Source organism: Lathyrus oleraceus, chromosome 2, assembly GCF_024323335.1.
Source record: "Lathyrus oleraceus cultivar Zhongwan6 chromosome 2, CAAS_Psat_ZW6_1.0, whole genome shotgun sequence".
NCBI lineage: Eukaryota > Viridiplantae > Streptophyta > Magnoliopsida > Fabales > Fabaceae > Lathyrus > Lathyrus oleraceus.
In genome coordinates this window covers 164570035-164642123 of record NC_066580.1, presented here as the reverse complement: position 1 = coordinate 164642123, position 72089 = coordinate 164570035, and the positions used below count along the sequence as shown (strand labels likewise).

Genomic DNA, 72089 nt, shown 5'->3' with positions numbered 1-72089 from the left:
CATTTTCGTGCAAAAGGAAAGAGTTGTTATTATCTTACTGAAGGGTGGAAAGACATGTGTAAGGATATACCTTTATCATATTTCTTGAAATAAAATATGTCATCTGCCTTAATGGATTTTTCCTTACACATGTCTTTCCAACCTTCAGTAAGATAATAACAACTCTTCCTTTTGCACGAAAATGTGTCATGATCCAAGATTTGTTACCAACATCGATCAAATTAACAACCTCGGTACTCTCTAGTTCAGTGTGAACAGGGAAAACACCAGAAGTACACAAAGGAAGATGCAATCTTTGGTCTAAATGAGTTTGAACTATTTTTTAGTGAAAAAAACACATCTTTCTAGTACTGGTAATTCAAATGGAAAAAAATTGGATCTTGAGCCATAGGTTTAAGACTAATTTCGGCATACATCTGTTCTGACTGTTCATCAGCGAGATAGCATATAGAGGAAATCTTACCTAGAATGCGATCTTCAAAGTTTTCGGGGGAGAGAACGATTGAAATCATCCAACTTCCCAATTTGTTCAGCATGGCCTTGAGGAAAATAGTACACCATCGCATCCTTCACCGGGTTAAAGGGAAGCATCCCCGCACACTTGAACCACATTCCATGGTTAAAGGGAGAGGTTTGTTTGAAGCAGAATTCGCCATATCAATGGCTGCGATTGAAAGAAAGTGAGAGTAAAGAGAGAGTAGAGAGTGTGCGAAAAGTCGGTTACAGAGAGAGAGTGTGAAAAGTTGCTAAGAGAAATAGAGAGAGAATTGTAAAATCCAATTATGCAAAACCTTTTATTTGTTTATCAAAAAAGTTGCTAACAGAAATAGAGAGACAAAAAATATTCCAAGTGAAAAGTCATTTTTCTTAAACAAAATAATCACATTTCAAACTTTTTATTTGTTTATCACATATGAAAAAATATATAAAAATCGTTTCAAATGAGAAGGTGTGAGATAAAGTCATTTTTTACAATTGATTTTTATCATAATAAGGAAACATAAAATGATTTTTTTTTAATTACTAAAATATGATATGTGGGTGTAGGTAGCAGCAACCCAATTAAATTATCCTTATCTTAAGCAATGTCAATGGGAGTTTGATATTCCAATAATTTGTTAGTGCCATGTTTGGTTTATATACACGTGAAGAATGAATGAATATGGACATGATCATATCTCATTTCAGTCTATATCATAGTTCATAAAGAAAGACCCTTGCTTTTTGAGCTATATTACAAACTTTATAATTATGCTTATTACTACTATAATACTACACGTGGGGTCACTTTTGTCTGAATTCACTTACCTGTTTTTTATTTTATTTTTTAGGATTAAGTTCGAAACAGTTTGTTTACTTATTCGTAATTTGTATGATTATAGAATAGCCAACTGTTTGACCCATTTTACCTTAAGAGGTGTAGAAATAGATGAATAATACATATGCATAATATTAATTGCAAATAGTAGAGATAAATATTGCAAAACACTAGTGTCTTCTTGATTCTAAAGTGGGCGATTCTGGTTATTGCTTTGTGAAAGATTCCTTAAAATTTTTACCATTTCTAAACAACATGAAAGTGAGGTTAGATTGAGGGAGGAACAACATGAAAGTGAGGTTAGATTGAGGGAGGACGAGGTTTTAATTTGGGATCTAAGATGAAAGTGATTTCTTTTTGTTTACAGATAGGTGATATAGGTGATATGGTTGTCAACCTACTTATTTAGGAGTCATCTTCATCTCTAGATAGTGATAAGTGGTGGCGGTGGAGGTTTTTTAAGGATGAATTATTTTTCATACTCTAGGCTTATTGCACCATCATGGAGAGGAATCTCCCCACTAGTCTCTCTTTTCATAATGCAAAAATGAGTTTTCTATTTGGAAACTTCCGCAAGATAAAATTTCTATTATAATGAATTCGATTAAGTGTTATTTTAGTTGATCTGAGTGGTCTCGTTTGTGTTGTGTGCAGGAGATCGGTAGAGTTGGTTTCTCATTTATTTGTGATCTGCGAGATGGCGTCGTTTATGTGATATAGGATCCGGTGGTTAGAATAATTTTTGGTGATTCATATGAATTGCATGTCTCTTTTTGAGTAGTTTGCCTCATTGATAGAAGCGTCTAGGATTAAGTTGGGATTCACCATGATTTGAAAATGATATCTTAGTAGATAACTCATGTGATTTTTTTTTTGGATTGACAATCCTATCTTCTGTATGACTCAATAGTAGTTTGAAAGTCTTTCACCTCGATCTTGTGGAAAAGTGTTCTTAATGCTTTTTTTGAAGGCATTTTGTTTTTGTTGATATGAGTTAACTGAGACTCTAACGTGTCTTCCTCGAAGGAGGGTGGTGTTTATTGCTTTGGGTTTTGTTCTCCTTCAGTATTTTTGTTGTTGCCAAGTTTTTGACTTGTTTTTATATCATATATTTTTAGTTTTGTTTTTTTTTTCATTTTGTAGTGTATTGGAGTTGTTTTTATTGGATTTTTAACGACTATTGGTACATTTTGTGCTCTTCAGTATGCCAATTTTTGTACTATTGTGGACCTTACATTGTCCTTTCTTCTAATCATATAGTATTTTCCATAAAAATAAACTCTATTTGAGTCTATAAAATCATAATTTATAAATTAAACAAAAAAGTTAATTAATAACAATTAAGCAAGTAAGCAAGAAACAATATATTCTCTCAAATATTATCTCCTTTTTAATTTCTCCCATAATATCACAATAATATTTTCATTTTTTTTAAAAATGGCATCAAAGCTTAATTAGATTTTGATTAAAAAAAGAAATATTTCCACAATCATGAGCTACTTGTTAAGGGACACGACACTTGATTGACTTCGGTCTTTTATTTCCTTTTATATTGTTTCACTTATATTCATTTATTAGTCTTTTCTCATAGTTTTATGAGTTTAATTTCGTGCCTCTACGTTTTCTCCATTTCATGCTAAGGTACTCCTATTTTTTCACTTCCTACATTTTTTTAGTTTGCTGTCAACCTACAATGGTGATGCTCTAAAAAATGGAATATAGTGGAGAGATTGTGATAACTTCTATTACTAACCAAGATTTTGGTGATATATGTTACTCCAACTTTAAAAAGTTTGATGGTAATATAAACTAGAGTGGATACTTAATGGAGATTCTATTAGAAGTAATTCATATTTATTAGTTGTACTATTTTCTTAGCCCCTAAGTTTGTTAGAGGGTATTTTAGTATTTTATCCTATTCTAGTAACCCTAGTTTTAGCTTATAAATAGGGTGGCAATCATTGTAACCTTTATCATGTTTTGTAGCCGTCATTCTCTTAATAGAATATTTCCGTTCATCATTCATTCTACCTTTGCACCAACAATTGGTATCTAGAGCTCCGGTTCAGATTCATTGGGAAACACGGGAAACACGAGTGAACGTGAGGTCTTGTGTGTTTGATTTTGATTCTTAGATTCGTGTTGAATCTTGAACAAAATCTGATCAGAATTTTAATTTTGTGGGTTGGGAAACACTGTGTGAGAAATCTGAGTGTACTGTGCAAGGTAGAAAGATGAACGGAAACGGCAACATGAACACCAAACTTCCAGTATTTGACGGTAAAAACTGGAATCGTTGGATGATCCAAATGCGTGTACTGTTCGGTGCTCAAGATGTTCTAGATCTTGTCACTGATGGTTATGTTCCGGTAGCAGCAGATGCGACGGATGAACAGAAAAACGCGCAGAAGGAAGTAAGAAAGAAGGATCAGAAAGCATTGTTCTTCATTCATCAATGTGTTGATGTAAATGTGTTTGAGAAGATTGCAGATTCAACGACAGCAAAGGCTGCGTGGGACACACTGGTTAGATGTTATGGTGGTGACGCATCAGTGAAGAAGGTGAAGCTTCAGTCCTTGAGAAAGCAATATGAGAATCTCAACATGAAGAATAATGAGAAAGTTTCTGAATACATCTCCAGAGTGATTCTGATCACTAATGAGATGAAAGCGTATGGAGAAACTCTTTCTGAAGAAACAATCATGGAGAAGATATTGAGATCCCTTACCTCTCAATTTGATTACATTGTGGTAGCAATAGAACATTCCAAAGATTTGAGCACCATGAGAATTGAAGAGCTGCAGAGCAGTCTAGAAGCGCAAGAGTTGCGTTTGACTGAGAGAACTTCTGAAAGGGAAGTAGAGCAGCAGGCTCTGAAAGCAACTTCTGATAGGAGGTATCAGAAGCAGTCAGAAGTCAGGAGAAGATCTGATGGTGGTCAGAAGTCAGAAAGCTCAACCTCTGATAGACAAAAGAATGCTCAGAAGGGAAAAGAGAAGTATGACAAGAAGAAGATCTAATGTTACTGTTGTAAGAAGTTTGGTCACTTTGCTAGAGACTGTTGGTCAAACAAGGAGAGAAAATCAGAAGAAGCAAATATAGCCAGAAGTTATGATGACGAATCTGTGCTATTGATGGCCTCTGAATCTGATGATATGGATCTGATAGACTGGTGGTATATGGACACTGGCTGTTCAAATCATCTTACTGGAAACAAGAAATGGCTGGTTGACTTTGACTCTGAAAAGAGGACAAAGATCAGATGTGCTGATGACAAATATCTTAATGCAGAAGGTATGGGAAATGTCAGAGTGATTCTGAACAATGGGAAAACAGCATTGATTCAGAACGTGTGGTATGTACCTGGAATCAGAAGCAATCTGATGAGTGTGGGACAATTAATTGAGAAAGGTTTTTCAGTTACCATGAAGGACAATCTTCTGAAGCTGTATGACTGCAATCAGAAGTTGATTATGGAGTCAGAACAGGGAAGGAATAGAACATTCAAGGTGAATGTCAGAACTGCAGACTCAGAATGTCTTAGTGCAACAAGTGCTGAGAAGGAGAGTGAGCTGTGGCACAGAAGATTTGGTCATTTGAATTTCAGAAGCTTAAAACATCTGAATTCAAAGAAGTTGGTACATGGAATTCCTGCAATTAAGAAGCCTGAAAAGTCATGCAAAGTTTGCATGGAAGGAAAACAACCACGACTGCCATTTGCGTCAGAAACTGCTCCAAGAGCAAAACATGCCTTGGGAGTTGTACATTCTGATGTGTGTGGTCCATTTCCAGTAGCATCGATTGGAGGGAATAAATACTTTGTGTTATTTGTTGATGAATTCACAAGAATGACATGGGTATCCCTTATTAAGTTTAAACACGAGGTGTTTGATGAATTCAAAAAGTTTAGAATGAAGGCTGAGAATCAGAGTGGTCAGAAGTTCAAGATTCTTAGAACTGACGGTGGAGGTGAGTATAACTCCAAAGAGTTCCAGAAGTTCTGTGAGGAGAATGGAATTGAGCATGAGGTTACTGCTCCTTATACCCCTCAACACAATGGTCTTGCTGAAAGAAGAAACCGCACTTTGCTTGATATGGTGAGAAGCATGCTAAAGGAGAAGAAGCTTCCTCAGAAGCTCTGGGGAGAAGCTGTTGCCACTGCAACGTATGTACTCAACCGATGTCCTACGAAGAAGTTGAAGGAAATAGTTCCAATACAAAAGTGGACTGGAGATAAGCAAAGTATTAGTCATCTGAAGGTATTTGATTCTGTTTGCTATAAACATGTTCCAGAAGCCAGAAGACAGAAGCTGGATGATAGAAGCAAAGTGATGATTCTGATAGGGTACCACAGTACAGGTGCATACAAGCTCTATTGTCCAGAAACCAATAAAATTGAATTCAGCAGAGATGTGAATTGATATAAGTCTCAATCTGATTCTGATGTTAGAACTTCTGAAGAAAGGTCAGAGTTAAGAATTTCTGAAGTTGGAGTAAACTCTAACGTTGATTCTGATCCTGATAGTGATTCTGACTCTGGAGAAGACTCAGAAGATGAAGGTGACTCTGATGATCCAGACTCTGATGACCCAGACTCTAATGGTAATCCAGATTCTGGTGGCAATTCAGACTCTGGAAATATGCCAGACCCTGAAGATGGTCAAAGCTCTGGAGGAAGTCAACCATCTGAAGCTAGAAACTCTGAAGCTCAAGACTCTGAACAAGTTCAGAGACCACAAAGAATCAGAAACATCCCCAGAAGATATGCAGAATTTGACATGCTGCAAGACACTGAAGTAGACTCTGAAGGAGAAGTTATTCAGTGTGCCATGTTAGTAGACTCTGAACCTATAAGTACAGAAGAGGCTCTTAAGCAGAAGCTCTGGTTGAAGGCCATGAAAGAAGAACTTGATGCTATAGAGAGAAACAAGACTTGGAAGCTGACAGAACTTCCAAAAGACAAGAAAGCCATCAGCGTCAGATGGGTTTTCAAGCAGAAGTTAAAGCCAGATGGTTCAATTGGCAAACATAAAGCAAGGTTGGTAGCCAGAGGATTTCTACAGAAACCTGGGCTGGATTACTCTGAAGTGTTTGCACCTGTAGCAAGACATGAAACAATCAGAATGATGATTGCAATAGCTGCTAACAGGAATTGGCCTCTGATGCATTTAGATGTAAAATCTGCATTTCTAAACGGTCCATTAGAAGAAGAAGTTTACGTGTCACAACCTCCTGGATTTGTGAAAAAGAATCAGGAAGGGATGGTGTACAGATTATACAAAGCTCTATATGGATTGAAACAAGCGCCCAGAGCTTGAAATCAGAAGATTGATTCATTTTTCAAGAAGCAAGGTTTTCAGAAATGTGAGATGGAGTACGGTGTCTATGTTCAACATACTTCTGAAGGAAATATGACTCTGGTATATTTATATGTTGATGATATACTGCTGACTGGAAGTTCTGAACAGGAGATAGCCAAGTTCAAGAAAGTTCTGATGAATGAATTCGAAATGACTGATCTAGGCAAAATGACATACTTTCTAGGGATGGAGTTCAAATATTCTGAGAAAGGTATTATTTTGCATCAGCTCAAGTATGAATTAGAACTTCTTAAGAGATTTAATCTGAAGAATTGTAAGATTGCTGTCACACCTTCTGATACAAATCAGAAACTAGATTCTGACTCTGATGGAAAGGATGTGGACGCTACAACCTTCAAACAGTTGGTTGGTTCTCTGAGGTATTTGTGCAATACCAGACCTGATATTTGCTATTCAGTTGGGATGGTTAGTAGGTTCATGAGTAAACCTAAGTGGTCCCATTACCAAGATGTTGTCAGGATTCTGAGGTATATCAAGGGAACTCTGAAGTATGGAGTATTATTTCCTTCTGGAAGAAAGGATGAGTCAGAACTTCTGAGTTATTTAGATTCTGATTGGTGTGGAGACAGAGTTGACAGAAGAAGTACGTCTGGGTACTTATTCAAATTTCTGGGAGGTCCCATTTCTTGGTGTTCCAAGAAGCAACCTGTTGTGGCGTTGTCAACTTGTGAAGCTGAATACATTGCAGGTGCTGTTACTGCATGCCAAGCTGTGTGGATTCTGAATCTATTGCAGGATCTGAAGATTAAAGTAAACAAACCTCTGAAGCTGATGATTGACAACAAGTCTGCAATCAATCTTGTCAGAAACCCAGTGTTGCATGGGAGAAGCAAGCACATTGAGACCAAGTATCATTTTCTGAGACATCAAGTTCAGAGGGGAGTGTTAGAAGTTGTACACTGCAGCACTCAGAAACAGTTGGCAAATGTTCTGACGAAAGCTATCAAGACTGATCAATTTCTCAGATTAAGGGATGGAATTGGTGTTATAAGTTTTGATGGAATATGAATTAAGGAATGGTATTAGAAGTAATTCATATTTATTAGTTGTACTATTTTCTTAGCCCCTAAGTTTGTTAGAGGGTATTTTAGTATTTTATCCTATTCTAGTAACCCTAGTTTTAGCTTATAAATAGGGTGACAATCATTGTAACTTTTATCATGTTTTGTAGTCGTCATTCTCTTAATAGAATATTTCCGTTCATCATTTATTCTACCTTTGCACCAACAGTATGCACGAATTTATTACTGGTTCTTTAAAAAAAAAAAGAACAAGAGTTAATAAAATTTATACCTTTTGCTTAAACATTTTACTCCATAAAAATGAGAACACTTTCCCTTATCATTTGTGTATACATTTGAAAATAACTATTATATAAATTTAAGGTAAAAACAGTAGTTAGATTTTATATTTTTCAATAAATATTGACACATGTTTTTGAATGGGTAGTTGAAAATTAGCCATGTTATGTATTCACATTTAAACTATAAACAGTATTTTAAGGAAAAGTCTTACCAAATTAAGAAGTACTTCTCTGTAGATGGCAACAAATAAAATGATTATGTATGTTACTCGTCGATTATTGTGGAAATGGAACACCTGAAGAGTTGTAAACAGAACAACCATGATAATGTGATGTTTCACATCGACGAAGATAGAGAATTTTACATGAAGACGATGGTGGATTCTTGAATTATTAGAAGCATTTTGGAGTCGGCCATTAGAGGATTTGTGATTCTAATTTTTTCTCATACTTTATCTTCTATTTTTTAGGGAAAAAATGAGGATTTCTTAATGTACTCTTTATGTTTTTTTAGCCACCACATAAAAATATTTAAATGGCCCCAAATTATAGAAATGTATCTCCATACACATCCAATTTCACATGTGCCAGAAAAATAGGGTCAATTGGACATCCCAAGATTATATCATCATTGATGACATTAAATGCCTCGTATGCTTCTCCCAACAAGAGACGTTTTGGGATTCCCATTTAAAGTATTGCTCACAGTCTGGACACCAGCAAATGTGTCAAGACTCGCTTATGTAGGGAAGTTTGCCTCTTTCTTGAGGGACTCAACCGGTCTCTCGCATGAGGGACTCCGATAGCGCTTCAAGTTCAACTTAAGATTATAACGCTTACGATTCTCCTAGAATACTCAAATAGAGATAATAGATTAAATCACTCCTCCCTTTTCCAAACCCTTGTAGTTGACCAAATGTGTATAAGTATATTTTAGTGAAGGTTGTGGGAAGCAGCATAAGGGTTCTCAGTCCTCCATTTATCATAATAATTGTCTTTTATTATATGCGTTATTCTATTGGATATCTCGCATTTCTCAAGGATGAGTCACCCGACATAGGATTTGGGGAGTGTCCTAAGCCCGTAACCACATGGAAGGAGTCATGACGAAAATGACTCACACTCCTCTAAATATCAAGATATAGTAGTTGCTATTTTCAAGTAAGTCTTAGATCCATGTTCAGGTGGTTATAAATACTCAAATATTGTAACAGAGACTAGAACAACATATACATAAAAATACACTCATATAGAGTTTCTCACCATGTGTGCTAGCTCTCGACATCACAACCTTAAAGGCTCTGCAATCCCTTAATTTTTAAGGATGGTCACTCATTTGTACTTTTAGCATATATATAATAATATAATATATATATATATATATATATTATATATATATATATATATTATATATATATATAATATATATATATATATAATATATATATATATATATATATATATAATATATATATATATATATATATAAGTTCATTAATTAAATGAGTAGAAATTAAACTATGTAGAATTCAATTTGTTAAGTTCATGAGACAATTTGATTATATTGGCTATAAAGTAGATATAAATACTTATTCCAAATCGTAATCCTCTATTTCTTTTAATCAAACCGTTAATTGATCATTTATATCTCAAATAAAAAAAAATTAAAATAATTATTCAAATAAAATCAAATATCATATAAAAATAATTATATATAGTGATAAAAAATTAAACTTATTTATTTAATAATATTCTTATATCATCAAAGTTTTATACCGGTCAGTGCATTTTACTTTTTTATTTAATTTAAATAGTGTTTAAAAACTTAAAAACTATATCAAAATATTAAAGATAAGTCAATGAAATTTTGAAATTAAGATAATGATAAGAATTGGTGATCATGGGCGAGTTTTTATTATTTTATTTTCAAAATTATTTTAGCTTTTGAAAATAAGTTTTAAGAAATTAAAGACTAAATTTTAAGAGAGAATGTATTAAGAGAAATTATTTTTTTTTTAGTTTAGAAACTAAACTTATTAATCTTGTAGTTTTTTAACTTGAATGTTGTGTAGTTTTCGAAGTAATAAATTTTTTAGATACAGTTAAATTTCAATCCTATAGCATTTATTTTATTTTAATATTTTTTTAAAAAAATATAAATTTAAATTGTTAAATATATATTAAAAAAATAAATTTTAAAATAAATTTTTTTGAATTCGTGAGACAAACGAGTTGAATCTAATAAGTTGAATTACATTGTTCGGAAATTTACAATAAATTGAGTTTAAATTTTTAAAAAAATTGTGTCAAACTCGAGTTGAGTTTCAAACTGAATCAATTTGTATTGAGTCGATTTAAGATGAATTCAACTCGATTCATTTAGTGCCAAATCATATGAAGAAAACTCATGTGAAATATTGAATTAGAATATAGATCACCAATATTCATCTCTTTAGGAATATTAATTTGAATATATGTTGGTCAATGAAAAAATCATAATAATAATGTTTTAATTTGTAATTCATTAGATTCAATTAATAAAGATGAATTCTCCTTATGTTTTATTTCTTATATTATATATTTTTTCCTATTTTGAGGTTTCATTTTAATACAATCTAGCTATTAGAAAATAGTCATCAGTATATTTTAATTAATAAAAAATATCATTTTTTAATCTATTCTTAAAAAAAGTTATATTATAATATTTGTTATTTTTTATAAAAAAAAACTCGTCCACGTGCTATTTAGTGTGTTTCCAATTCTGATTTATATTTTTTTTCTCTCAAGTGTAATGTCATTTCTTAATTTTTTTCTGAATTTATAAAATTCGATTGAATAAAATAAAATAGGATAAATTTTATCATTCATTCTAAAATAATGTAGTAAAATATAAAACTAGTGAAAAATTATATGTTCAAGCCAAACACCCCGACACATTTGAAAAAAGAAAAAAGGTAATATATTAACTACCTTTTAAATTTATAATTTATACAATAGTTTATTTTTCAATGGAATCTGAAACAGGTAAGCCATATATTGGGCTTGTTTCTTAACTTTTAAGTAAATTAGATTTTTTTTTTATTCTCAAAAATGATTTTCATAATTTTATTTTAAAACATTAAAAGTTTATTCAATTTTTTAAAAAAATTATAGAACTAGTTTTAACATTTTATAATATAAACATACACAAAACGTAATCGAAATTATAATTTTTTTTAAAAAAATAATATCTTAAAAATGATTATTTTATTAAAACAATATTTAAAATAGCTTCTATATTAAGTGATATTTTGAAATTTTGATACTAAAAAAAGTTAGTATAAAATGATAAAAATTTTAAAATATTATTTTAAAAATAATTAATCAAAACAAATTTTCAATGAAATTTTATATTAATTTTTTTTTATAAATTTTTAAATCAAAAATATATTATATAATAAAAATTATTTTAAAAAAACTTAAACAAACATGCCCATTAATTAACAAACCCAAAAATAAATAAAATATATACCATTTTAATTTCGTTATTAAATTAAGACTAAAATAGTTTATTGATCTCCGGTAAGATAATCAGTTTTGTTTTTTTTCTATAAATCATTTTTTTTTACAATTTTTATATGTCACATTTGTATTTGTGTTGATTTTAGTATCTAAAATCAAAATCCGTAAAAAAATTTTTTTTGAATTTTCCTTTTTGATATTAAAAAATATTAATGAATATTACGTAGACCAAAAACAACTATTTAAACCTTAAATTAAACACTAATAGACAATGTAAGATTCGCTGTAACATTCGCTTTTTACGTATTTTATGCAACTAATTATATATATATTAAAAAATTATATATATATATATATATATATATATATATATATATATATATATATATATATATATATATAATATATATATAAAAAATAATTAGGTTTGTCTCTTTTTAAATTTATATATTTTTGAGTGGGTTTTGATTTAAATCTGCTATTTTTTTTATATCAATCGTATTTTAATACATTTTAACCTTTATAAAAAAAATCCTTTTCTTTTATTTTAAATAATAACAATAATAAAGTAAAGAAAAAAAAAGTTAGTAAGAAGGAGTTTGTCAATCCTACACTCTTCTAATTCACTATTCCTAATAAATTAGGTCAGACACTAAATTTATAATACTGAGAAACAAATAAAATGCAGAGTAAAGGGTGCAATATGAGTCAAAGGTGCAAGAGTATAATATCAAGTATATAATATCAAGTATAATCTCAAAAAGAATTAAATTACAAAAAAAATATAATCCTTAAAGAGAAACAATTGTCGAAGAATTTGTAACCTCTCTTGTCATTGCTTCAACTCTTCCAAGAACTCCCTTAATAGCTACATCAAAAGCATCTTCATGCGTCTTTAATCTAGAACTTGGATAACGATAGATAATTTTTGGAATCAATTTTATAACCTTTTCTCTCATAGCTAACACTTCATTTGTTGAAACATTCAACAATTTCATATCAATCTTCACTCTCTTCTCCTTAACATCAATTTCAGGTATGAAGATAGAATAACTAGAAGTGTTCTTAGGAAAATGCCATAGATATTGATTGTATGCTGATTGAGGATGAAAGAAAACCGGAATACACCCCGCCAAAATCGAATCAAAAATCGATCTTCTAGTATACGAATCACCGGGAGGTTGTAAGCAAAAAACCGAATTCATAAGAACATCCGTAACATAAACTGGATCACCGCAATTTTGATTTTTATTGCAACCCGCTAGTTTGCAATTTGGCGACGATTCACATTGTTGAATAAGCTCATTTCTTATAGACGATGTCGAGTTAGGCCTTGGAGCACCCGCGAATGTAAACAAATAATCCCTTTTTATTTCTCTCACTTGCTTCTGCCAATCAAGAATCTCATCATCACTTTTTGGATGAAAATAAGTCGGATATGGAATCGCGAATTCATTATCATAAAAACCACACGATTCTATCAACAATAACGACATGTTACTAGCTCCGGGCAAAAACATAAACTTTGTTCCCCAATCTTCATTTTCATCGCTACTTCTTCTAAACTCGAAACCAATTCTTCCACTGACCACGAAATGATCCTTACCGTTAAGTTTCTTCCATTCAGGTTGTTGGGTTAACCATTCCATTAATTTTTTCGGAGATTCATCTCTGACAGAAACATTAAATCCTCCCCAGAGATATCTACCTACATCAAAGCCAGGATAATATGGTACATAAACGGCCGAAGCTAATGATGAATCGTTGGTTAAACACCTATAATGTTTCATGATGTTGTGAAAGATTACTTCAAGTGAAAATTGATATGTGACGAACCAATTTCTATGTGATTTCTCGAAAACCTCAAGCCCTAAACCTAAGTTTGATAAGTACAGACACATATTTTCCCAACTATTAAGAGTGTGACATTTTTTCAACAAATCTTCGTTGAATCTACTAGGAAGATGATACATATAGATATATTTGCCTAAACAAGGATCCATTTTTTTTCTTGTAATTACTTTAACCTTTTCTTTATTCAAAGGAGGGGAACTAACAATATTTCTTCTCCTATTACCTTCATCATTGGAAGAAGAATTTGAAGGTGTAGTAGTGGCTATCTTTTCATGCTTTGCATTATGCATGTTAGGAATGGAGAATTTGATTTTACTATCATTGGCATTCAAATAATATTGATCTAGCAAAAGTAGTGAGACACAAATAAGAATAATGGATGTTGTAAGAAACACAAACCGGAGTTGAATTGACTTCTTCCTTAACATTTGCATGTCCATATCTTCTTCTTGATCTTCTTCTTCCAATTGAAAATATATGTTTTTGTCTCTTAAAATTTTGGAGATTGAGAGTTTGAAGAAGTAAAGAAAAATAAGAATAAAAATTAGAGTTTTAATAGAGGATTTTATTAAAGGAATGAAATAAAAATATAATAGGGGGATGATTTTTGGCATTAAAAAGTATTAATGAATATTTTATTTGTTTATTTAAAAGGAAGAAAGAAATTTAGGAAATTATTAAAGAATTTGGATTTAGTTGCATAAAAGTACGTAGAAAGCGAATGTTACAGCGAATGTTACATTGTCTATTAGTGTTTAATTTAAGGTTTAAATAGTTGTTTTTGGTCTACGTAATATTCATTAATACTTTTTAATATCAAAAAGTAAAATTCACAAAAAAAAAAATCCTACGGATTTTGACTCTAGATACTAAATCAGATTTTTCTTTTTTAAATAATCATGTTTTTTAAAAAACAAAAACGAGAGTTAGCGCCATCCAACGCAAAATGCACCCCCTATTTAATTTAATTAGATTTATTCATTTTCCTAATAAAAAAATTTATAATTAATATTTTATTTTTAGAATTTAATTGTTAATTAATTAATTAAATTACAATAATTAATTTTCATAATCAAGGGTTAATTTAATTTAATTTTAAATTACAAAAAATATAAAAGTATGTTTTAATAATTATGGTTTTTATTAGTATATCTTTACGATTAATTTTAGGGCTAACTTTTGAGATGGTACCGAGGATAGTTAGGGTTTAATCGAGATCGTAATAATTTTTTCTATCACTTATCTAATTATGTTTAAATTTCAAATAAAAATTGATTATGCATGTAGCTACATTATTTAGTTTAATTTTTAAATAAGTTAATTATAATATTTTGCCAACTAACCAATCAATTTAAAATCCATGTCACACACTCAAAATTTAAGTTATCTGCCCTTGTGCATTGAGGGACTTCAAAAATCAATTATTTCTCCGCTCCCGATGCGGTGAGAACTTTCACAATCTTAAAAAATACAAAACAAACAAACATTTTCGAGAAGAACTACGATACTATGATTCTTCACTAATATGGAGGTACGTAGGCATATAGTCTTAAACACTCCAGCGAGTATGATAATAAAAAACATTTTTTTATGTTTAATCCTTTAATTTACTCATTTCTTCTAAATAATAGCGTTTTTTTAATAAGTAAATAGACGGAAAATATAGGAAAATATTCCCTTAGAAACACACATTAACCCTATGATTAGAGGAGGATCTCATTGATTAAAATGGAGGTGAGGGATGCCTAACATCTTCCCCTTACTTAACCGAATCCCGAACCTAGTCTCTCCCTTAACATTAGACTTTATCATTATTTTTCTATTCCTTATGAACAATTAAAATATGGTTGCGACTCTATATTTTTTCAGCCGCGACACTCTCCCTTACTTTTAAATTGGTATTTGTATTAAGTTAATGATGCTTGTAAGATAAGAAAAAACGTAGTAGATACTTAACTCTTAATTTCAAGCCTACCATTCCAAGATATCTCATCTTGACATAAAACATGTTATAATCTTGAAAGACCTCAGAAGTGAGTATTTGAATATTGACTTTGATTGACTGTTTAGAAAATTTTCAAGTTTATGGTAAAAATAATTATTTTAGGTTGAATGATTTACTTCTATATTCACTTGAGTGAAAAGATGAAAAAGAGAGAAAAGTTGAGTATATCATAAATCAAAGACAAAATTGCATTGTGATAGTTGTTTGGGTAAGAATGCTATTTGTTAAAAAAATTATTTTGCAAGCATGTTTCTCGCGGTTAAGTAACATTTTTAGTTTGAAGTTATGATGACAGTTCATCATTATTGAATTTAGTCCGTAAAGCACATAAGAATCAAAGTCAGCAGACAACTTTAATGGTGGTGTGATGGAGATCATAAAATTAATCGTAAAAATATACTAATAAAAACCATAATTATTAAAACATACTTTTATATTTTTTGTAATTTAAAATTAAATTAAATTAACCCTTGATTATGAAAATTAATTATTGTAATTTAATTAATTAATTAACAATTAGATTCTAAAAATAAAATATTAATTATAAATTTTTTTATTAGGAAAATGAATAGATCTAATTAAATTAAATAGGGGGTGCATTTTGCGTTGGATTATTATATATATATATATATATATATAATATATATGATGAAACAAATTAACATGAAGGGTCTGTGGTGCAATGGTAAGTGTTTCACTGCTCTTATTTTTTGGAGGTGCGCACCTCCCCCAAACATGATTATTTTGAAAAAAAAATTAAAAAATTGGTTATTTTCGTATTTTTTTTAAAAACATGGTTATTTTAAAAAAAAAAACTACTAAATCAACACAAATGTGACATATAAAAATTGTAAAAAAAAAAATTTACAGAAAAAACTAAAAACTGATTATTACATGGAGCAACAAACTATTTTAGTCCTAATTTAATAATGAAATCAAAATAGTATATATTTTATTTATTTTTGGGTTTGTTAATTAATGGGCATGTTTGTTTAAGTTTTTTTAAAATAATTTTTATTATATAATATATTTTTGTTTTAAAAATTAATAAAAAAATTAATAAAAAATTTAATTGAAAATTTGTTTTGATTAATTATTTTTAAAATATTATTTTAAATATTTTATCATTTTATAATAATTTTTTTTAGTGTTAAAATTTCAAAATATCACTTAATATAGAAGCTATTTTAAATATTGTTTTAATAAAATAATCATTTTTAAGATTTTTTTTTTTTTAATTATAATTTTGATTACGTTTTGTGTATGTTTATATTATAAAATGTTAAAACTAGTTCTATAATTTAAAAAAAAAATTGAATAAACTTTTAATATTTTAAAATAAAATTATGAAAATCATTTTTGAGTATAAAAAATAATCTAATTTACTTAAAAGTTAAGAAACAAGCCCAATATATGGCTTACCTGTTTCAGATTCCATTGAAAAATAAACTATTATATAAATTATAAATTTAAAAGGTAGTTAATATATTACCTTTTTTCTTTTTTCAAATGTGTCGGGGTGTTTGGCTTGAACATATAATTTTTCACTAGTTTTATATTTTATTATTTTAGAATGAATGATAAAATTTATGCTATTTTATTTTATTCAATCGAATTTTATAAATTCAGAAAAAATTAAGAAATGACATTACACTTGAGAGAAAAAAAATATAAATCAGAATTGGAAACACACTAAATAGCACGTGGACGAGTTTTTTTTTATAAAAAATAACAAATATTATAATATAACTTTTTTTAAGAATAGATTAAAAAATGATATTTTTTATTAATTAAAATATACTGATGACTATTTTCTAATAGCTAGATTGTATTAAAATGAAACCTCAAAATAGGAAAAAATATATAATATAAGAAATAAAACATAAGGAGAATTCATCTTTATTAATTGAATCTAATGAATTACAAATTAAAACATTATTATTATGATTTCTTCATTGACCAACATATATTCAAATTAATATTCCTAAAGAGATGAATATTGGTGATCTATATTCTAATTCAATATTTCACATGAGTTTTCTTCATATGATTTGGCAGTAAATGAATCGAGTTGAATTCATCTTAAATCGACTCGATAAAAATTGATTCAGTTTGAAACTCAACTCGAGTTTGACACAATTTTTTTTTAAATTTAAACTCAATTTATTGTAAATTCCCGAACAATGTAATTCAACTTATTAGATTCAGCTCGCTTGTTTCACGAATTCAAAATTTTTTATTTTAAAATTTATTTTTTTAATATATATTTAACAATTTAAATTTATATTTTTAAAAAAAATATTAAAATAAAATAAATGCTATAGGATTGAAATTTAACTGTATCTAAAAAATTTACTACTTCGAAAACTACACAACATTCAAGTTAAAAAACTACAAGATTAATAAGTTTAGTTTCTAAACTAAAAAAAAATAATTTCTCTTAATACATTCTCTCTTAAAATTTAGTCTTTAATTTCTTAAAACTTATTTTCAAAATATATATAATATGACAGTTTTAGTACTTTGTTTTATTTGATTTATGAAGTTAGTTTCTCTATTTTAAATTTAAATAATTTTAACTCTCTCATATTTTTTATTTAAAATTAAGGATGATTCAATTTTAAATGACAACTTTTGTGTGAATTTTGGAACTTTATAAACAAAAGTATAAGTTAAAAAATATATATCTCATCAATATTCAATGAAAAAATGTAAAAATAAACCAAAATTATTTGACTTTAAAATATGAGAACTAATTTTGTGAATCACAAAGTTATTAAAAAAACCAAATATAAAATGCAGGTCAAAGATTTGGTTAACTAATTTCGAGACAAAATAAGTGATTTTTGCAAAAATATATATGTAATTTTTATATATAATTTTTGTATTTGTCCCCATATAACAAGAGAAAATGAGTATTAACCCTATAATATATAATCTTTACCATCACAATTATAATGTAAAAGATAAACAAATTATATATTTTTTTATGAATAAATCAATTTCAATTAAAAATATCAACATATTCAACTCACATCTTTTATATATTATTATTATTTTTTGAGTGAAATTCTAATAGTTAGAATTTCATCTATTTTTTTAGTGGAATATGACATCTATGTTCCTCCTCACAATGACAGAGCTAGGATTCTTTTAGTCAAAGATGCAGACTTTTAATATATATACACATATATATAATATATATATATATATATATATATATATATATATATATATAATATATATATATATATATATATATATATATATATATAATATATATATATATATAATATATAATATATATATTGTGATTTAAATATATTTATTGTGATATCAACAAAGACAATTTAAATCGAAGAAACATTCTTATATATTTTAATCCAATCAAATTAAATATTCGTCTGATCTAATTTTAATTATTCATTAAATAAATATAAAGAAAAACATGTTTCAATGCTATTAAATAACTATTTCATTTAATAATAGATCCTTTTCTATTTTTTATTTTTCATAATTTTAGATTTAAAAATTTTAATTTTTACAAAAATCATATTACAACAATATATAAATTAAAGAACTAAAAAATATATACTTTAAAATTATTTTAAAAATTGAGTTTTAAATTTGGAGAATAAAATACTTTTGAAGTAAAATAGAGATATCTATAAAATATTTTAAATAAGTCACTCATTGGGAGATAAAGTATTTTATTTCAGATGGCATCTGAAGATCAGATGTGTTCGACAATATCTAACAATTATCTTTATATCACTTTCCATCAAAACTTCGTCGGATTTCTAATATTTGATACTCTTTCTATTTTAATATGTACATTTCTTTCAACATATTAATCAGACTAATTTAATAAAAATGTAATGAAAATATTATTACGTTCCTTCTACGTTGTTGGCCCGCTCTTTCTCTCTATAAAAGGCATGCAGAAAATTCAGAGCATATGTTATTTGATAAATGACATTTGAAATATTAGGAATTATGTTAGGTACTTTAATCGTTCTCTTAATCTTTATTCTATATGTGCCAAGGTAAATACATGAATTTAAATTTAAATCGATTTGATTAAAAATTGTAAATTGATTTAAAAAATTTGAAAATCGTAAAAAAATTGAATATCATTGAACGTGTTTTGTTGCCATTTTGTAAACACTATAAGGTTCAATCAAATTTTAGATTGCTTTTTAGATTGATGATATATATATATATATATATATATATATATATATATATATATATATATATATATATATATATATATATATATATATCTATATATATATATATATATATATCTATATATATATATATATATATATATATATATATATATATATATATATATATATTAAAAAGTCTGCATCTTTGACTAAAAGAATCCTAGCTCTGTCATTGTGAGGAGGAACATAGATGTGATATTCCACTCAAAAAATAGATGAAATTCTAACTATTAGAATTTCACTCTAAAAATAATAATAATATATAAAAGATGTGAGTTGAGTATGTTGATATTTTTAATTGAAATTGATTTATTCATAAAAAAAAATTATATAATTTGCTTATCTTTTACATTATAATTGTGATGGTAAAGATTATATATTATACTGTTAATACTCATTTTCTCTTGCTATATGGGACAAATACAAAAATTATATATATAAAATATATATATATTTTGCAAAAATATCTTATTTTATCTCGGAATTAGTTAACCAAATCTTTGACCTGCACTTTATATTTGATTTTTTTAATAACTTTCACGGTTAATTTTAAGAGATTCACAAAATTAATTCTCCTATTTTAAAGTTAAATAATTTTAGTCTATTTTTATATTTTTTTCGTAGAATATCGATGAGATATATATTTTTTAACTTATACTTTTGTTTATAAAGTTCCAAAATCCACACAAAAGTTGTCATTTAAAATTGAATCATCCTTAATCTTAAATAAAAAAGTATGGAAGAGTTAAAATTATTTAAATTTAAAATAGAGAAACTAATTTCATGAATCAAATAAAACAAAGTACTAAAACTGGACTAAAGCAAGAATTTTCAATTGTTAAAATCTCCCATAAAAAGTATTATGACCAATTTATGATAAGTCTATCCTTTAAAAGTTTTTTAATGTTTAATTACATTTGCTATATCATTTAAATATGATTAGTTTTTAAATGCATAAAAAAATATATGCTCCAATATTGTAAGGCATGTTTAAATAAGATTAAATATTTTTGTGTTTGAATAAAATTTTAAATAATATTTATTTACATATTACGTAATCAATATTTCTTTAGAAATATTATGCAATATATATTTATTAATTAATTATTATTTAAATAATCATGTAATAATTTTTAAATATTATGAAATATATTTTTAGTGTTTGAAAGTTTTAAATCTAAAAGGTTTATATATTTCAAGCTAATCTTTTTTTACTAATATTATATAATAAGTAAATACTTGTTTATTTATGTATTACTATAAATAAGTAAATACTTATTTATGTACTATTAGAATTACATAAGTATTTATTTCTGTATTATTTCAAATAAATTTCAAATATAAAATAAAATAAATAGTTTATTAAATATTAAATAATATTTATATGATAATATAATATTATTAAATATGAAATATAAAAGTTTATGAAATGAATAATTAATTAAATATTAAGTAATAATTCTATAATAATAAAATATTGTTAAATATGAAATATAAAATAGTTTAAATGAAACTGAAATTCAAATATGAAATATAACAAAACTATTATGTAATATATACATTTTAGGAGCAAAATAAATCACAAATAAACAAATTGGCTCAATGGTAGATTCAAGTCCCCTAAAGTAAAATGTGCACTGTCTCGTAAAAGATTATGCTGATCAAATTTATTAAAGAGTTAAAATAGAACAATCTGAGGGAATATGTTTTTCTTTTACAATGATTTTTTTTTTCAATTAGTCCCACATGAGAGAGGAAAGTGGATAGTAATCCTAATTTATATGTTTATGCTTATATATATTACAATAAGTTATTTATATGTGGTAATATTATTTCCTTTAAATTTAAATTATGATTGTTTCATGAATATCTATTTATTTATTTATTTTTAAATTAAGACTGATAAAATTATAATATATATCTAGTCTTTTTTTATTTACTTTTAAATTATGATAAAATTATATGTTGATTTTTAAAATTTGAAAAATATTAAATCTAGTCTTTTTAAAAAAATTTGAATAAAAATGGTAGCATGTGATATATTAAAATTTGATATTAGTTTGATTTAAAGTTGAATAGATGGTTATACAAGGATTATAATCAATCTTTTAAAAATCATATTAGTTTGATTTAAAGTTGAATAGATGGTTATATAAGGATTATAATGAAAGTTTTAAAAACCATATCAATCATCAAACGGGTAAGGATATTAGATCATTGGTCTAACCGTATGACTAAATCAAATTAAATTGGATAACTTATTTGAATAAATCAGTCTCTATAACAAAATTATATAATTATTAAACCGATCGAATCGGATGACTTTGTCTCTGAAAAAAAATCATGACACTTACCAAATTTTAAAATTTTAAAATATCATAATTTTTCAAATTCTAATTCTAAACATAGTCATCAAAATAGTACAGAATAATAATTTAAATAAATTTCGAACAAAATTTAATTGCAATATAAACTAAATAACAAAATAACTGCAGTGTGTAATAAATTTAATTCTGAAAGTTGTTCCAATTAAATTTTGAACAAAGTCATTTTATATTTTGTTTTATTTTTAATTATCAAAACGACGTCGTTTTTTTGAGAAAAAGAAAAACAAGCATTTAACATCCGGTTTTCAAAAACCTCCAGTTCGCTGGTTTTTACCAGTTTTGGCCAATTCTAACTGGTTCTCACTGGTTCAATAGCTTATCTGATCCATCAATCAGACTAAACCAAAAATCGATTCGATTCCTAGTTCAATTGGTCGGTCCGATTCAATTTTTAAAACATTGATTGCAATGGGTCAAGATATACATCTAAATAAATAAATATTTTTTCATAATAAAAGTTGTCAATAGTTATAAATCAATAATTTCTTTTAAAAAATAATTACTACTTAAAAACCATAAAAGTAATATAAAAATAAGGCTAAAATAGTCTATTTTTTTATTTACAAAAATTATTTATTGATTAATAATGTTGGGCCTAGTGTTATTTTGGCTTGTAACATTAAAATGATTTTTGTCTCTATTAACTAAAGGTGAAAAAATACAAGAGAGGGGATGAGGTTGAATTGTGTTTGCTTTTTCTTCTTTAGACCTTTTTCAGCTTCAGCTTCTGACGTTTCTTTACCAGAGTATGAACAATTGGTTCAAAGTATGACTCAGAAAATGGGGTTGACTTTTGAAAGACCTTATCAGATTCTGAACCAGAACCCGATTTGGATGATTAGAGTTGATAATAGTGGAATATTAAATGCATAAGCTAATAACGTAAAAATAAGAACACAAGCAGTTTATCCTAGATCTTCTCACAACTTGAGAGTAGTCGAGTCCCTTTGTACTTCCAAGAGATTTCCACTATAACCAGATCTGATTACAAATGCTCATGCACGCAAGCAAGAGACTTCCTTTGCTTACACACACAAGTATAAGACTTCCTTGCTCAAACGCACAAGTTTGATACTTTCTTGCTCAAGCACGCATGCTCAAGACTTTCTTCCTTAAAAAACACAAGTTTGAGACTTCCTTGCTCTAACACACAAGCTAAAGACTTCAAATGTTCAAGCACTAAAACAAGGGACTTCTGACTCTATAACAAATTGTTAAGAGTTTTGGATAATAACTACACTTGATATACAATCAGAGGTGTAGACACAATACAACTTAGAAAGACTCTAAGACTTAAGAACTTCTAAAATATTCACAATGTTAAGATGTTCTAATTCTAAAAGATTTGACATATTAGCTTCTCTTTGAATGTCAATTTTTAGAGTCTGGTGGTATGGTGTATTGTTATGTAGTAGTCTTCTTCTCCAGGTCTGTAGCTCTTTATATAGAGAAGAGAGAAAATAGATGTTGAAGACTTTCACCAAAAGGTTGGTTAAACTTTGTACTTGATTAGACACATCAAGCAAACACCTTTTTGCGAGAGGAATGATTCGTTGAAGCTTAGACAACAAAGAAAGATATATATCCTTAAGTCTTCACGTTATCAAAAGGTTCTGATTCTGTCAGAGTTGTCTCGTTAGAAGAGACTCTACTTCAAAGGCCGACTTTCCTTCAGACTCCATTCTTCACAGGCTGAGCACATAAGAGTCCTCCTTTTGGCTTATGAAGCTTCAGTGTTTGGATCACCATAGGTTGACTTTCTTCAGAGTTAACTTCTTTAGAGTCTGGATCTCCATCAGGGGTAGAGTCTTCAAAAGTGATCTTCAAAGTCCAAGTTTGATCTTCAAATTCAGATTCCTCAGTATTTTCTTCATCCGTTCTTAATGATATAATCCTGCATACTTGAGCAGATGTTAGAATACCCATTTATTCTTTAAATACTTTATTATCATCAAAACCCAAGGGATATGGTATTAACCAATTTTGTTCCAACAATCTCCCCATTTTTTATGATGACAAACAATAATAAGCTACCCCTTTTTGAATAACAATGATTGTTGATTTAATTAACTTGTTGAATTCAGGATCAGAGGTTTGTAAGCTCCCCCTGAGTCTGATAGTCTATAAGGCGAGGTTTATAAGCTCCCCCTAAGTCCTATCTAAGTTAATTAAATTCTTTTAATTAACATATTGACTTCAGAGTTTGAGGTTTATAAGCTCTTTCTTGAGTCTAATAGTCTAGAGGGTGAGGTTTGTAAGCTCCCCCTAAGTTCTATCCATGTTAATTAAATATCTTTGACAATATAATGACATTCATCTTCTGAAATCAAGCACAACAGAATAATCATTAGACTCGGGTGCCTAAATACTCTATATCTCTCCCCTTTTATCATCAACAAAAGATAGAACATGGGGGAAATAAAAGATACTGAAGAAATAGTGTATGGGAAAAATAACTCTGAATAAAAATGAGTTAAAATCAGACTTTACTTCCTTTTAGTCAAAGAACAATTTGAAAGAAAATTTGGCTAGTATGGTTGATAAAAGCATCTTCAATTTTTAAGGTGGTCAAATCTTAGTTATGACAATTGAGCATGGATAAGTAGGGATCAAAAATTGGGAGACGTGCATGAAGACCAACACCATCTTCTCTTTCCTGCTTTTATTGAGGCACATAGATCAAAATTGACTATGCATTATCCTAGATAGTCTATAAATAGCATATTTGCATTATCACTAAGATCACATTCCTCTTTTTTTTCAAACTCCTCTCTTTCCAAGCAGTATGGGCAAGCTAAAGCAAGATAAAATTTTTAGAAAATAATTCGCTAAGGAGATTGGAAAGCTTATGAAGAAGCAACAGAGGTGTTGATTCTATGAGTTGGCAGCAATTTTGGTAAAACAAAGAGTGTTCACAAGATGTCATGTGTGATGTCTTAACATGAGATATCCTATGTACCTGCTGGAGTTGAAGATCATATGCAAGCAGGATTGTTTCAGAATGCCACATACATTGACAAGGCTTCTGATATTTGTTGTACCTGCTGGAGCTTACATGGAGGACATATGCTGCAGGATTGTTTCAGTTGACATACTCATTGTCATGGTAACTGATATGGTTGTACCTGCTATAATAGGAAACTGGATTATGCAGGATTTTTCCAGATGTCAGACCCGATGTCTTGACATCTTGTACACAGTACATTCAGTATGAATGTCTGGTGTTATGTGATTGCATAATTGGTGGCAATCATTGGTTGATTGAAGATATGGCTAGCTGGCGCATTCTTTCAGGGATATCAACCAGATTTATTTATTTTCCAAGGAGATCTTTACAGCTGATATGAAAAGATTTGATTGGAAAATATATCTAGGGTTTTCAAGTGTCCATTGTTTCTATAAAAGGGGACTTAGAAAACCTGATTGAACACACAACCAATACTGAGCGATATTTAGAGAGTGAGCTAGGGTTTGTGTCTGTAGGTCATTTAAGTCGTCCATTGATGATTGAATTGGACTGATTTGTCATCTTGATCAAATCTTTGAAGCAAGATCAAGAGTGTGTCTTCTTGATTGAAACTGTGAAGTAAAATCAAGAATATTGTAATTGAAAAGTATTTTCTTTTCACAAGGGATTATTGTTTTCAATCACGGGTGTGTGATTGTAAGGGAAGTGAGTGGGTTCTCATATCTAAGAGTGCTTAGGTAGAAGTTACACGGGTAGAGATTAGGTGATAAAGACTGTAACTTGGTGAAGTGTACGGATAGTCTTTGAACTAATTCTATTTTTAGTGGATTTCCTTCCTGGCTTGGTAGCCCCCAGACGTAGGTGAGTTGCACCGAACTGGGTTAACAATTCTTGTGTGTTTTGCTTTACCATTCTGTTTTGTTTATCCATTGTTTATAACCAGATATCAGTGTCGTAACATTATCTTCGACATCTTATATCTGATACCAGAATTTCAATTGGTATCAGAGCAGACATCCTGCTCTGGTTCTGGGTGAGATCTAGGGGCTATACTTTCTGGTACAATGGAAAGAGATGGAGGATCTGTTCATAGGCCACCGATCCTGGATGGTTCTAACTATGACTATTGGAAACCTAGAATGGTAGCGTTTTTAAAATCCCTTGATAACAAGGCTTGGAAAGCTGTCTTGACAGGATGGGTGCACCCTGTAGTCACTAAAGAAGGAGAAGCCACGACTGAGAAGAAGCCTGAAGAACAATGGTCCAAGGAGGAGGATGATCTTGCTCTTGGAAACTCTAAAGCCTTGAATGCAATATTCAATGGTGTTGACAAGAATATTTTCAGGCTGGTAAATAACTGTGAAGTGGCCAAAGATGCTTGGGACATTCTTAAGACCACTCATGAAGGCACCTCTAGGGTAAAGATGTCTAGACTTCAGCTGCTCATCTCCAAGTTTGAAAACTTAAGGATGAAAGAAGATGAAAACATTCATGAATTCCACATGAGTATCCTTGAGATAGCTAATGCTTCAGGAGCCCTGGGAGAGAAGATGACAAATGAAAAGTTGGTGAGAAAAATACTTAGGTCACTCCCTAAGAGATTTGCAATGAAGGTGACTGCCATAGAAGAGTCTCAAGACATCTCCAACATGAGGGTAGATGAGTTAATTAGCTCCCTCCAAACCTTTGAGATGGGATTGAATGAGGGAACTGAAAGGAAAACTAAGAGCATTGCCTTTGTTTCCAACACAGAAGAGGAAAACAGTCAAGATGTGGATAAAGAGTGGGCCAATGAAGTTGTTATGCTGGGGAGACAATTTAACAGATTGTTAAAGAAAATGGATGTCAGATCCAACGCAAATGTCAAAAACATCCCATCTGACATCAACAAAAGAAAAGAAGTAAAGTGCTATGAATGTGATGGATATGGTCACATTAGAACAGAATGTGGTACCTACCTCAAGAAGCAGAAGATGAGTCTTGCTGCGACCTGGTCAGATGAGAGTGATACAGAGGAGGCTGCAAATCTTGTGACTGTTTTGACAGAAAGATGGGAATCTGATGAAGAGTCAAGTGATGGTGAAGTAACCTTTGAGGAATTGGTATCTACCTACAGAAAGTTGTGTCACAAAAGTGTAGAGCTATGCAAACGGGTTGATAGCCAGAAGAAGGAAATCACTCAGCTTGAGAACGAGAAGATAGAGTACTTGAAAACCATCTCCAAGTTACAAACAGAAGCAGTGGCTCTGAATGCCAAGCTAGACAAAAATCCACAAGCTGAAAATCAGAAGATAGCACAGCTGGAAAGAGAAAAGGCAGACCATGAAAAAATCATCTCAAAATTGAAGACTGAAGTCATGTTTCAAAATTCTAAATTAGAAGAGATGACCAAGTATGTCAGAATGTTAAGCAATGGGTCTGACTCCTTAGACAAGATTCTTCAAATTGGACAAATAACAGGAGACAAATCTGGCATTGGGTATAATAACGCAAAACCTAAGAGAAGTAACTCTGATGTCAAGCCTCAAGCCAAATTTAGGTGCATTCAAAAACCTGTGATGTCACATAACATGTCACAGTACCAAAGGAGAAAGCAGTTGAAAGGAAAACACCAAAGATGGAGATGCCATTACTGTAGGAAATTCGGTCATCTAAAGCCTTTCTGCTATAAACTGTATGGCTATCCTAAGTTTGCTCATCATCAGGATCACTATCAGTACAGACCCAAACATCACATGCCCATCGCCAAAAAGCAATGGGTCCCTAAGAATAATGTTACAGGTCTGATAGCTCACATCCCTCTCAGAATCTCAGCCAAAGAAGAATGGTACCTTGATAGTGGATGCTCCAGACACATGACTGGAAACCAAGACCTGCTAACTGATCTGCATCAACATACTATAAGTCATGTAACCTTTGGAGATGGAGCCAAAGGTGAAATCAAGGGAACATGTAAGCTTGATTGCCTTGGAGTACCTAGACTTGACAAGGTCCTACTAGTCAAAGGCTTAACTGCAAACCTCATAAGCATTAGCCAACTATATGATCAAGGTCTGAATGTTAACTTCACCAAAACTGAATGTCTAATCCTGGACATAAAGAGTGAAGTAATTATGAGAGGAATCAGGACCAAAGACAATTGCTACATATGGAGCTCTCAATTGGATTGTCCCTTAAAGTATTGGGTGAGTACAGATACCCCCAAGAGTGATGAAAACCAGAAGCCCAAAAGAGAAAAGGTCATGATGGCTCAAATAACTAAAAGGTTAGACTAAATAGGTGGACATTTGACCATTCACAAGGAGAATGGAACTGTAGGGACCAAGCCACAAAAGACACTGTGCAAAAAGGCCAAGGACAATATGGAGAAGACCTGGATAACACCTGTGAAAGGTATAGAAGATGATAGCAGGTGGGCTCGACTGAGTAGGATGAACCTATTACTGATTGTGTACAATGTCACACATGATGTCACAACATTGTACTATGACTTCCTGAATACTGAAGCAAGGTCCAAAAATCAGAGTCAACACAGATGGACAAAGTACTGGTCTAGCTATTTTCACTCCATTAAGAAATTTGTGGAAGACAAATTCAGAAGTCTAAAGCTTGGACTAGAACTAGAAGACAAGCTTGCAAGGAATTTGGGTAAAAGTGTATGTGAGGAAGGGAAATTAGGGATTTGGAAATTAAAAGAAAAAATAAAAGAAATAATAATGTTTGCCCTTTTAAAAGAAAGAGCCACATTAATGATAAATCATTTCCAAACTTTGAAAATAGTATCTATTCCCTCAGCACACGTTACCTAAACTCAGCAATCGCCATTTGCATTCAACTTCTAAGAAAAGCTCAGCTAGGGAAAAGAAACCTTCCTCAAAAGTCCTACAACATGTCTCAACATCCTTCATCATCTGGTTCCAAACCCTTCCAACATGCAAAGACTCCATCTATGGAGTTTGTAGATGAAGATGTAATGGACGTCACTCCTCTGTGCATGATACCGGGCGACACCACAGGTACCTCCTCCAGTGCTGGAGATAAGCAAGGTAATACCTCTGGTAACTCCTCTCTTCCTAAAGACATGCATTACACTGATCGCGCTATAAGGAGACTGGTTACTAGAATTCTGAGTGAAGGACATGTAGTTGGAGGGGTCTCTACCCCTCTGTCCAGAAGGGAACCCTCTCCTGAGGGTAAAACCCATGCTGATAAAGATGATGATTCATCTAGATCAGAAAAAGAAGTGGCAGCTGAAGGGCTTTGCTCTCTAGGTAAAACCATACCTAGCAAGAAACAAAATGTGCCTCAAGAAGATATTATTGATCTAGAGGAAGAAAGCACTGAAGGAGAGGATGATTCCTTGGTTCATCTGGTTAAACCTAGCATAGCTGAGAAACTGAGAACTAAGAAAGGGAAAAGTATGGCTAATATGAGAGCTGCTAGAGTGAAAAAGGATGTAGGAATAGGACCCTCAAAACCATGGAGCAAGGTTGAGGTTGGGAAAGAAAAGAAAGAGACAACTTGGACTCTGAGGAGGATGTCAAAGACGATGTCCCAGACATCTCCCCTGCAAAAAGGAAGGTTGTTCAGAAATCTCCTGGCAAGGTTACTGCTGTTCATCTAGACAATATCTCTTTTCATTTGGAAGATGGAGCAGCAAAGTGGAAATATGTCATTCAGAGAAGAGTAGCCATTGAGAGAGAACTTGGACAAGAAGCTGTAGAGGTAAAGGAGGTTATTGAGTTGATCAAAAATGCTGGACTCATGAAGAGTGTGGTTAATCTAACCCAATGTTATGAGGGGTTGGTTAGAGAGTTTATTGTTAATATCCCTGAGGATATTCATGATAAGAATAGCAGGGAGTTTTGCAAGGTATTTGTGAGAGGCAAATGTGTGAAATTCTCACCATGTGTCATCAACAAGTTCCTAGGAAGAGGAATGGATGGAGGAGTAGACCTAGAAACCACAGACAATGAGGTCTGTAAGGTCATCACAACTGGCCAAGTTAAGGAATGGCCTAGTAGAAACCACTTATCAGCTGGAAAGCTCAGTGTTAAATATGCCATCTTGCACAAGATTGGCTCAGCTAATTGGGTTCCTACAAATCACATATCTACCATCTCCATTGCTCTTGGGAGGATCATTCATGCTATTGGAACAAGGGTTAACTATGACTTTGGCAAGTTCATATTTGAACAAACCATTAGACATGCTTCCACCAATGCTGTAAAGTTGCCCATTGCATTCCCATCTATCATCTGTGGGATCATCCTGAGTCAGCAACCAGGAATCCTGAGGACAAGTGATATTCCAAGCAGGAGAAAGACCCCTCTGTCCATTCATTATAAGCTGTTTGAGGGAAGTCATGTCAATGATGTCATGACATTTGCAAGAAGGGAGTCTACAGCTAAAGGGAGCTTGATTGACCAACTGAAAGAGACCTGCAAGGAATTGGACAATGGGATAAAGGTGGCAAAGGCTAGAAAAAAGGCTTTAGAAGTTCTCATCTGTAGCCTGGAAAGGGAAGAAAGAGAAAAGGCTGAAAAGGAATCAAATACAAGATCCCAATCCAGTGCTGAAAGCTCAGAAGATTTTGAAGATGAAGATGAAGGTGAAGAAGATACTTCTTCTTCTGATTAATGGTTCCAGTCTGTTTTGAAGACCTGGAGGGGTGCTGGAAGGTGGAAGTTGTTGCTGTTTGCAAGGCTGTTGTCTTGAATGTTTGTTTTGTATTTTGTGGCAGTCCTCATGATGCCTGTTATGTAATATTTAGGGCTCTTAATGAGTTCCTTGAATTTGTTCATTATCTCAGCCTTCTGCTGTGTATAATGATGCTGTGTACTTCCAGAATTTTCTGTTCTAACATGCTTAATGTTATAACATCTGTTTTAACTTTCTCTGCTAGACTAATAGACATTTATTTTGTCTGATTGGTCACCTTTGGTTAATTTTGACTAAAAAGGGGGAGAAATGAAGTGCTGTTATGGAAGTTGTATGTGGCTGGACTAGAGGACAGCTATGATTGGAAGAAGTGCACAGGTGCTACAACAGTATGGTTGTCTGTTTATAGATGTCAAACAGCATGTCTGATATGGTGCACAGGTGTTGATGTTAAAGCAGATGTCAGTATGACATTCTGGCTGGTACAGGTACTGGAGTACAGTAGTTGTTATTTGATGAATGCACAAATTTAGGGGGAGAAGAAGTACCCTTATGCATTGTGCATTTGTGTGTCTTACTAGTTGCATCCATAACTAGTAATTTTGTTGATTGTTGCACAGATTGAGGGGGAGGAGAAGTACCCTTGTGCATGTGTGTATTACTAGTAGCCATAGCTAGTAATTGTTTTGCTTCTGCTGCAAATTAAACTACTGTTATGTGGTTTAACTGCTGATAGTTTACCTTGTGAACAAAAAGGACAGATTTATGTTTTAGCCAAAATTTGCTAAAGGGGGAGTTTGTTGATTCTATAAGTTGGCAGCAATTTTGGTAAAACAAAGAGTGTTCACAAGATGTCATGTGTGATGTCTTAACATGAGATATCCAATGTACCTGCTGGAGTTGAAGATCATATGCAAGCAGGATTGTTTCAGAATGCCACATACATTGACAAGGCTTCTGATATTTGTTGTACCTGCTGGAGCTTACATGGAGGACATATGCTGCAGGATTGTTTCAGTTGACATACTCATTGTCATGGTAACTGATATGGATGTACCTGCTATAATAGGAAACTGGATTATGCAGGATTTTTCCAGATGTTAGACCCGATGTCTTGACATCTTGTACATAATACATTCAGTATGAATGTCTGGTGTTATGTGATTTCACAATTGGTGGCAATCATTGGTTGATTGAAGATATGGCTAGCTGGCGCATTCTTTCAGGGATATCAACCAAATTTGTTTATTTTCCAAGGAGATCTTTACAGCAGATATGAAAAGATTTGATTGGAAAATATATCTAGGGTTTTCAAGTGTCCATTGTTTCTATAAAAGGGGACTTAGAAAACCTGATTGAACACACAACCAATACTGAGCGATATTTAGAGAGTGAGCTAGGGTTTGTGTCTGTAGGTCATTCAAGTTATCCATTGATGATTGAATTAGACTGATTTGTCACCTTGATCAAAGCTTTGAAGCAAGATCAAGAGTGTGTCTTCTTGATTGAAACTGTGAAGTAAAATCAAGAATATTGTAATTGAAAAGTATTTTCTTTTCACAAGGGATTATTGTTTTCAATCACGGGTGTGTGATTGTAAGGGAAGTGAGTGGGTTCTCATATCTAAGAGTGCTTAGGTAGAAGTTACACGGGTAGAGATTAGGTGATAAAGACTGTAACTTGGTGAAGTGTACGGATAGTCTTTGAACTAATTCTATTTTTAGTGGATTTCCTTCCTGGCTTGGTAGCCCTTAGACGTAGGTGAGTTGCATCGAACTGGGTTAACAATTCTTGTGTGTTTTGCTTTACCATTCTGTTTTGTTTATCCATTGTTTATAACCAGATATCAGTGTCGTAACATTATCTTCGACATCTTATATCTGATACCAGAATTTCAATTGGTATCAGAGCAGACATCCTGCTCTGGTTCTGGGTGAGATCTAGGGGCTATACTTTCTGGTACAATGGAAAGAGATGGAGGATCTGTTCATAGGCCACCGATCCTGGATGGTTCTAACTATGACTATTGGAAACCTAGAATGGTAGCGTTTTTAAAATCCCTTGATAACAAGGCTTGGAAAGCTGTCTTGACAGGATGGGTGCACCCTGTAGTCACTAAAGAAGGAGAAGCCACGACTGAGAAGAAGCCTGAAGAACAATGGTCCAAGGAGGAGGATGATCTTGCTCTTGGAAACTCTAAAGCCTTGAATGCAATATTCAATGGTGTTGACAAGAATATTTTCAGGCTGGTAAATAACTGTGAAGTGGCCAAAGATGCTTGGGACATTCTTAAGACCACTCATGAAGGCACCTCTAGGGTAAAGATGTCTAGACTTCAGCTGCTCATCTCCAAGTTTGAAAACTTAAGGATGAAAGAAGATGAAAACATTCATGAATTCCACATGAGTATCCTTGAGATAGCTAATGCTTCAGGAGCCCTGGGAGAGAAGATGACAAATGAAAAGTTGGTGAGAAAAATACTTAGGTCACTCCCTAAGAGATTTGCAATGAAGGTGACTGCCATAGAAGAGTCTCAAGACATCTCCAACATGAGGGTAGATGAGTTAATTAGCTCCCTCCAAACCTTTGAGATGGGATTGAATGAGGGAACTGAAAGGAAAACTAAGAGCATTGCCTTTGTTTCCAACACAGAAGAGGAAAACAGTCAAGATGTGGATAAAGAGTGGGCCAATGAAGTTGTTATGCTGGGGAGACAATTTAACAGATTGTTAAAGAAAATGGATGTCAGATCCAACGCAAATGTCAAAAACATCCCATCTGACATCAACAAAAGAAAAGAAGTAAAGTGCTATGAATGTGATGGATATGGTCACATTAGAACAGAATGTGGTACCTACCTCAAGAAGCAGAAGATGAGTCTTGCTGCGACCTGGTCAGATGAGAGTGATACAGAGGAGGCTGCAAATCTTGTGACTGTTTTGACAGAAAGATGGGAATCTGATGAAGAGTCAAGTGATGGTGAAGTAACCTTTGAGGAATTGGTATCTACCTACAGAAAGTTGTGTCACAAAAGTGTAGAGCTATGCAAACGGGTTGATAGCCAGAAGAAGGAAATCACTCAGCTTGAGAACGAGAAGATAGAGTACTTGAAAACCATCTCCAAGTTACAAACAGAAGCAGTGGCTCTGAATGCCAAGCTAGACAAAAATCCACAAGCTGAAAATCAGAAGATAGCACAGCTGGAAAGAGAAAAGGCAGACCATGAAAAAATCATCTCAAAATTGAAGACTGAAGTCATGTTTCAAAATTCTAAATTAGAAGAGATGACCAAGTATGTCAGAATGTTAAGCAATGGGTCTGACTCCTTAGACAAGATTCTTCAAATTGGACAAATAACAGGAGACAAATCTGGCATTGGGTATAATAACGCAAAACCTAAGAGAAGTAACTCTGATGTCAAGCCTCAAGCCAAATTTAGGTGCATTCAAAAACCTGTGATGTCACATAACATGTCACAGTACCAAAGGAGAAAGCAGTTGAAAGGAAAACACCAAAGATGGAGATGCCATTACTGTAGGAAATTCGGTCATCTAAAGCCTTTCTGCTATAAACTGTATGGCTATCCTAAGTTTGCTCATCATCAGGATCACTATCAGTACAGACCCAAACATCACATGCCCATCGCCAAAAAGCAATGGGTCCCTAAGAATAATGTTACAGGTCTGATAGCTCACATCCCTCTCAGAATCTCAGCCAAAGAAGAATGGTACCTTGATAGTGGATGCTCCAGACACATGACTGGAAACCAAGACCTGCTAACTGATCTGCATCAACATACTATAAGTCATGTAACCTTTGGAGATGGAGCCAAAGGTGAAATCAAGGGAACATGTAAGCTTGATTGCCTTGGAGTACCTAGACTTGACAAGGTCCTACTAGTCAAAGGCTTAACTGCAAACCTCATAAGCATTAGCCAACTATATGATCAAGGTCTGAATGTTAACTTCACCAAAACTGAATGTCTAATCCTGGACATAAAGAGTGAAGTAATTATGAGAGGAATCAGGACCAAAGACAATTGCTACATATGGAGCTCTCAATTGGATTGTCCCTTAAAGTATTGGGTGAGTACAGATACCCCCAAGAGTGATGAAAACCAGAAGCCCAAAAGAGAAAAGGTCATGATGGCTCAAATAACTAAAAGGTTAGACTAAATAGGTGGACATTTGACCATTCACAAGGAGAATGGAACTGTAGGGACCAAGCCACAAAAGACACTGTGCAAAAAGGCCAAGGACAATATGGAGAAGACCTGGATAACACCTGTGAAAGGTATAGAAGATGATAGCAGGTGGGCTCGACTGAGTAGGATGAACCTATTACTGATTGTGTACAATGTCACACATGATGTCACAACATTGTACTATGACTTCCTGAATACTGAAGCAAGGTCCAAAAATCAGAGTCAACACAGATGGACAAAGTACTGGTCTAGCTATTTTCACTCCATTAAGAAATTTGTGGAAGACAAATTCAGAAGTCTAAAGCTTGGACTAGAACTAGAAGACAAGCTTGCAAGGAATTTGGGTAAAAGTGTATGTGAGGAAGGGAAATTAGGGATTTGGAAATTAAAAAGAAAAAATAAAAGAAATAATAATGTTTGCCCTTTTAAAAGAAAGAGCCACATTAATGATAAATCATTTCCAAACTTTGAAAATAGTATCTATTCCCTCAGCACACGTTACCTAAACTCAGCAATCGCCATTTGCATTCAACTTCTAAGAAAAGCTCAGCTAGGGAAAAGAAACCTTCCTCAAAAGTCCTACAACATGTCTCAACATCCTTCATCATCTGGTTCCAAACCCTTCCAACATGCAAAGACTCCATCTATGGAGTTTGTAGATGAAGATGTAATGGACGTCACTCCTCTGTGCATGATACCGGGCGACACCACAGGTACCTCCTCCAGTGCTGGAGATAAGCAAGGTAATACCTCTGGTAACTCCTCTCTTCCTAAAGACATGCATTACACTGATCGCGCTATAAGGAGACTGGTTACTAGAATTCTGAGTGAAGGACATGTAGTTGGAGGGGTCTCTACCCCTCTGTCCAGAAGGGAACCCTCTCCTGAGGGTAAAACCCATGCTGATAAAGATGATGATTCATCTAGATCAGAAAAAGAAGTGGCAGCTGAAGGGCTTTGCTCTCTAGGTAAAACCATACCTAGCAAGAAACAAAATGTGCCTCAAGAAGATATTATTGATCTAGAGGAAGAAAGCACTGAAGGAGAGGATGATTCCTTGGTTCATCTGGTTAAACCTAGCATAGCTGAGAAACTGAGAACTAAGAAAGGGAAAAGTATGGCTAATATGAGAGCTGCTAGAGTGAAAAAGGATGTAGGAATAGGACCCTCAAAACCATGGAGCAAGGTTGAGGTTGGGAAAAGAAAAGAAAGAGACAACTTGGACTCTGAGGAGGATGTCAAAGACGATGTCCCAGACATCTCCCCTGCAAAAAGGAAGGTTGTTCAGAAATCTCCTGGCAAGGTTACTGCTGTTCATCTAGACAATATCTCTTTTCATTTGGAAGATGGAGCAGCAAAGTGGAAATATGTCATTCAGAGAAGAGTAGCCATTGAGAGAGAACTTGGACAAGAAGCTGTAGAGGTAAAGGAGGTTATTGAGTTGATCAAAAATGCTGGACTCATGAAGAGTGTGGTTAATCTAACCCAATGTTATGAGGGGTTGGTTAGAGAGTTTATTGTTAATATCCCTGAGGATATTCATGATAAGAATAGCAGGGAGTTTTGCAAGGTATTTGTGAGAGGCAAATGTGTGAAATTCTCACCATGTGTCATCAACAAGTTCCTAGGAAGAGGAATGGATGGAGGAGTAGACCTAGAAACCACAGACAATGAGGTCTGTAAGGTCATCACAACTGGCCAAGTTAAGGAATGGCCTAGTAGAAACCACTTATCAGCTGGAAAGCTCAGTGTTAAATATGCCATCTTGCACAAGATTGGCTCAGCTAATTGGGTTCCTACAAATCACATATCTACCATCTCCATTGCTCTTGGGAGGATCATTCATGCTATTGGAACAAGGGTTAACTATGACTTTGGCAAGTTCATATTTGAACAAACCATTAGACATGCTTCCACCAATGCTGTAAAGTTGCCCATTGCATTCCCATCTATCATCTGTGGGATCATCCTGAGTCAGCAACCAGGAATCCTGAGGACAAGTGATATTCCAAGCAGGAGAAAGACCCCTCTGTCCATTCATTATAAGCTGTTTGAGGGAAGTCATGTCAATGATGTCATGACATTTGCAAGAAGGGAGTCTACAGCTAAAGGGAGCTTGATTGACCAACTGAAAGAGACCTGCAAGGAATTGGACAATGGGATAAAGGTGGCAAAGGCTAGAAAAAAGGCTTTAGAAGTTCTCATCTGTAGCCTGGAAAGGGAAGAAAGAGAAAAGGCTGAAAAGGAATCAAATACAAGATCCCAATCCAGTGCTGAAAGCTCAGAAGATTTTGAAGATGAAGATGAAGGTGAAGAAGATACTTCTTCTTCTGATTAATGGTTCCAGTCTGTTTTGAAGACCTGGAGGGGTGCTGGAAGGTGGAAGTTGTTGCTGTTTGCAAGGCTGTTGTCTTGAATGTTTGTTTTGTATTTTGTGGCAGTCCTCATGATGCCTGTTATGTAATATTTAGGGCTCTTAATGAGTTCCTTGAATTTGTTCATTATCTCAGCCTTCTGCTGTGTATAATGATGCTGTGTACTTCCAGAATTTTCTGTTCTAACATGCTTAATGTTATAACATCTGTTTTAACTTTCTCTGCTAGACTAATAGACATTTATTTTGTCTGATTGGTCACCTTTGGTTAATTTTGACTAAAAAGGGGGAGAAATGAAGTGCTGTTATGGAAGTTGTATGTGGCTGGACTAGAGGACAGCTATGATTGGAAGAAGTGCACAGGTGCTACAACAGTATGGTTGTCTGTTTATAGATGTCAAACAGCATGTCTGATATGGTGCACAGGTGTTGATGTTAAAGCAGATGTCAGTATGACATTCTGGCTGGTACAGGTACTGGAGTACAGTAGTTGTTATTTGATGAATGCACAAATTTAGGGGGAGAAGAAGTACCCTTATGCATTGTGCATTTGTGTGTCTTACTAGTTGCATCCATAACTAGTAATTTTGTTGATTGTTGCACAGATTGAGGGGGAGGAGAAGTACCCTTGTGCATGTGTGTACTAGTAGCCATAGCTAGTAATTGTTTTGCTTCTGCTGCAAATTAAACTACTGTTATGTGGTTTAACTGCTGATAGTTTACCTTGTGAACAAAAAGGACAGATTTATGTTTTAGCCAAAATTTGCTAAAGGGGGAGTTTGTTGATTCTATAAGTTGGCAGCAATTTTGGTAAAACAAAGAGTGTTCACAAGATGTCATGTGTGATGTCTTAACATGAGATATCCAATGTACCTGCTGGAGTTGAAGATCATATGCAAACAGGATTGTTTCAGAATGCCACATACATTGACAAGGCTTCTGATATTTGTTGTACCTGCTGGAGCTTACATGGAGGACATATGCTGCAGGATTGTTTCAGTTGACATACTCATTGTCATGGTAACTGATATGGATGTACCTGCTATAATAGGAAACTGGATTATGCAGGATTTTTCCAGATGTTAGACCCGATGTCTTGACATCTTGTACATAATACATTCAGTATGAATGTCTGGTGTTATGTGATTTCACAATTGGTGGCAATCATTGGTTGATTGAAGATATGGCTAGCTGGCGCATTCTTTCAGGGATATCAACCAAATTTGTTTATTTTCCAAGGAGATCTTTACAGCAGATATGAAAAGATTTGATTGGAAAATATATCTAGGGTTTTCAAGTGTCCATTGTTTCTATAAAAGGGGACTTAGAAAACCTGATTGAACACACAACCAATACTGAGCGATATTTAGAGAGTGAGCTAGGGTTTGTGTCTGTAGGTCATTCAAGTTATCCATTGATGATTGAATTAGACTGATTTGTCACCTTGATCAAAGCTTTGAAGCAAGATCAAGAGTGTGTCTTCTTGATTGAAACTGTGAAGTAAAATCAAGAATATTTTAATTGAAAAGTATTTTCTTTTCACAAGGGATTATTGTTTTCAATCACGGGTGTGTGATTGTAAGGGAAGTGAGTGGGTTCTCATATCTAAGAGTGCTTAGGTAGAAGCTGCACGGGTAGAGATTAGGTGATAAAGACTGTAACTTGGTGAAGTGTACGGATAGTCTTTGAACTAATTCTATTTTTAGTGGATTTCCTTCCTGGCTTGGTAGCCCTTAGACGTAGGTGAGTTGCATCGAACTGGGTTAACAATTCTTGTGTGTTTTGCTTTACCATTCTGTTTTGTTTATCCATTGTTTATAACCAGATATCAGTGTCGTAACATTATCTTCGACATCTTATATCTGATACCAGAATTTCAAGAGGGAAGAGAAAATTAGATTTGCTGAAGTTGTAAACGCTCAAAAAGTCATGGAAGTTGAAGGTTCAAGGACATCTTTCGGGGCTTCCAAGATAGGGAGAACTTCAGAGACAACAATGAAGAATCCCAGTAAGGAGAAGGAGCTTGCTGAAGAATTTGAATACAACTCAAATGATGTTCAAGAATATATTGACTTCCTCAGAACTGATAATGAAGAAGTTGACCAAGTCTGGAGGATGTAACTTTCACCAAGCATTTTTTATCTTCAGAAAATGATTCTAACTTTTGTACTTCTTTTCTTTGATAAATAAAATAAACCCTTTTCACATAGCTTCTTATAATAATGCTTGTTAGCCAATAACAACCATTGATTTAACTAGTGATATTGAGATCTCAGAGCAGTTCTCAACCATTTCAGCAAGTTTTTTTTTAAAATAATTGAAAAATAAATTTTTGACTAAGGGAGAATCATGACATGATTTTGTTTTACAATAATTAAAATACTAAGACCCAGTCAATATAGCTCAGAGTATGAGAAATTGAGCATAAACTGAAAACATAACAGATATAAAACCAAGTCAAAATAATTTCCAGATTTGTGACCCGTAAGTGGACAACAAAAATAATTAACAGAAAGGTCACTTATATGCCATCAAAAGAAACCAATCAAGTACATAGCATCATAGGGTGAGATGGTTCAGAGGCTTCTACATATCAGAAGTTGGTTGAGAGTTTCTGATCATAATAGCTTTTGATCATGCTAGTCTCTGATCCTCCATTTAGAGGCAAGCACTAATCTTCCATAAAATGTATGTTCAGATTCTTTTTAATGAAATCAAATATATCTATTGTAAGAGGTTTGGTAAATATATCAGTCCATTGATGATCCGTATCAATGAATTAAATATTTATTACACCTTTTTGAACATAAATCTCTAATAAAATGATGTTTTATCTCTATGTGTTTGGTTCTAGAATGTTGAGCTAGATTTTTTGCTAAATAGATGGCATCAATATTATCACAGAAGATGGGAATATTGTTTCCACAAATCTGATAATCTTCCAACTGATATTTCATCCAGGGGAGATATGTGTAGCATTTAGCAGCTGAGATATATTATGCTTTTGTTATGGACAAAGCAATAGTTGCTTGTCTTTTACTAGTCCAGGATATTAGGTTTTCACCTATGAATTGACAGTTTCCATAATGGATTTCCTTTCAATTATATCCCTAACATAGTCAATATCACAGAATCCTACCAGCTTGTAATCTAGATATTTTTATAAAGTAGTCCTAGATTAGTTGTTCCCTTCAGATACCTAAAGATCCTCTTAGTAGTAGTTATGTGAGTCTTCGTTAATCTAAGTGGAATCAGGAACACATACGCACACTACACATAATATCTGGTCTAGAAGCTATTAAGTAAAGTAAGAAACCAATCATACCTCTATATAGCTTCTGACAGACTTGTGAGCTTTCCTCTTCCTTATACAGATTGAATGTTGGATCCATAGGAGTGGTCATGATTTTGCACTCTTCAAGCTTGAACTTCTTCATAAGTTCTTTAGTATATTTATACTGATGAATATAGACTCCATCTTTTCTTTGGTTGATCTGAATTCCAAGAAAGAACTTCAATTCCCCCATCATGCTCATCTCAAATTCAGCCTGCATAGTCATAGAAAATTCTTTACAAAGAGATGCATTAGTAGAACCAAAAATTATGTCATCAATATAAACTTGGACAATTAAGATTTTCTTATTTAGAGTCTTTATGAATAATGTTGTGTCAACTTGAAATTTTTGAAAGCCATTTTCTAATAGGAAATTACTTAGTCTCTCATACCAAACTCTTGGAGCTTGTTTGAGTCCATAAAGTTATTTCTTAAGTTTAAAAAAAAAAATCTGGGTGGATTGAGTCCTCAAACCCAGGAGTTTATTTTACATACACTTCTTCAGAAATGACTCCATTTAAGAAGTCACTCTTGACATCCATTTGATATAAAATAATATCATGATTAATAGCATAAGAGAGAAGAAGTTTGATTGCCTCTAACCTTGCAACTGGTGCATAGGTTTTAGAGAAATCTATACCTTCTTGTTGAATGTAGACTTGAGCCACCAGTCTAGCTTTGTCTATTACCACCTCTACTTGCTTATTAAGCTTGTTTATGAACACCCATTTTGTTCCAATGGTGTTCTTTTGATGAGGTATGGGAACCAAATCTCACACATCATTCATTTGGAACTGGTTCGGTTCTTTTTTCATTCCTACAATCCATTCATCATCTAATAAGGCTTCATCAACAGAAGTTGGTTCTACCATATAGATAAGCCCTAACACTGATTTCTCTTCTCTGATGTAGATCTTGTTTTCAGAGGACTGTCTTTATTTCCAATTATCAACTCTTATGGATGAAAAGACTTGTACTTGAAGGTATTTTTAGATTGTACAACTTCTTGAGAGTCATAAGGAGCTTCTTTAGACATTGCTTCCTCTGGATGTGTTTTAGGAGTTGGGATTGGTTATGAACCATCAACTTCTAAACATCTAACTTCTGAAACTCTGAATTCTGAACACTCATCTTTTGAAGTGATTATGACTTATGATCCACCATATTCTAGAGAGACTTCTGATATACGAATCTCTGAAAAAAATTCAAATACCTCTAACATTTTACTGTCAGGCCCTTTTTCATAAAATTTCATATGTATAGACTCTTCAACCATTCTGGTTTCAGAGTTATACACTTTATATGATTTTGAGCGTTCATAGTATCATAAAAGACACCCTTTTGAGCTTTGGCATCAAATTTTTCAGATAGACTTTATTGTTTAAGATGTAACATGTACATCTAAACTAATGAAAATAAGAAATGTTGGGTTTTCTTCCCTTAAATAGCTCATATGTTATTTTGTTCAGAATAGCTCTGATGTTTTTCTTGTTCTGAACATAACATGATATGTTTACAACTTCTGCCCATATGTACTTTGGAAAATTGTTTTCATGAATCATTGTTATGTCCATTTCTTGTAAGGATATGTTCTTCCTCTCTATAAATACATTTTACTATGGAGTTCTAGGGGAACAAAACTCATGGAGTATTACATATTTTATACAAAAGTTTTCAAAAGGTTCATTTTCAAATTCTCCTCCATGATCATTCCTTTCTTTTAAATTGTTTGACCCCTTTTCATTTTGTAATTAAGTGCAGAAGATACTGAACACATCATATGGCCCATCCTTAGTTCTTAGGATTTTAACCCATGTCCATCTACTAAAGTCATAAACAACAAGAAGTCTATATTTCTTCCCATTGATTGATGCAGTGCTAACAGGACCAAACAAGTCAATGTGAATCAGTTCAAAGGGTCTAGAGGTAGATACAATGTTCTTTATTTTAAAAGAGGTTTTTTTAATTTTCCTATATTTTCATGCTCCACAAAAAGCATTTGAATGATAGTTAAGATCTGGCAGCCCCTTAAAAAGTGTAACTTGCTAAGCTTGGAGATTAATCTCCTATTAGCATGACTTAACCTTATGGGCCAAACCCATTTTTCATCATTAACTAATAGAAGGAAAACTACCTTCTGATCAACCAGTTCATAAAAAATAATTTTGTAAACATTGTCTTTCCTCTTACTCTTGAACACTACAGACTTATCAGATTCACTCATGACTGCACAAATGTTCTTATTAAACATTACTTCATAACCACTATCACAAAATTGACTTATTTTAAGTAGGTTATGTTTCAGTTCATCTACCTACCAAGCATCATCAATAGATAAAGAGGAGTTACAAATAGTACATGTCCCAATAATATTCCCTTTTTGGTTTCCTCCAAATCTTGCAGTTCATCCCTCTTTCTAAGTGAGGGTTTAGAACATATGCCTTTATCTTGTGATATGTCATGATCACACACTGTCCAGGTACCAGGATTGTTTCGTTGCTTCTCCCTTTAAGCATGTATATAGAAAAAATGATTTCAGATTTAGGTACACATAATCTTATGGGTCCTTTAGGATTAGGTTCTGACAGGTTTTCTCTTATTTTGTACCTTTATTTTCATATAAAAAGGTTTAGAATCATTCAAGGCTCTTGGTTTAAAAATTTGTTGTCTTGAATGAGTCTTGACCTTGGGTTTCTGAGCCTTTCAGAACTTTATGACCTGATGCCTTAGGCTCTAGTTTCTTCCATTCCTTTGACTTCAAAGTGTTAGGTTTTGATGAATTTAGAGCCTCTGACTTTAGAGTCTCGGGTTCTGGTTTCTTCAGAACCCTTGATTCAGCAGTTTTAGATTCTGATTGGTTCAAAATATTTGCATCGTTAGAGTTAGGTATAAATTAATAATCTATCCCTTTTTGAGTAGATTTAGAAAAGGAAGGATCTGAAAGTTTAATCAAGGTTTCAGTCCTTAGATTAACAGGTTCTGAGTCAGATTCTGCTTTAGAAGATGTAAGAGCCATCAAAGCAATATTGACTTGCTCTTAATCTTACTCAGAGTATTCTTCTTTGTCAAGTTAATCTCATGTAGCCATGAAACTGATCACACTGAATTACACCGTATTTTTAACTCGGATTTCACATGTTTATTAAGTCTTTATTATCATTTTGCTTTTGTTATGCTCTCTTTTATGTTGTTTTCAGATATTTAGCTCTTTCGGGACCCTTTTAGAAGAAACGAAGCAAAAAGACCAGAAATTAGGGTTTTTCGGCAAATATTGTACACATGGCATTTCACATGACGACCGCTATAGGAGAAGCCATGACTCATCAGCCCTCAACCAGGAGGTAACCGCCACGTTCCCATGAACTTTCCCATTTCCACACATGGCGGGCGCCATGAAGGGGTGGCAGGCGCCACCTTTGCAATTCACGTTCCCACTAAGGAGAAGTTGAAGGGCATCATGGTCTTTACAAACTGTTGAACTCTATAAATAGGTCGTTCCATTGCATTTCCAAATCATCCAACTTAGTTTACAAAACTAAGACTATATTTATCATCTATAAAGCGGTAATCCGTCACATCGAGGGGTTATCACACCTTAGTGAGATTGATTTGGAGCACTTCAATTTTGCTGTCGTCTTTATCTTCAGAGTCGAAGGTTTATTTTCCTTGTACCAGATTTAAAGCCTCCGTTTGGAGCAGGTTCTTATTTAATTGCTTTTATTTATTTTACTTGTCTTGCTTTACTTTATTTAATTTCTTGCTACACTTTACTTTATTTAATTTCTGTCCACGCTTTACTTTATTTAATTTATGTCCACGCTTTACTTTATTTAATTTCTCTCCACGCTTTACTTATTTAATTTCTGTCCACGCTTTACTTTATTTAATTTCTGTCCACGCTTTACTCGTTCGTTACACCTTACATTCTAAAACAATTTTTCATCATGATCAATATCGTTGTGTTTGTTTGTATTATCATGTCTGAATAAATCTTTCAAAGGTTAGAATGTAAGGATCGCGGTTAAAGAGATGTTTCACATATTGAATCTGTAGAAATGCTTTAAAGGTTGTTTTGATTTTTAACTTGAGTTTTCTGAAACAAACTTGGTTAGTTTTAACTATTCAAGGAGTGAGAAAGCACCCTGGCTTAGTTAACTAGGAATTTTTATCACTTTAAGGAAAAACAATTTTTGAAACTGTTTTCGGACGCGTTGATAGATTTAAAATCAGGAAACTCCTTGGGTAAACTTTCCAAATCAAAATCACTTTTCAACTAAGTTTACGAGTCTTATTTCTTAAAAATAAGTTTACTACTTTAACGTTCTGCGCACCTTTTATAAGTTACAATAAAAGGACTTAATTTAAGGGTAAACTCGGTTATGAATACGCGAAAGCGACAGTTCATGTTAAATGGATTCTTTTCAAGAGTAGAAAATATTACCTCATAAGTAGTTCTATTTAGAAAATCGAAATATCACTTAACTGGCGTGAAATACATTCAAACCTGTCTTTACCTGCATTGTATTTAGTTTCTTTATTTACCATTATTTTGCAAAATCAACATCTCTTTTATACCGCCTTAGATAAACATCGTAATGATAGTAATTGATAGATTGACGATTTGATCTCTGTGGGATCGATATTCTTTTATATTACTCTAACGCAATTCGTGTACTTGCGAATATATCGATCAAGTTTTTGGCGCCGTTGTCGGGGACCAACTTCGTCAAATTTCGTACCCTGTTGTTATACCGTCTAGACTAAGGCATTATTAGCCGGTAAATGCGAAGAACTCGTAGTACCGGAAATTTATTAGATCCTTTAGCGGAACCCGAACGTTACACTCGTACGTGCCTCTTACTAATCCGAATTAAGAAAGCTATGGCCAAGAATCGCGACCGAAGACCTCTTAAGGAATTTGCCCAACCCTCTGACGAGGAACCTAGTTCGAGTATAGTAAACCCCCTAATTCCTGGCAACAATTTCGAACTAAAACCATCTTTACTGCAATTAGTGCAACAAAACCAATTCGCAGGTCTCGCCACTAAGAACCCAAATCAATATTTAAATTTTTTTATCCAACTGGCCGACACTTTTAAATCCAACGGCGCTTCAGCTGATGTGATCCGTTTGAGATTATTTCCTTTCTCCCTTAGGGATAGATCACATTCATGGTTAGATTCACTTCCAGCTAATTCAATAACTACCTGGGAAGACCTTAGGAGAGTATTCCTTGCTAAATATTTTCCCCCTAGTAAGACTGTTGTTCTTCGAAACCAAATAACTAGATTTACTCAAAACCAAGGAGAATCACTTTTTGAAGTCTGGGAGAGATATAAAGAGCTATTAAGAGTCTGTCCACACCGTGGCCTAGAACAATGGCTGATCGTTCATACCTTCTACAATGGACTCCATTATAACACAAAGATGAGCATCGATGCTGCCGCAGGTGGCACGCTGATGAGAAAACCTTACCCTGAAGCTTGTGACCTAATTGAGGATATGGCCCAAATCCATTACCAATGGGGAACTGAACGAGCATCAATAGAGAAAAAGGAGACCCAAGGTGGAATACATGAGATAAGCTCTATGGACATGATGCAGGCGAAAATGGATGCTTTAGCCCTTAAGGTCGAACATATATCTACAAACACTAACACCACAGCAGTAGTCCACACAGAGTGTGAACTTTGTGGATCTAAAGGACACGAATCAACGGAATGTAACCTTTTGAACGACCTGAACACCGACCAAGTGAATTACGCCCAAGGTAACCCATTTTCAAACACTTACAACCCTGGATGGAAGAATCACCCGAATGTTTCCTATAAAAACCAGAACCCTATCCAAAACTATGCACCTCAGGGACCACAAGGTTATCAAGCCCAAAAACCGAATCAACCTATGCAAGTTGTGCCCCAGAAGCCTAACCTTGAGAAGATCATGGAGAGCTTTATATCAGGCCAGACTCAGCAAAATAGAGAATTCCTAAACCAGAACATTCACGTAAACGAACTGATAACGCAATTAGGGACCAAGGTTGATCAGATAATCACTCACAATAAGATGCTTGAAATCCAGATCTCACAGGTAGCACAAAACCAAGCCCCACAAACTACACCTGGAGGACAATTCCCTGGACAACCTCAACTCAACCCTCGAGGGCAAGCTAACGCTATCTCATTACGAAGTGGGACCGCTTACGAAGGGCCTCATAACCCAGCAATGAGCGAGTTAAAAGCTTCTAAAGAAAATATACCTACCAACCAAGAAGAGGAACCAGTGGAACCCGAAAAACAAGTCGACCAAGAAGGAGAAGCCAAGGATAAAACTTACAAACCACCACCCCCGTACAAACCACCAATCCCATATCCGCAAAGACTTAAACAAACCAAAATCAATAACCAATACCAAAAATTTATAAAAGTAATAGAGAAGCTTCATGTAGAGATTCCTTTCACCGAAGCCATCACCCAAATTCCGTCTTACGCCAAATTTCTCAAAGACATCTTAACCAACAAGCGTAGGCTTGACGATCCCAAACCCTTGGAATGCAACTTTATTTCCAAGAATAAACTTGCTAAGAAGGAGAAAGACCCTGGAAGTTTTTCTATACCTTGCATTTTAGGGAGTCATGTGATCGACAAAGCTTTCCTAGACTTTGGCGCTAGTGTGAGTTTAATGCCCTTAGCTGTGTGTAAAAGGTTAAACTTAGGAGAATTACAACCAACTAAGATGTCCCTTCAATTAGCCGATAGGTCTGTTAAGTATCCTGTAGGCATTTTAGAAGACATCCCAGTTAGGATCAGTCAACTTTATATCCCAATAGACTTTATGGTCATGGATATCAAGGAAGACGATGATATCCCTATCCTTTTAGGAAGACCATTTCTATCAACAGCCGGAGCTATAATAGATGTTAAAAGAGGAAAATTAACTTTCGAAGTAGGGGAAGAAAAGATAGAGTTTATTCTTTCAAAGTTCCTGATGGCACCAATCATAGGAGACACATGTTACGTAATCGATATCATAGATTAATGCATAAGGGAATTTGATCAAGAAGAACCTGTGATCGAACCATTTTCAAACCCGAATGAAAAGGATGACGAGCTAGAGGAAACGGAACCTCACACTAACGACTGTTTAGATCTTACTCCGGACCTTTCACCAAATTCTCAAAAACTAGCTTAAGAACTTAAGGAACTGCCCAAGAACCTAAGATACGAGTTTTTGGATAAAGAAATGAACCGCCCAATAATAGTTAGTGCCACCTTAAACCAATACGAGACAAACCAACTCTTGAATGTTTTACGAAGATACCCCTCTGCCCTAGGATACAAAATCTATGATTTAAAAGGTATAAGCCCATCCGTGTGTATGCACAAGATCTCGCTAGAGGAGGATTCAAAACCTTCCAGAGAACATCAGAGAAAAATCAACCCTGTAATGAGTGAGGTGGTAAAGAAGGAAGTCCTTAAACTGCTAGAAGCTGGTATAATCTATCAGATCTCCGATAGTAAATGGGTAACTCATGTACATGTGGTACCCAAAAAGGGAGGCATCACAGTCGTGCAGAACGAGAAGTGCGGGCATGTAGCTAAACGTATAGAAGGCGGATGGCGTATGTGCATAGATTATAGGAAGCTCAATAAGGCAAATAGGAAAGACCATTTCCCCCTTCCATTCATAGATCAAATGCTTGATCGTCTTGCCAGAGACTCTTACTTTTGTTATCTGGATGGATATTCTGGATTTTTCCAAATATCCATACACCCCGAGGACCAAGAGAAAACTACCTTCACATGTCCTTACGGAACATTTGCTTACAGACGAATGCCGTTTGGACTCTGTAATGCGCCAGCTACTTTCCAACGTTGTATGATGTCAATCTTCGCAGATTATCTCGACGGAATTATGGAAGTATTTATGGACGATTTCTCGGTATGTGGGTTTAACTTTGAGAATTGCCTCATTAATCTTGAGAAAATCCTAGAGAGATGCGTAGAAGTTAACCTTGTGTTAACCTGGGAGAAGTGTCACTTTATGGTTAAAGAAGGCATAATGTTAGGACATATAATATCTGAAAGAGGCATTGGGGTCGATAAAGCAAAGATAGAAGTTATAGAAAACCTTAACCCTCCTAAGACAGTTAGAGAAGTCCGTAGTTTTCTTGGACACGCCGGTTTCTACCGACGCTTCATCAAAGATTTCTCTAAAATAACAAAACCCCTGACCGACCTTCTGATGAAAGACATTAAATTCATTTTTAATGAAAAATGTATCGAAGCCTTTAATCAGTTAAAACAAGCGCTAATTTCAGCACCCATTTTACAAACTCCAGATTGGACTAAACCCTTCGAAATAATGTGTGATGCTAGCGATTTTGCTATATGAGCTGTTTTATGGCAAAGAAAAGATAAGAAATTACATGTAATATATTACGCTAGTAGAACCCTAGATGCCGCTCAACTAAATTATACAACAACAGAGAAGGAACTCCTAGTTGTGGTCTTTGCAATTGATAAATTTAGGTCTTATCTTGTCGGATCTAAGATTATAGTCTATACAGACCATGCAACTATCTGTTACCTTCTAAGCAAAAAGGATGTGAAACCTAGATTACTCAGATGGATCCTTTTGCTACAAGAATTCGACTTAGATATTAGAGACAAAAAAGGAACAGAAAACATAGTTGCTGATCATCTTTCCAGACTAGAGCATTTGAAGCCAGACCATTTACCTATAAATGATGATTTCACCTATGACTTATTGATAGCTAAGTTAGATACCGTTCCCCTTGAACCTGATATAGACAACCTTGGGACAATTTCAGAAATTAGCAGTGTACCATGGTACGCTGATTTTGTGAATTATCTAGCTGCTGATATCATACCACCTGACCTCAACTATCAACAGAAGAAGAAGTTCTTTAAAGATATAAGAGATTTCTATTGGGACGAACCACTCCTTTTCAAAATAGGAACATATAACATATTTCAACGTTGCATCCCGGAAGAAGAAGTCAGAAATATCATAGAGAATTGTCACTCTTCACCCTATGGTAGACATTCAAGCACATCCAAGACATACGCTAAGATCCTTCAAGCTGGTCTTTATTGGCCAACACTATGGCGTGATGTCCATACTTATATTGTCCAATGTGTCCGGTGCCAGCGCGCTGGAAACATCTCAAGACGCGACGAAATGCCTTTGAAGAACATCCAAGAAGTGGAATTATTTGACGTCTGGGGTATTGATTTCATGGGACCTTTTCCATCTTCGATGGGAAACAAGTACATTTTGGTAGTCGTTGACTATGTGTCCAAATGGATAGAAGCTATAGCCACACCCACCAACGATACCAGAGTAGTCATCAAGATGTTTAAAAATAACATTTTTTACAGATTTGAAGTACCACGACTTGTCATAAGTGACTGCGGATCACATTTTATATCCATGATATTTGATAAACTCTAAAGAAAGTATGGAGTAAAACACAGAGTAGCAACACCATATCATCCCCAGACTAATGGTCAAGTGGAAGTATATAACAGAGGGATTAAGAAGATCTTGGATAAAACTGTTTCAATATCTAGAAAAGATTGGTCTGAAAAGCTTACATAAGCATTGTGGGCTTACAGAACTGCTTACAAAACCGCTATTGGAACTCCACCATACCAGTTGGTCTACAGGAAGTCATGCCACTTACCTTTTGAACTCAAGCATAAGGCATATTGGGCCATCAAGACCCTGAATTTGGATTACCTAGCATCTAGCGAGAAGCGAATTCTCGATATCCACAAATTGGAGGAACTCCGCCAGCACGCTTACGAGAATGCCATTATATACAAAGAAAAGACCAAAGCATGGCATGACAAAATGATTGTGAAAAAGGACATTAATATAGTCGACTCTATTCTCCTTTTCAATTCAAGATTACGACTTTTTCCAGGTAAGCCGCGTTCGAGATGGACAGGCCCCTTTAAGGTTTGCAAAATCCTAAAATCTGGAGCAGTTGAAATCCGGAACAATTCCTGTAATCCGTTTGTGGTAAATGAACAAAGACTGAAGCAATATCGAGGAGGTGACATCCCCACAGAATGCCCTGGCCATACTCTAATCGACCCTCCGGTTCCTACCCCTGATATATAAAGTTCGAATCGTCAAGCTAACGACGTTAAACAAGCGCTGCATGGGAGACAACCCATGATTTCTTTTCCTTTGCTTTACTTTTACTATTTCAATTTATATTTTTATTTGTTTTATATATATGTATATCTATGTTTAGACTAACATTTACAATATTTGCGATTTCAGGTGTCCTCTGTTTTTAACCTAACTTTTCAGGATGGAGAATTTCGACACTATGCCAGTGATCTTTCGTGACCCAGTTCAGGAGCAGCGCTACGCCATGATTTCCCAACGTCCAATGTTGCCCACCAGATATCCTGATTCAAGCTGCATGGAGGCATTAGGCATTGAGCCTAGTGTTAGGAATTTGTGCAATCAGTTGCAATGGGATGAGTATACTGATGTGATGCATGTGACTTACAGGAACCTCACTTTGGAGTTCTTGAGCTCGCTGACCTATGAGCCCTATGTTGGTCACGCTAGTGATGATGGCTACATTAATTTCAGGCTGTTTGGGACAGAATACACCTTCAACCACAAGCGTTTCGGTGACTTACTTGGATTTCAGACTGTGTATGATGCCTCATCGGAGCTCCCCATGAGCTATTTCCTAAGCCGAGACGTTGAGAAGTTTTGGAGTGACATTACGTGTGGAGGTAGCCCTGACCCTTCCACCCAAATCTCTAACAAGATTCACAATCCTGCTTTTAGATGCTTTCAGATGATTATTGCCCACATCTTCCTGGGTGTAGCGGGGTTTTCATTACCTTTAGTTTTATTAACTAAACCAGAAGTAAACATACAATTCGAGTCGCCACCGCACTTTTATTTTTCCAAAGGAAAGGCTAAAAAGCGAACAAAAGCCAAGTAAGAAGTTTTATCAAATCAAAAACTAATAAAAATGTCAGAGATCTAGGTAAGGGGGTTGGTTATGAAATGGGAAGGTTTTACACACCCAAAACATCCTTAGTACTCTAAGGGAACCTTTTTTGCAAATATGTGTTGTAGGTTGGTATTTGTGAAAATATGTGCAAAAGATTGGGGGGATGAGAAGAGAATAGATTATATTTACAAGTTTGTTGTTTGAATGGATGAACCCATTGCCTACGTACCATCACAAAGGTGGACCAAAACCTCGTAGTTTGGGGTAAAAATCTCAAAGATTGGTGAATTAATTTGATCAAAAGCCTTAAGGTCTTTTGTTATCAAAGGGAGAAAACTCAACCTAAACCAACAATCCACCATGCGAGGAGAGCTTCAACATACTAGTGAGGGGTTAACCCTATAATAAGTATGGAAGACTTATAATCCACTCACTAAGGATATGGTGAGATTCACATCAACCATTATGATAACTCAAACCTATGACTAATCTTTTTGAAAAGTTTAAACAAAGGTGGCCATTGGAACCACAAAAACACCTTGAAGTGAGTTATATTTACAAGTTAAGTGTATTTACAAAATGAGGTCAAAGTTTAATTAAAGTTTATTCATAATGAGTATTGATGAAAAGAGTTTTGAAAAGTCAAAGGCATAAGGCCTAGGTTTCTAATTTGAAAGCAATGTCAAAGTTTGCAAGAACAGATTTTGGCTTGGGTTAGAGTGGAGAGAAGAAGAGAAGGGCTAGTCCTAAAGCATTCAAAGATAAAGAGAGAAGATAAAACCCTTGGAGTTCCTTTTCTTTAAATCATAGAGATGATTCAAGATGCTCCTTTCCTTTGGACTTAGCAAACAAATAAGCAATCACACAATTTAGATTCAACCTCCTAGGGTCTCCATTTGGCTTGTCTCTCTTAACTTGGCTATTCATAACAATGGTCCTCTTTACTATCTCAATATGGAATCCCTATCACGCAAGAGCAAACATCAAAAAGTTCACAACACAATAAGAGGAATGGACAAAGAATAAGTTTGGAAGAGAAGTCCTTTGAAGTCAACTTTGAAATTTAGAATTCTAAAGGCAAGAGGCCTAGTTGCTCTTCAACAAGTTTAGCATTCTAAAGGCATGAGGCCTAGTTGCTCTTGAACTCCTTTAAGCATGGGTAAGTCCTAATTCTAAGTCCTTTTCTCTTTTTTGCATTAGGTTCACACAAGACAAAAGCAAAACCAACACAAGACAACAATATATTTATATACAATAATGAGCTCAAATGAGCAAAGGAAAAATGACATAAACATAAAATATGTGCTCAAGTGAGTAAAATGAAAAGCAATATGAATAAATGAGCAAGAAATAAATTGCATTAAAGTAAAGGGCAACAAATTAAATGCTCAAATTAAAGTTAGTAATTAGTATGATTATGTTAGTTTGTCATAAGAAAATGTAGCGCTATGTTAAGCAATCGTAAGTGGACTAATGTAGTAGTCACACCTATCTGAGGCCGGTCAATAAAACTATAGGCAAATAAACACAAGTTAGAGATCATGACTAGTAAGCCAAGCTCCAAAAACTTGTTGTAGCGGGGTATTCGTTACCTTTTGGCTTATTGACTAAACCAAAAGTAAACATACAATTCGAGTCGCCACCGCACTTTTATTTGTCCAAAGGAAAGGCTAAAAAGCGAACAAAAGCCAAGTAAGAAGTTTTATCAAATAAAAAACTAATAAAAATGTCAGAGATCTGGGTAAGGGGGTTGGTTATGAAATGGGAAGGTTTTAAGCACCCAAAACATCCTTAGTACTCTAAGGGAGCCTTTTTTGCAAATGTGTGTTGTAGGTTGGTATTTGTGAAAATATTTATGCAAACAAGATTGGGGGGATGAGATGAGAATAAATTATATTTACAATTTTGTTGTTTGAATGGATGAACCCATTGCCTAAAGGTACCATCACAAAAGGTAGGATCAAAACCTCGTAGTTTGGGGTAAAAATCTCAAAAATTGGTGAATTGATTTTACCAAAATCCTTAAGGTCTTTTGTTATCAAAGGGAGAAAACTCAACCTAAACCAACAATCCACCACATGAGGAGAGCTTCAACATACTAGTTAGGGGTTAACCCTATAATAAGTATGGAAGAGTTATAGTCCAATCATTAAGGATAAGGTGAGGTTTACATCAACCACTATGATAACTCAAACCTATGACTAATGTTTATGAAAAAGGTTTTAATAAGGGTGGCCATTGGAACCACAAAAAATCACTTGAAGTGAGTTGTATTTACAAGTTAGAAGCATTTACAAAAATGAAGTCAAAGTATGATTAAGGTTCATTTACAATGAGTATTAGTGAAAAGATTTTAGAAAGTCAAAGGCATAAGGCCTAGGTTTAGAATTTGAAAACAATGTGAAAGTTTGCACAAAATGAGTTTGGCTTGGGTTAGAGTGGAGAGAAGAAGATAAGGGCTACTCCTAATGCATACAAGGATAAGAGAAGAGATAAAACCATTGGAGTTTCTTTTCTTGAAATCATAGAGATGATTCAAGATGCTCATTTCCTTTGGACTTAGCAAGCAATAAGCAATCAAAACAAATATACATTTAAGCTCCTAGGATCTCCATTTGGCTTGTCTCTCAGAACTAGGCTATTCATGACAATGGTCCTTCTTACTATCTCAAGATGGAATCCCTATCACACAAGAGCAACCATCAAAAAGTTCACAACACAATAAGAGGAATGAACAAAGAATGAGTTTAGATTAGAGGTCCTTTAAAGTCAACTTTAAGGTTTAGTATTTTAAAGGCATGAGGCCTAGTTGCTCTTCAACAAGTTTAGCATTCTAAAGGCATGAGGCCTAGTTGCTCTTGAACTCCTTTAAGCATAGGTAAGTTCCTAATTCTAAGTCCTTTCTCCTTTTTGCATTGGGTTCACACAAGCAATCGTAAGTGGACTAATATAGTAGTCACGCATATCTAAGGCCGGTCAATAAAACTATAGGCAAATAAACACAAGTTAGAGATCATGACTAGTAAGCCAAGCTCCTACAACTTGCCATGCCAAAAGAAAATAAGGAAATCCTTGTATGGACTTTAGGTTTTTTGCTTGACCAAGAAGCAACCTATCTTGGACACAAAGCAACTCATTTGATCATGGATCAAGTTGAGTTTGATTTGGATCAAAGAAGGTTAAGCCTCCCATATGTCAAGACTAACCATAAGACATTAACTCATTGGCCAAAATAAAAAGAACTAAGATGAAGATGAAATGAATAAAAGGAGAATTCAAATGACAAAACACAATGATCAAATTTGAATCAAATCATCATCAACCAATGTTAAACAGAAGAGAAATGAAGATTAGAAGTCAACAAGTCAAACATATTTTTTTGGTATTTTTGGAATTAAAATATATACAAAATTAAAATGGACAAAATATGGTCAAACCTCAAATTCAATTCAAATCAACTTGAATAAGTCCAATTAAATTCTCATAGGTCTAACATGGTCAAACAAGGTTTGATAAATTTTCTCAACAATTTTTTAAAACAGAAACTATTTAAAATCAATTAAAAACAATGAAAAAACAACATAAATGAATTAAAATCTCAAATAAATCCCAAATCAATTAAGAAATCGATGAGACTATTTTTCATAGACTTATCATGATCCATATGTGTTAAGAAAATATTTTTGGAATTTTCAGATATCAAAAAGTAATTAAAATGAATTAAAAACTATCAAAAACAAAATAATTCAAAAAAAATATTAAATGAAGTCACAAAAATAATTAAAAATCAGAATATGAAACTAGATCTTTCAAGAAATTTTTTGGTGTTGGTCTCATATTTTTGTGACTTCAAATAAAATAGTTATGAATTTTTGAAAAGAAAAGAAATTAAAAGAAAATAAAACAAAAAATAGAAAATAGCAAAAATCAAGAGTGCTTGGATGAGTCTCATTAATTGACGTGGCATTATCCAATGCCTCAAAGGCGCTGTCATACCATAGGCCTTGGCCAAGCGCGTTACACAATGAATTAAAATAAGTCAACAAAAGCAAAGGCCACGATTAGATCGTTTGAGCATCATCCAAGGGATCAGACTCATCCACGTGGGGATGGTGGTGGAAACCACCATCTTCTCTGGTCAGAGAACAAACTTCGGCCACCACGCGCAGGTTTTTCAACCTCAACCAAAATAAACAAGCCACGTATCAAAATGAAGCTAGGGTGATGTACATCACCCCTGTAACCTTGGATCTTACTCAATGTTTCTATTTAATGAGAAATTTGAAGTTGAAGATCAAGGTGCACAAACTGAAATGGCACGATTCATGAAATTAAGACCACCACTGGCCTGCCTCTTTCTCGAGGACTTCAGAAAAAAGTTAAAACGCAAGCAATTCACATTGTATCTCAAGATTCAGATCAAAATAGTTGAGTGATATACCTTTGAACTGCAGCTTTAAACAACATGATCTCTTCAAGCTTTTGATTCCAATTTGATCTAGAGATGTGATGATGATGCAAGGCTAAGGAATTAAGACTTGAAGATCAACTATGGATGTCGAAATTCAAGCTTGAAATTGAGAAATGAAAACTAAAATTCCTTTGAGTGAGGTTGGGTTTCCAATTCTGCAGTGTTTCAGATCACCTTGAGGTTGAAATTTGAATGAGCAAGGCCCTCTATTTATAGTTGAGCTGAAGGCAAGGTAGTGAAATGCTCGTATGCATGAACTTTGGGTCCTCCATGCATGGGCCTGTACAGGCGCATGTGAGCCCCAAAAGTGGATGGAATTGCAAGCTGAGATCATTTGGAGTTGAGTTGGACATGCACAAGGCCTGGTATTAGCTTGCATTTCAAGTTTCAATGTGAATTGCATAATTTATCATAAACATTAAGCCCTTCAAAAATCCCACATGGAAAATCCAAACTTGGTGGTGTGAGTAATGGTTGGAAAGCTCTTGACATAAGGAACAAAAGTTATGTTGGGAAAAAATCCATTTGGATTTTGGAAATTTATGAAATCTGGATTTGAAGTTTGAGGTACAAAACATATCTAGGTTCCCTTTGAATTTTTTGCCAAAAGTGATCAACTTCAAGCCCTTCTGTTTCAATGATACAAGCCTCAAATGGAAACACCTCCAACATAAAAGTTGTAAATCTTTTCAAGATGATCAATTTAGACTTAAGTTTTGCATCATTTGGATTTTTTATGAGAAATTTATGGCACTTGAAGTTGGACATTTTTCAAATTCAATGGTTTTTGGTCCAAAGTGACCTATAATGTTTTGTATTATCAAATGTGTTTCTTTTAGGATTATGAAATTTTGTCCAACATAACATTTGAAGTAGACATCTTTAGCTTTCCAATTCAATTGGTATCACCTCAAAATCATAAAAAATAAGGAAGTTAGGTCTTTGGGAAGTTGACCTAAAATTAGGGTTTCAGTCAAAGTGACCTATAATGTTTTGAAATGAATGATGACCTTCCAAGTTTCAAATGGATTTTTTATGAACATTAAAGTTGTTCACATGGTTATTAAGAATAGTTTTTCCCTTGGGGTAATCTTCATTCGACAAACACATCACAAGTTGTGTCTCAGTGATCCTCAGTTTAGTTAGATGACTTGACTGGTCAACTTCTCAAGGCCAAACTTCAAATCATGATGAATGAATGATTGAGGATACTCACATAAGCTCATATAAGCATAAAATAATGAATTAAAGAACTTCCCTTGATTAAATTTGATCATAGGTTGAGGTTTCTTCATGAGCAAGGCACAATCAATGCACAGTTGAATTAGGGTTTCCTTGGGAAACAATCCTCAAGACCTTTGGTTTATCTTGATCAAATTGGAAAATTGAGACACTTGAGAGACATATATGATGATTAGGAACTTTGTGGACCATTGTTATGCTTGTTTTCATCTTCTTCTAGCCACTTCATTGAGCTTAGGAGCCTCATAGGAGCAGGGGATCGCATGATTACTTGAGCTTCAAAACAAAAAAGGTTAGTGACATATTTTTATGCTTTTGGTTAGTAAACAAAATAAGAAAAGCAATAATACACAATTTAAGCATGCTTGGTGGTCTCAAACCAACTCACTCAAGTCCCAACCCTAGGGTTAAGGAGCCACACAAGCTATGATCCTTGAGGCAATGCAATGAGCAATGATATGATGCCATGAGGGATCTTAGGGTCAAAATTGGGGTCTTACAAATGCCCCTATTTAAGTTCATTCTAGCCGGAGATATGAAGGTTAAAATCTTTGTTTCGACGAGGTAGAATGGGCTTAAATAATAACAAAGAGACGAATTTTGGTCCCTAAGAGACCTCATGATGCAAATGTATGCATGCAAAAGTTAATACTCTGTGGGGAAATATGGCCACAAAGGAAAAAGAAATCAGAGAAAGACTGACATTCCATAGGAGTAGCACTCTCACTAGGGAGACAGAGACTCTGGGGAAAAATAGGGTAAAATGCGTGAGCAGGTCACGACTTGAATACTTGCAGGGAGACACGAAGGGATTCCATGAAAATAAATCAATGGAAAGACTCGAGCTGACGCAAAGATGCATGTATTGGGGAATATGCCAATACAGCGAAACTATCCACAAAGGATACTTCGGATAAAAATCCAGACTCAGACGGGGATATCCACAAAGGACTCAGTTGAGGAAGAAACAATGAGATATTACCGGTTACTGGGTAATAAACTCAAAGAGAGACATATTGTTCAAATCATCGGTTACTGCGTGAGAGAACAACACGCTCAGGGAGAAAGACTATCTAAGACCGGTATAAGGGTGAGAGATATCAATCATCCGAACATCTGAGGAGGACCCCAAAAAGGCACATCTCAACTCAGGAAAATCTGACTCCACAGAGGATAAAAAAGTCATAATAGAGAGCAGAAGGAAGGAACACCATGGATACCGGTTACTGGGCATATAATAGGTGACTAACGAGGCGTGAATTGGGAACATATCCAAGACACTCATCATCCGAAGGGAGGGCTGAAAAAGCAAGCTCGATTTACAGAATGGGTATTCGATTCCACAAGGAAAAATGAATCTTATTCAACTGGGGAAGAAAAAGACTTCGACTGAAGAGCGCATGAGATATATTATCTATTACCGTCAGAACATAGATAACATACTCGCATGGAAGATTATCCACAACCGGTTACTGGGTTAATAAAGGATAAATTGACCGAAAAGAAAGGACATCGGGATACCGGGTACTGGGCATAAAATGATGACCAATCAGAAGGAGAAACAATCATTACCAAACAAGGGCAAATGAAAGATGACTCACGGGGGATAAATTGTTTGACAAGAGCAAATATCCATGAGATATATCATCGGATACTGGGTGGTATACTAAAAAATGAAGGAATATCAATATCAAATATTGGATAAAGATAACCAACAAAGAGGGGATTACATCTACCGGTTACTGGGTAGAAAACCACAGAAATAGGACTTACAACTACTGGTTACTGGGTAGAAGGCCAGAAAGATCTACTGGGGATAAGATGGGCAATTACTGGTTACTGAGAAATTGAACAACTAAACCACAAGAAACTGCAGGGGAAAAACAAAAAGGAGTCAATCTAGAAACAAACTAGAGAGACACCATGAAACAAGACTCAACCCAATGAGGATATAACTCAGGGGAGTAATTCTATCCCAATACATAATTAGGGAGGAAACTGAAATAATAATCATCCACGAGGAGATAACTCAGTGGGGAATATAGAAGGAAAGATAGACACTTTCTGCCTATAGGGCTGACTTTATATGGAGAGATCATACACAATCATCTGCTTGGGGAAGAACATTTCACCAATAGCAGGAGATAACAAGCAAAGATATATGGCAAAGAATGCAACATGAATATCTGAATGCTATGATTATGCATGTATATATGTGGTTTATGTATGATTGATGCTGACAGAAAGACATATCTAAGACAAACAGGTCCGGGAATCAATGGACAGACATCCGGTATAACATCTCAAAAGAGAAAGGCCGGGCCCACAGGAGAAATCAAATCTGGTGGGGAGCATCAAATACCAGGAGCCACAGATCATCGCTGAGAATAGGTAAAGTCTTAGCTGGGGAACATGCAGAGTCACCACCAGGGATTTGCTATTGAACAGACATAAGATCCATCGTAGAGGAAACTCTACTGGGGAGCTCAACATGGATAAGATCCATCATAGAAGAAACTCTACTGGGGAACTTATCAATGAATGATATGAAACTCTGTGGGGAACAACCGCCAAACAGAAGTTCTAACAATCAAAACACTTCCTCTTATCTGCTGGAGAGATATCTCTGCTAAGGGGAGAGAGAACCAATTACTCCGCTGGGGAAGGACACAACATCTTCACCACCAGCTCAACTTAGAGGAAACTTTCCCATACGGAGAGGGAAACAAATTACTAGGCTCTGATCAGGAAACTCCACTGGGGATAGACTGTAGGCGACCATACTGGGGATAGTCTGATGTGAGAAACCCTACTAGGGATGAGTTGTAAGCCAACTTGCTAGGGATAACTACAGGTACCTCCGGAGGAAGCTGTCCTGGCTAATGGGATCGGAAGTGAATCCTTCGTCCACACATGCTATGCTAGGGATGAAAAGGGGAACAAACCCTTCACCAACTACTCTAAGCAACTACTGCTGAGGAGATATCTGAAAGATAGCTTTGCATGGAACACATGCTTACTCCTGCTGAGGACTTCTACTCATGCTGGGAATTCCTACTCACACTGGGGAAAGACAAACTTCCTCGTGAATAGATAGCATGTCAACTTTTATCAATCTATAAGGGATTTTAGGTCAGTCCACACACGGGATAACAACCATATAATTGATAAAACACCAATGCTAGTGCCTGATATAGAGGTATACACATCTGTAAAAGATCGAGGCCAACACTCCAGACTCTCTGGGGATTTGATAATGTTTAATTATTTCTGCGCTCGCTGGGGAGACAACCTGAAAGATGATGAAGAGGATACAAACATGCCAGAATGTGAACAAATGTCTTACCCTTTTGGAGATCGTACTATCCTTGGGAGAGCACTGAAGACATTCCATTTATCCTTTCAGTCATTGTGAATATTCACTTTGTTTAAAAACAGTTTATAAAAACTTTATTTGTTTAAAACAATGATATTTATCAATTAAAACATGCAAACATTTGTTAAGCAGAAACAAATAAGAGTGCAAAGAATTGGATAAAGGCTCAAATTTATTTGATAGAATGGTAGTCCGCAAATGGCGAGACTCCATGGATCTTTACAAAATTTGAAATTGGTGATATATATTGGAAAAAGGGCTACATTGAACATAATGACCATTTCTCCACCAATTATGAATCCAATGTATTTGAAGCTTCAGTTGACGATGACTGAGCGACAATCTTTGACAGAAGACAGCTTGTAGAACAAAGTCTTGTCAGGACGCAGTTACTTGCCAAATCCCTAATTTTTGCATAGATTGCCCCAGGGTGAGGTACTTAATCTAGCGGGATATATATTCATTTTTTTTATGTCTCTAACTTTTGCCTGGACCGCCCTTTCGGGGTTTCAATCCACCGAGACGCTCATTTTTGCCTAAGTCGCCCTTTCGGGTTTTCAACTTAGTGAGATATTCTATTTTTATTTTTAGGCGAAGTATTTCTTGACTGCATCTAAATTCACAGGACGAGTGAAATCCTCCCCATCCATAGTTGTAAGTATCAAAGAACCGCCTGAAAAGGCTCTCTTAACAACATATGGACCTTCATCGTTTGGAGTCCACTTGCCCCTGGAATCGGGCGCGAAAGACAAAACTTTCTTGAGCACGAGGTCACCTTCTCGGAACACACGAGGCTTGACCTTCTTATCAAAGGCTTTCTTCATCCTCTGCTGATACAACTGACCATGGCACATGGCAGTTAATCTCTTCTCTTCAATCAAATTCAGTTGGTCATAATGACTCTGAACCCATTCAGCCTCAGTCAACTTGGCTTCCATCAAGACTCTCATTGATGGGATCTCAACCTCTACGGGGAGCACAACTTCCATTCCATATACAAGGGAGAAAGGGGTTGCCCCTGTTGAAGCGCAGACCGATGTACGATAACCATGCAAGGCAAATGGAAATATCTCATGCCAATCTTTGTACATAACAACCATCTTCTGAATAATCTTCTTGATGTTCTTGTTAGCAGCCTCAACAACCCCATTCATCTTGGGTCTATAGGGAGAAAAATTATGATGTGCAATCTTGAACTCGCTACACAGCTCCTTCATCATCTTGTTGTTCAAGTTGGATCCATTGTCAGTAATGATCTTGTCTAGAACACCATATCGGCATATGAGTTGATTCTTGATAAACTTCACGACCACCTGCCTGGTCACATTTGCATATGATGCCGCTTCAACCCACTTGGTGAAGTAATCAATTGCTACGAGAATAAAACGGTGACCGTTTGACGCCTTTGGCTCTATCATGCCAATCATGTCAATTCCCCACATGGATAAAGGCCATGGTGAGGAAATAATATTCAGAAGTGTCGGGGGAATATGAATCTTATCCGCATAAATCTAACACTTGTGGCATTTCTTCACATATCTGCAGCAGTCAGACTCCATTGCCAGCCAATAGTAGTCTGCTCTCAACATCTTCTTTGCCATAGCATGTCCATTGGAATGAGTACCAAAGGAACCCTCATGGACTTCAGTCATCAACAGGTCTGCTTCATGTCTATCCACGCATCTGAGCAGAACCATGTCAAAATTCCTCTTATAAAGCACATCGCCATTAAGGTAGAAACTGCCAGATAATCTCCTCAAAGTCTTCTTATCTTTCAAAGATGCCCCAGACGCGTAGGTCTGACTTTGGAGGAAACATTTGATGTCGTAATACCACGACTTCTTGTCTTTGATCTCTTCAACAACAAACACATGAGCTGGCCTATCAAGACGCATCACAGACAAATTGGGAACTTCATTCCAATATTTCCCCATAATCATTGAAGCAAGTGTAACAAGAGCATCTTCCATCCGATTCTCATCTCGAGGAATATGATGGAAGTCAACCTCAGTAAAGAAAGTTGAAATCCTCCTTGCATAATATCTATATTGGATGAGGCCAGGCTGATTCGTCTCCCATTCACCCTTAATCTGATTAACAAGGGCCAAATTATTATAAACATCAAGATGTTTGATCCTAAGATCAATACACTCTTCCAAACCCATAATACAGGCCTCATACTCTGCCACATTATTAGTGCATTTGAAAGTTAGACTTGCTGTAAAAGGAAAATGTGTGCCTTGAGAAGTAATAATCACTGCCCCAATACCATTTCCATATTGATTAACAACACCATCGAACACCATACCCCATCGGGAACCAAGCTCTGGCCCTTCATCGAGCATAGGCTCATCGCAATCTTTCATTTTCAAATACAGAATCTCCTCATCAAGGAAGTCGTACTGAACATACTGATAATCCTAATTGGTTGATGTGCCAAATGGTCAGCCAAGATACTACCTTTAATAGCTTTCTGAGATCGATACTCAATATCATACTCAGACAACAGTATCTACCAACGGGAAATCCTCCCAGTTAAAGCAGGCTTCTCAAAGATATATTTGATTGGATCCATTTTGGATATCAACCAAGTCGTATGATTCAACATATACTGGCGTAAACGCTTAGCACCCCAAGCCAAAGCACAACATGTCTTCTCAAGCGTTGAGTATCGAGACTCACAATAAGTGAACTTCTTACTCAAGTAGTATATTGCATATTATTTCTTCCCTGATTCATCTTGCTGACCCAGTACACAACCCATGGAGTCATCAAGCATTGTCAAGTACATATTCAATGGTATCCCTTCAACAGGCGGAGACAGAATCGGAGGCTCAGACAGATACTCTTTGATACTATCAAAGGCCTTTTGGCAATCCTCGGTCCAATCATGACGCTGATCTTTCTGGAAGAGCTTGAATATAGGCGCACATGTGGAAGTCATGTGGGATATAAATCTCGAAATATAATTCAAGCGGCCAAGAAAACCTCGGACTTGCTTCTCAGGTTTGGGCGCAGGCATCTCTTATATTTCTTTGACCTTGGCAGGATCAACTTCAATACCTCTTTCACTGACAATAAAGCCCAATAACTTGCCGGAACGGACTCCAAATGTACACTTGTTCGGATTCAGGCGGAGTTTGTACTTCCTCAAACGCTGAAAAAGCTTCAACAAGTGCTCTACATGTTCAACTTCCGTTCTCGACTTCGCAATCATATCACTGACGTACACCTCGATCTCCTTGTGCATCATATCATGAAACAAGGTAGTCATAGCTCGTTGATACGTGGCTCCGGAGTTCATCAAACTGAAGGGCATCACTCGATAACAGAATGTTCCCCAAGGTGTGATGAATGTTGTCTTCTCCATATCCTCGGGTGCCATTTTAATTTGGTTATAACCGGAAAATCCGTCCATAAAGGAAAATACATTGAATTTACCTGTATTATCTACCAACATATCAATATGTGGTAGAGGAAAATTATCTTTCGGACTAGCTTTATTCAAGTCACGGTAATCCACACACATTCGAACTTTTCCATCTTTCATAGGCACAGGCACAATATTGGCCACCCATTGAGGATATGTAGAAGTCACTAGAAACCCCGCATCAATTTGCTTCTGAACTTCTTCTTTAATCTTCACTGCCATATCAGGATGAGTTCTTCCGAGCTTCTGCTTGACAGGCACACACCCAGGCTTCAAAGGCAAGAAATGTTGCACGATATCAGTATCTAGACCAGGCAAAGACGTCGACATATTCTCGTAGCAACTCAATCAACCCCTTCTTCACAGACTCTTCAAGGAGTGCCCCAATCTTCACTTCACGAACACAGTCTTCAGACCCCAAGTTGACTGTTTCCAGATTCTCAAGATGCGGTTGAATGATCTTCTCCTCGTGCTCAAGCAGACGGGTAATCTCATTAGGAATCTCTTCAACATCATCTTCTTCGGCCTCAAATACAGGGAAATCAAAGTTGGGAGATGGTGTTGGATCATTATGTTCAATGAGTTTGATCAACCTGCATAATGATTTTGAGTATAAAAAAGATTTCAGAATTCAAACAAAGCAAATCATTATGCAGATGAAAAGATTGATTTTATTCTCTTTTTTAGGGTTTTATGGTGATCACCAATTTCATGCAAAAAGTAAAAAGGGAAAATAATTTGGAAAAACAAACATTTAACATGTAATTTTTGAATGAATATCATTGTATTAATCAAATACGTGCCAACAATGTCATCACTTCTCCTTTTGGCATGGGAGAAGGGTTTTCAAACAAAATGAACACATTACGTGGAATTATGGATAACTGTTGGAACATCAACAGCGACCCAATTATTGCAGATTCCTCCCGGGATGACAAAGTTGCCAAGATCTTCCTCTTCATCATCTTCCACTATGGCAGCAACCTCTTGATCTTCGACAGTGTGGATGAAACCACCACTCTGGAATAGCCCATGCTCATTGGAAATACCTGAAGAATACCATATGCCCGCCCAGGATTTATTATCTTCCAGCTTGATCATTTGTCCTAAAACAGTAGTTGCACCATGCTCAATGGCCAACTTAGCATCATTGTAGGAAGCAAGTGAAGAAAGTCCTTTCCTTGAAGGCTCAGCAATAGACAAGGCTTGGAACGGAGTCCCAACCTCATCCTCAGCGTCAATATAGGAAGAGGAAGATAAATGGCTAACCAAGAGAGCCTTCTCTCCCCCTATCACCACCAACTTTTTGTTTTTCACAAACTTCAGCTTCTGGTGTAGGGTGGATGTCACGGCGCCTGCCTCGTGAATCCATGGGCTACCGAGCAAACAACTGTATGATGGGTGGATATCCATGACCTAGAAAGTGATTTGGAAATCACTAGGTCCGATCTTGATCGGGAGTTTTAATTCGCCGATCACGGTTTTCCTTGATCCATCAAAAGCTTTCACTACCACTCCACTTTGCCTCATGGGAGGCCCCTGATAAGAAAGTTTAGCTAGAGTGGATTTTGGCAACACATTAAGTGTGATCCTGTGTCTACCAACATATTAGACAGGGCATCATCCTTGCAATTCATTGAAATGTGTAGAGCCAAATTGTGGTCTTTTCGCTCCTCGGGAAGATCAGCATCACAAAAGCTCAAATTGTTACAAGCGGTTATGTTTGCAACAATGCTATCAAACTATTCAATTGTGACATCGTTGGCCACGTATGCCACGTCCAACACCCTCTGCAAAGCTTCGCGGTGTGGCTCAGAATTCATCAACAAAGATAGGACATATATCTTTGATGGCGTTTGTAGCAGCTGATCAACAACGTTATATTCACTCCTCTTGATGAGCCTCAACATCTCATCACAATCCTCTTTCAAAATGCCATGCTGGCCAACTAGGACAAGAGTTTTAACAGTTCTATCAATAACAGGGTCAACACCCTTCACAACAGGATTAGAAGAATAAGTCCCCACCGGACCAGCAGAAATAACAATAGTCTTCTTCACAACATCTTCGTGGGGTTTCGGCTGCGCCGAGAAAACACAACCACTACGAGTCACACCATTGACGTTAGAAATGCTTACTACGGAAGCTAAGGGCAACGGTACCTCCTTCCCATCTTCTAGCATAACTGTGTTGTACCTGTAGGGAACAACCTTGTCAGATACATACGGGACAGGGCCCGCTAGCTTGATCACAAGTTCTAGAGAAACCTTCTTCTTGCTGCCATCATACTTGATGACAACAGGCTCTGGTATTCTAAATACAGGGGAAATAACATCAACTTCATCCTCATTACGATTCGGAAGTATCTCGATCATACCCTGGTCCAGCATCTCTTGGATGTCCTTTCTTACTTGTCGGCATCCTCTTTCGTTGATAGTGCACACTTGGCAACTATCATGGTCATGCTCATAGTGACTGTATCCACACAACAGTCTATGCATCTCGACCAAAGATTGCCTGATATCATTAACATACAGGACTTTATATTTGCCAGGGCATCCCTGGACCATATTCACAGCAGCTTTCTCATGCTCGGGCAATGGGTTCTTCTTCACATTAGGACCTACGTCCTCGAAAAACAAAATACCGCTTCTCACAAGGTCTTGCACCTTGGTCTTCAACGGATAGCAATTCTCCACATCATGTCTGGGAGCACCGGAATGATATACACAGTGTAATTCTGGCTTGTACCACCACTGAGGTTGGTTGGTACAGCAAGAGGGTCTCGTGGAGTGATTAATTTTCTATCGATCAGAGAAGGATAGAGCTCAGCATATGTCATTGGAATCTGATCAAAAGTGACCCTCTTCCTCTCGTAGCTGGTGCTGGTGTTATTGTTGTTTCGAAGCTGGTAGGCTTGTTGTTACTGATGATGTTGTTGTTGATATTGTTGATGTTGTTGTTGATGGTGATGAACTTCTCTAAAGGCAGGTGCTATATGAGCCACCTGGTGTTGGTTAACGGCAAGACGCACGTTCTTCCTCTGTACAGAGGGTCTTCTTTTAATGTGGGAAGACACAGCATGTGTCTCTCCCTCTTTCTTCTTAGCAAAGCTCCCATATCTCTTTGCCAAAGAGCTGTCCTCCCTAGACAAACGTCCTTCTCGGACCCCTTTTTCTAGCCTCATTCCCATATTCACCATTTCGGTGAAGTCCGAGGGAGCACTAGCAATCATCCTTTCATAGTAGAAAGAGCTCAAAGTCTTCAAAAATATCTTTGTCATCTCTTTCTCCTCTAGGGGTGGCACTATCTGAGCTGCCAACTCGCGCCATCTCTGGGCGTACTCTTTGAGGTTTCCTTCTCTTTCTGGGTCATTGCCCTCAGTTGGTCCCTATCGGGAGCCATGTCCACATTGTATTTGTATTTCTTGACGAAGGCCTCGCCAAGATCATTGAAAGAGCGGATGTTCGCACTATCAAACCCCATGTACCACCGGAGCGCAGCACCCGATAAACTATCCTAGAAGTAGTGGATAAGAAGCTGATCATTATCTGTCTGAGTTGACATCTTACGAGCATACATCACAAGATGGCTGAGAGGGCATGTATTTCTCAAAGTCAGGTGCTTTGAATTTTACAGGGATCTTCATGTTGGGCACAAGGCACAACTCAACAGCACTCTTACCAAAGAGGTCTTTACCCCTTAGAGTCTTCAGTTCCTTGCGCAACTCAAGGAATTGGTCCTTCATTTCATCCATCTTCTCATAAACATCTGGGCCCTCAGATGGCTCAAAATGATAGATGGTGTCTTCAGCTCTTGGTAAAGTGTGCACAACGGGAGGTGGCACAAAAAGGATTGGGCTAGATGCCGACAGAGAAGCGAGAGTAGGAGCAAAACCCTCAGGCACAAAATTGGCGGGCATTACCTAGGGGAACCCGACTGGCATGGTAGGCGCAAAATGGGTTGTTGTGGCAGGCACAGTAGAGGAAGCTACCTTTGATATAACAGTCCTCGCGGGAGGAGTTGCAGGAGTTGGCGACGATTGGCTCTGAGCAGCCAGAACTGACTCCATCATGGCAGTCAGCCTAGCTATCTCATCCTTCAGTTCCCGGTTCTCTTGCTCTAAATGCTCCATTAGTCTTGGAAGATTAGCTCTGGTGTTATACCGATGTGTCAACTTGTCTTCAAAATAAATGAAGAGCAAAGTGTTAGACCACTGAGCCGAACAAAACCTGCTTATGCATATGATGCATGCGATGTTTGTGCATATGATTTATTTTTAATCAGAGGAACTTTATAGAGATCTATTTGCAAATATCTGGAAATATTAATCTTTTTAGACATACATGGAATACTCATAGTAATAATATTTGGAATTTTTTTTACACCAATGAAGAAGTACAGTCTTGGTAACCAAATACAATACAAGAGAAAAGGAGAGTAAACATCTTATGAAGCCCTAGAAACAATCGTCCAAAGCTCTCAAGACTGGAAGATAAGCTGCACGAAGCCTCTTCACCTCTCTCTCATAAGCTGCTTCCACATCAGCTTTCTCCTTGGCGAGTCGATCATACTTCCTCTTCCAAAACCTGGATGACTGAGGAAGAAGAGAAGTAACCACATCATCAGGCTCATCAATAACCTGATGCTCCAGAAATTCTATCACTGCATCCTTATCTCTGAGTTGCTGAAGTTGTTCCTCTCGCTCACGAACCCAAGCATGCGACCGGTCTTCATCTCTCAACTCCTCTACTCCTTGGTTAGGGAGGGTTGAAGGCCCAACCATAACCATGGGGGTAGGTCTCGGATAGTCATATGGCATGCGGTACTCAAGCACTCTCTTTCTCACCCAAGCGGTGTAGGGTTCCAAAGCAATACAATTCTTCAGACCAAGCTCTTTCCTTCCCTTCCTATGAATCTTGCGCCAGGCGTGAACCATTCTGCCCTTCAAGTTTTGGGGATCTTTACCCTCTTGAAAGAATACACCTTCTAACAAAATGTTATTAGGTTTATCCTTTAAGGGGAACCCAAGCTGACGACGAGCTAAAACAGGGTTGTAGTTAATTCCACCACATGTACCAAGAAGAGGCACATTGGAGAATTCACCATAGGAATCAATAATCTGGACACCATCATACACACGGTTGTACCAAAAGATATCATCATTAGTGAGAGACATAAGTCTCGTGGACCACCATAGACATCCATTGTTCTCCTTGAAGGCGAGCGTCTGAGGAAAGTGAGAAATAAACCACTTGTACAACAGAGGCAGACAACACACAATGGATCCACCACCCTTTGCATTCCTCATATGCAAAGAGAAATAAGTGTCACCCAACAGAGTAGGAACGGGATTAAGAGTAGAGAAAATCCTAATAGCATTCACATCCACAAAGTTGTCGATGTTGGGAAATAACACTAGCCCATAGATGAGAAGTACAAATATGGCTTCAAAGGCGTCCTCACTCATGGCCTTCCCAAACAGAGTAGCTTGGGCAATGAGAAAATCAGATGGAAGACCTTGAATTCCACCTTTGGTAGTCATATGAGCAACAATCTTAGATACATCTATATGAAGCAGATCAACAATCTCTTGGGAAGAAGGAACCCTCTCCAAACCACTGAACGACAACTGATCCAGAATAGGTATACCCACGAGATAGGCATACTCCTCAAGTGTAGGCAAAAGCTGGAAATCCGGAAAAGTGAAGCAACGGTACAGAGGATCGTAGAACTGCACCAATACACTCATCAGACCTTCATCCACTTGAGTAGAAAGAATAGACATAAGCTTCCCATGGAGAGCTTTGAACTCCAATGGATCTAATACATAAGATGTCAAACTCCTTAACTTTTTCAAGTCGGGTTGTCTGAAACTGTACTTCTTCGTATTCCTTCTTTACTTATCCATGTTTGAAAATTTGCAAATAGACATCTTAAGTTCCTTGAAAATTTTCTTGTTGATGGTATGGATGCATGAATGCATGGATGCAACAATCACACTCAAGGATCAAGCAAGTCACACCACACAAAGGTCACGGGATGGATCAAGTCATCCTCAATATCAATCATCCATTTTGGTGGATTATGGTTTACATTTTATAAACACCAAAGTTCCATTGATATTGAGGATATACGAGAACGGATCAACCGCGAATCAAGGTTTTGTTGTAAGTCACGAGCATGGAGTCTCGGTTAAGAACCACCCAATGGGAGTGTACTATGGTTAAACCTGACGATCATGTTCTAAAAATGTCCCCATAGTCATCATCTCATCTTTCGGATATTATCGGATAAAATGACTACTCGTATTCCAAAAAATATTCTCAAGAGAGACTCTTATGAGTGTAGTATCGTGTAACAATCGTATCAAATCTTACACTTGAACGATCTTCACACTACATCCTAAAATAGGCCAAGATGGGCTAGGTAATCTAAAGTCCTTTGCTTCTAAGGTTTATATTGGAAAGAGTAATGCCTAACCACGACTACTCGTGTGACATTATTGATCCCAACAAGACCTCCACCAAGTGAATGGGCTTGCAAGTCAACTTGCTAAAGAATAACTCCACACAAGTCAACAATACTATGTCATTCTCCTATCATAAGTGCACTCGAGTTCGGGTATAGAACTCATCTCACAAGAAACCACCAAGCATAGAAGCAATTCATACATTACAAACAATACAATCATCCCAAATTTGCACAAAAATATGTCACAAATAAATATAAACATACAACACATACAAGCAAAAAGTAGGCTAAACCCACTAGGAAGTATGATCCCCAGCAGAGTCGCCACTTTTCTGTAGCGGGATATTCGTTACCTTATGGCTTATTGACTAAACCAAAAGTAAACATACAATTCAAGTCGCCACCCCACTTTTATTTGTCCAAAGGAAAGGCTAAAAAGCGAACAAAAGCCAAGTAAGAAGTTTTATCAAATCAAAAACTAATAAAAATGTCAGAGATTTGGGTAAGGGGGTTGGTTATGAAATGGGAAGGTTTTAAGCACCCAAAACATCCTTAGTACTCTAAGGGAGCCCTTTTTGCAAATGTGTGTTATAGGTTGGTATTTGTGAAAATATTTGTGCAAACAAGATTGGGGGGATGAGAAGAGAATAGATTATATTTACAATTTTTTTGTTTGAATGGATGAACCCATTGCCTACGTACCATCACAAAAGGTAGGATCAAAACCTCGTAGTTCGGGGTAAAAATCTCAAAAATTGGTGAATTGATTTGACCAAAAGCCTTAAGGTCTTTTGTTATCAAAGGGAGGAAACTCAACCTAAACCAACAATCCACCATGTGAGGAGAGCTTCAACATACTAGTGAGGGGTTAACTCTATAATAAGTATGGAAGACTTATAGTCCAATCACTAAGGATAAGGTGAGGTTTACATCAACCACTATGATAACTCAAACCTATGACTAATGTTTATGAAAAAGGTTTTAATAAGGGTGGCCATTGGAACCACAAAAAATCACTTGAAGTGAGTTGTATTTACAAGTTAGAAGTATTTACAAAAATGAAGTCAAAGTATGATTAAGGTTCATTTACAATGAGTATTAATGAAATTTTTTTGAAAAGTCAAAGGCATAAGGCCTAGGTTTCTAATTTGAAAACAATGTCAAAGTTTGCACAAAATGAGTTTGGCTTGGGTTAGAATGTAGAGAAGAAGAGAAGGGCTAGTCCTAAAGCATACAAGGATAAGAGAAGAGATAGAACCCTTGGAGTTCCTTTTCTTGAAATCATAGAGATGATTCAAGATGCTCCTTTCCTTTAGACTTAGCAAGCAATAAGAAATCAAAACAAGTATACATTCAAGCTCCTAGGATCTCCATTTGGCTTGTCTCTCATAACTTGGCTATTCATGACAATGGTCCTTCTTACTATCTCAAGATGGAATCCCTATTACACAAGAGCAAACATCAAAAAATTCACAACACAATAAGAGGAATGAACAAAGAATGAGTTTAGATTAGAGGTCCTTTGAAGTCAACTTTAAGGTTTAGCATTCTAAAGGC

At 35.2% G+C, this 72089-nt stretch overlaps 2 protein-coding genes and 1 non-coding gene across 3 annotated transcripts; 1 reads left to right on the top strand and 2 right to left on the bottom strand.

The window, feature by feature from the left end:
* Positions 1–12218: 12218 nt before the first annotated feature.
* LOC127121273 (probable xyloglucan galactosyltransferase GT14) lies at positions 12219–13893 on the bottom strand. The gene is made up of 2 exons (XM_051051821.1): positions 13757–13893; positions 12219–13207 (listed from the first exon to the last, which is right to left on the bottom strand). Exons 1-2 carry the CDS (start codon positions 13795–13797, stop codon positions 12295–12297), a joined length of 954 nt encoding a protein of 317 aa, XP_050907778.1. The 5' UTR covers positions 13798–13893; the 3' UTR covers positions 12219–12294.
* Positions 13894–35403: 21510 nt separating this feature from the next.
* LOC127122423 (uncharacterized) lies at positions 35404–39312 on the top strand. Its single transcript, XM_051052762.1, has 2 exons — positions 35404–36291; positions 39064–39312. Exons 1-2 carry the CDS (start codon positions 35404–35406, stop codon positions 39310–39312), a joined length of 1137 nt encoding a protein of 378 aa, XP_050908719.1.
* A 6478-nt stretch (positions 39313–45790) lies between these two features.
* On the bottom strand, positions 45791–45897 carry LOC127124515 (small nucleolar RNA R71). Its single transcript, XR_007803997.1, has one exon. It is a non-coding gene; the product is annotated as a small nucleolar RNA R71 (small nucleolar RNA).
* Positions 45898–72089: the final 26192 nt, after the last annotated feature.

Coding starts and splice junctions, on each gene's coding strand:
- LOC127121273 (XM_051051821.1), bottom strand. CDS start 13,797: ATGGACATGCAAATGTTAAGGAAGAAGTCAATTCAACTCCG. Junction 13,208..13,756: donor AAGAAGTCAATTCAACTCCG/GTTTGTGTTTCT, acceptor TGATGTAGGTAG/ATATCTCTGGGGAGGATTTA.
- LOC127122423 (XM_051052762.1), top strand. CDS start 35,404: ATGTCTCAACATCCTTCATCATCTGGTTCCAAACCCTTCCAACATGCA. Junction 36,292..39,063: donor CTGGACTCATGAAGAGTGTG/GTTAATCTAACC, acceptor ATCTGATACCAG/AATTTCAAGAGGGAAGAGAA.